The sequence below is a fragment of the Malania oleifera genome, chromosome 5, assembly GCF_029873635.1.
Source record: "Malania oleifera isolate guangnan ecotype guangnan chromosome 5, ASM2987363v1, whole genome shotgun sequence".
NCBI classification, from domain to species: domain Eukaryota; kingdom Viridiplantae; phylum Streptophyta; class Magnoliopsida; order Santalales; family Ximeniaceae; genus Malania; species Malania oleifera.
The window spans coordinates 98,522,609-98,594,697 of record NC_080421.1 but is presented as its reverse complement, the minus strand read 5'-3'; the positions used below and the strand labels follow the sequence as shown (position 1 = coordinate 98,594,697).

The following is a 72,089-nucleotide window of genomic DNA, read 5'->3' as shown; positions in this document are numbered from 1 at the left end:
CTTTAAATTTACTTGATTTCCAAATATACATGGTATATATCATTACAAATTAAATCATCCACGCAATTTATATGTGTTGAAAATAAAGAGTAAGGGAAAGAGAGAGTGAGACTGAGATTTTTACGAGGTTCGGCTTATACCCAGCCTACGTCACCGCCTTTGGTGAACCACCAAAGGATTTACTAAAATTGTGCTATTTTTGAGCGAAACAACACCGTTTACACACTCTTTCAGTAGGCTACAGTCTGCTTCTCCAAACGATATACCCTCGTTCAGTCACTCCGAAAATTAGGCTAGAGCATCACCTCTCTAAGTGATATCCCCTTGCTTAGCTAATGATCTGAACACCTCAAATTTTCTAAGAACTACAAAAGATATGAAGTAATCTCTACGTACAATAGCACTCTCAAAACAGAGTAAATTAGTATAATTTCAACTCTAGGTTAACAATTTAAATACCAATAAGAAATAGAATTGAAGTTGAAGTGTAGAATTCACCAAGGGTTCCTTTGTGATTTGAGAAAACTCAGTATAAGAACCTTAGGTTGGTGTTTCAACAGCAATTCAGATGATTTACCTCTAGCAAGAGTATGAGTTATATGAAACTTTGAGAGAGATTGAAAGATTTGATGCAAGTATGCTGTGTGATTGCTTGTATTTGAATTTTTTGGGTATAAAGTATCATTTATAGGCTTCCTAGAATTATTTTCCTTGTTCCCCAAGTTACTTGGAGTGTCCCCCAAGTTTTTATAACATTTAGATTAAAAAAACTAATTTTTAAAATTTTCCTATTAAAGGTCAAAATTTAAATTTTTGTAGGGTCAGTTGGATGACCAGGCAACTGGTGGGTGTTTATATAGGGTCAGCTAGCTGGATAGGTGTCTGAGTGCCTTTTGTCTCCCAAAAATTAATTTTTTCAACTAGTAAGTCGGCTAACCAGACAATTTTGCTGAAGTGCTAACTGTTTCGACTCAATTTTAGTATTTTGATCATAACTTTGACTATATAGCTTCAAATTTGAATTTCTTGGAGTCAAAAGAAAGGTAAAAGAAAATATTACAACTTTCATGTTGAATACTTTTTAAAATAATGAGTTTTTGATAAATAAAAATGCTCATCAATACAAATGTAGAAAAATTAATAGAATTTGGAAAATCCTCTTTTTTGTGCTTTTCATTCCAAAAATAATTTTAACCACTTTGAAATATCTTTTGACCTTATAAAAATATTTTCCAAGTATTTTAAAAGGTATCTAGGTTCAAGAAATTAACTTAAGAGTTTCATGTATCCATATTGAAATCGAATGAAGTACTTACATAAAGACTTCTTTGATTTTTTGACATTCTTAAACACTTTAAGTCTTCATGCTTTGTTTTGGCCCTTTCTTCAAGATTTAATATCAAGTTCATCCTCTCATAGTCATCAAGCTTTAATATATCATCCATGCCTTTAAGTATTCTTTAAGCTTCGTATGATCATGTTCCTTTGGAATATAAGCTTCAATTGATCCTTGTGAGTACTTGACCTTACTTTCACATATGTGAGATCTGAAATATCATTACTCAACCAAATATATTAAGTTCCACTTGTTTATTAGCATCAAAATAGGATGTTAAGCCTTGTAAGTCCAACAACTCGATTGATGGTTCCTAACTCCTAGGAAATATAATCAGGTTGTATATGGCGAGGGCTAACACATGTAAATGGGCCTCTTCATTTTCCTCTTTTTCCATTAACGCATTCAAAAATTTCCATGGAATCTTCTTATCTTCCCCTGTAGTCTTTTGAATTTTGATCCCAGCAACATTATATAGTTCTTTTGCCATAGATGCTCTAGGCTCAGGCATATACATCTAGTAAGGTGTTCTCTGTTTCACCAGATGCAGCAGCGAGGTGTATTCTTCAATTGTTGAAGCCATATCTATCGCATCCATAGTAAAAATAACATATGGGGGATTCCAGAATTCCACCAGTGCTTTTATCATTTGAAGATTTTATGACACATGTAGTAGAAAGTAGATATGCCTATATAGTTGTGAGAATTTTAGGCGGCGCTAAGGTGACCAACCCTTCCAAATGGCTTTCAATTCATCCCGAGGGTTCAATCGAGTGTATATGTTGATTCTGGCTTGTAATTTCAGCACAGATTCCTTGCTCAGGCTATCACCTCACTGTTTCTACTGATTCTTGGAATATAGTTGTACCGTAGATTCTGTCTCTCAGTAGACTGCAGTGCTCTCCATGAATGAATCAAATATTTTTCGGAATCCTAGTAAAGTAGATATATATGCCTACGTGTATGCAATATGCTAGTCACAATATCATACATTTCAAAGAAATGTGCACAAAGATAAACACGGAGAAGGGTGAAGCTTCTGACCCCACCCAAGGTAGATTCATCTATTTTACAAGGTTCTCTCATGACTCTAACTTAGGGAAGGAATCTTGTGGATAAGTATGTGTGGGTAGGCTCTAATTCCTATTAACAATAGGTTCCCAACATGAACGATATCCTCACCCAAAGGGTTTGGACAAAACTCACTCTGAGCGGAGTGGTTTATGGGTCTCAACAAGATATGCTACGAAGGAACAAACGCTATTACAATCCTTTCTAGCCCTAATAGGTGAAGCCCGGGTAGAAGGCTTGTGAAAGTGTGTGAATTTAAGCTTGTTCCCATATTCCCCACATGCAATATTCAGTTATAATCACAACATTCGAAATAAAAGCTATCATACAATCAATCATAATATGCTATTCACAACGTGTACAAAAAATGCATTCAAGTATGCAATATTGACAACATGGAAGGGAGTAATTAAAGGTTAATTAAATTTGAATTTGGAATAATTAACAATTAATTACTGGCTCGACTCTCTAAGTTCCTCTGCGGAGTCGCCAAACTATCGTGGCGTCTCGAGAGCAAGGGTGCCTCAAGGTGGGCAAAATAAAAATGATTTTAATAATTTTATGAAAAAATTGAGGTCGGAGTCACCACTTACATTTTGGAGTGTGGTTAGAACACATGATTACCACCCAATTAAGGGTAGAATCGGTCTACGTTACCATGATTAGGATCAGGAGTTTGTCTATATGAGGGGAAGGTACTAGCACCCCCTACACATCCGTCCTACGAATGGTACCTAATTAATTACTAAATATCCTAAATTAAAACTAATAGCCTTCTATTTTACTCCCTTTGAAAGATAAAATTACTCATTTACATACAACAAATTGGCCACACAAATACTTATATGATATTTTTAATGTAAATATTCGCTCAGAACTAAGGTACGTGATGCTTAAAAAGCTCATAGCCATTTTTTGAAATCACAGGGATTGAAAATTGAGAAAATAATTTTAGAATTGGTGTACTCCCAAGAGGGGGGGTGTGAATTGAAAATTTAAAATTTATCTCCTAGGTTAAATGAAATACCCGGATAATGCAACCTAGGGTTTTTCAATGCAATTCCAAATGCGCCAATAATATAATGTGCGGAAATTTAAATCAAGTTTGTCATTCACACTATAACATACATGTACGGTAAATATAAAGTGTAGAAATATGAACAAGGCACACGATATGTTATCGGGGTTCGACCAACTGTGCCTACGTCCCCACCTCTAGCTCGCAAGCCCCAAAATTTCACTAAAGGCTCACTTAACTGGTCGAGCGGCACCGATTACAACCAAGTCAATTAGCACAGGACTGACATCAACCTTTACAACTAGGTCAATTAGTAGGGCTGAACTCAACCTACACCTTAACAAGATGGTGCTCCTAGCTTTCCTAACCGGGTCTAAGCCAATCTGGGACTATTTCAAAGGGCTAGTCTCCCTCTTCAGGCTTGTGCTTGGAAATACAACATTATGTTCACAGTCAATGAAATGGTACAATGATTATGCTTTCAAGTAAAGTAGATATCTACCCAGTTATGCGCAATCACATACACCACCAATAAGATATAATAAGTAAGCTCAATGTGGTCTTAGATGTTTACTCTCAAATATATTTGTAATCGTTGTAATCAGTGCATGAGAGTGCAAAACAGTATAATCTTTGTATCACAAAATGTATTCAATTTTAGTGCTCAAACAAAGATATCAGTCAAATAATATAGATATTTCAATCACCAGATTTTCTCAATCGTATGATGCTCAAGTAATGTATAGGTTTGTTTTGTAAAAAGAGTTTAATCTTTGTATTCAACAAACGATATAAATCAATGAATATTGCAAAAGAGATTTTCATCTCATAAAAAAATATCTCTTCAAATATATATATATATATATATATATATATTTTTAAGATGAGACACAATAGATATTTGAAAATCATTTTGAAAAGATTTTGCAACCATAAATAAATACAAGATTCTTAAGATGTTGCAATGAATATGCAATCTCAGAAGATCAAACGAAGTCTTCTTAGGAGAGACTTATTAACAAAGTCTCCTAAGAATACTTAAGGTTTTTCTTTCAAACAAAATTGAATCAATCAAGCACAACAAATAGAAGAACAAACTTTTAGAGTAAACAACACTCAAATCAAACTTACGAATGATTTTGGCAATGAGAGAAGGTAAGTATGAGTGTATGAAGCTTAGAAATGAGTAGTATAGATTTTGGAAATTTCTGAGAATTTCTCTTAATCAAGATTGCTAATTCATACTAATTCACTACAAAAAAATTGGTTTTTAGTGACGAAAGTATTTGTGACGAATTCAATTTCGTCACTAAAAGTTGGTAGTAGTAATGGTTTTTAAGAACCATCACTAATAGTCTAAGCATTAGTGACAGTTTTAGAAACCGTCACTAATACGACACTAGTAGTGACGGTTTTAATATCGTCACTAATACTTTTGTCACTAAAAATAGCGCGGTAAACAATTTCCGCGCAAAAAATTTTTCAGGAAAATATTAGCGACGATTTTAGGGTATTAGTGACGGTTTTGAAACCGTTACTACTAGTGTTTTTATTTAAAAAATATTAAAAAAGAAATGGTTAAGGGTATTTGTGACGGTTTGGGAGAACTGTCACTAATAAGGGGGTATTAGTGACAGTTTTGAAACTATCACTACTACTGTTTTTTATTTAAAAATATTAAAAAAGAAATGGTTAAGGGTATTAGTGACGATTTGGGAGAACCGTCACTAATAAGGGGGTATTAGTGATGGTTTTGAAACCGTCATTACTAGTGTTTTTATTTAAAAATATTAAAAAAGAAATGGTTAAGGGTATTAGTTGTAACGTCCCTCAATTTCTTAATATAAAATGTCACATAATAGATCAAATGGTCAACCTGAACCCTTGGGTAGCGGGGACACTTGTCAAGCACAGCGAAAAACCTAGCAGCAGTGAACATAAAATCTCAAATTATCCAATCATAAAACATAATACCAGAGCTTTCTATAACATTATAAAACTGTACTTCTATACATCCTCATATACATCAAAATATCTCTGGGGTCAAACACAAAATAACTCTGAGCCTATTACAAAATCTTACCCTTCTCAGAGGGTAATCTCACTAGCTCAACGGCGGCCCTGACCCGCCGGTCTCTCAGGGGCTCCCGAAAAATTAATTAAGTTTGGGGGTGAGACACTTCTTAGTAAGGGAAAATAAACTAAATACAGCTGTGTGGCAACATAAATATTTAATGCAATTATACGTATATAGTAAATTTCATATTCCATAAACGTTCATCATACCATACTGAAAAATCATATGCTTTTGTATTTTCTAGTAAATCATATCATACATAAAACATCTGTTATACTGATAATACTGAAAACAAACTCAGGATGAATAGCTAGTTGATGTCATGTATTACCCCCTATGACGGGTTGTGCAGCTCGAAGACGGGAACTGACAATGGCTGGCCGACCACTGTGGAGTCAAATATGTCTGTAAGTACGATGGACCTGCCACACCCTGGTCCGGACTGCCAAGTGGACATCCACACTCTACTGAAAGTCACATCGACTATCCATCTCCCATCTCCTCGTGGAATGGTTAGCACTAATCTGAGCGTAGATATCTGATCTACATATAGCTACGGTACTGAGCCCTAGAACTGAACTAAATTAACATCCTAGTTGTGATAACATATAATACATGATCATATATATAACATCATTACGGCCTCATGTCGAAAATATAGTAATTACTGCCTCGTGCCGAAATCATGCATAAATATGGCCTCGCACCGATATCATAAATACGGCCTCATGCCGATAACATAAATACGGCCTCGTGCCGATAACATGAATACATGGCCTCGCGCCAAAATCGTTTCAGGTATATATATATATTCTGAAAATAAATCATTTATCATATATTCGTCAAATTCATCACAACATAATTCATCTTTTCATAATACCTGAAACCATGCTTTGTTCGTAAAATCTTTCATATCATAATACATTTCACATAAAATAATATTCATGCCACACGTATGCTGTTAAAAGTCATACTTGATATTCTAAAATCGTGATTTTCCGGCATCTCATACATACATATATATTTTAATCATCATAGCAGTATTTTCCCAATCGCACATTTCATTCATAATAAACAATATAGCATATGCCTTTCTGAAAATAAATTTACTTATAATTAATAATAATTTGCATGAAAAATAACTGTTTTAGTTTATTCCCTTACCTGGCTATTTAGAAATTCGTTAGGACCCAAAATTTCACGCCCTTGGCACTCGAAATTTAACTCATACAATTTACATTTTCCTCAGATTAATTAATTTATTTCTCCAAAATAATATTCATCTAGCCTTCCCTAGGCTTCATATATCTCAAATTAATATTTAAACTACTATTTAACATCCCTACTTAATTTTCCAAATTTTGCCTGCGGGTCCTAAAATTACACCCGTGGCGCTCACCTGGGCCCTAAATTCCAGAAATCCTACTTCAGTTCGAGATGCTTAATATTTAATATTTCTAAATTAATGCTAATTGATTAAAAATAAGTCCCTTAATAACTCCCGTATCCCAAATTTGGGGTTTTAGCCCGACACCCCCACGAGAATTCTGTCCCGCTAGACTTGTAAAGAATCATCCCTAGATTCTCGTGGTGGTGTCTGTTCGTCAATTGGGCTTATATTTTGCAGGAAATTAAAGAAAAAAGGAAAAATGGCTTACCCTAAGGAATATGCTTACGCCGCTCCTACCACTGATCCACTCCGGTAGAAATGACGGCAGCGGCGAATGGAGTCTAGTGGTATCTTCGGATTTTCGATCGAGCAAAAATCTGTCACGAAATCAAGGAGAGAGGGAGAGAAAATGTGAGGAGAGAGAAAGAGAGTTCAGAGAGTTGTAGAGAAAAGAAGAAGAAGAAGAAGAAGAAGAAGAATAATAATAATAATAATAAATATAAGTTTGAATCTCCTGAAGCTTCAACAAGCTTTAGGAGGATAATAATAATAATAATAATAATAATAATAATAATAATAATAATATTTAATTAATATTAATAATAATACTTTTTTAATAAAATAAAAAATAATTTTAATTAAATTTTTTTTCTTCTTTTTTTTAAAAATTCATTTAATTAATTAATTAATTAATTATTATTTTTTTTATTTTTTTATTTTTTTATTTTTTTTTGAAATAATTCTACTAATATTTTATATTTCTTTTTGGGGTTTTTACATTAGTGACGATTTGGGAGAACCGTCACTAATAAGGGGGTATTAGTGACAGTTTTGAAACCATCACTACTAGTGTTTTTTATTTAAAAAATATTAGAAAAGAAATTGTTATGGGTATTAGTGACGGTTTAGGAGAACTGTCACTAATAAGGGGGTATTAGTGACAGTTTTGAAACCGTCACTGTTAGCATTTTTATTTAAAAAAAATTAAAAAAGAAATGGTTAAGAGTATTAGTGAAGGTTTGGGAGAACAATCACTGATAAGGGAGTATTATTGATGGTTTTAAAACCGTTACTACTAGTGTTTTTATTTAAAAAATATTAAAAAAGAAATGATTAAGGGTATTAGTGACGGTTTGGGAGAACCGTCACTAATAAGGGGGTATTAGTAACGGTTTTGAAATCGTCACTACTAGTGTTTTTATTTAAAAAATATTAAAAAAGAAATAGTTAAGGGTACTAGTGATGGTTTGGGAGAACCGTCAGGTATTAGTGATGGTTTTGAAACCGTCACTACTAGTGCTTTTATTTAAAAAAATATTAAAAAAGAAATGGTTAAGGGTATTAGTGATGGTTTGGGAGAACCGTCACTAATAAGGGGGCATTAGTGACGGTTTTGAAACCGCCACTACTAGTGTTTTTATTTTAAAAATATTAAAAAAGAAAAGGTTAAGGGTATTAGTGATGGTTTGGGAGAACCGTCACTAATAAGGATGTATTAGTGACGGTTTTGAAACTGTCACTACTAGTATTTTTATTTTAAAAATATTAAAAAAGAAATGGTTAAGGGTATTAGTGACGATTTGGGAGAACCATCACTAATAAGGGGGTATTAGTGACCGTCACTAATAAGGGGGTATTAGTAACGGTTTTGAAACCATCACTACTTGTATTTTTATTTAACAAATATTAGAAAAGAAATGGTTAAGGGTATTAGTGACGATTTCGGAGAACCGTCACTAATAAGGGGGTATTAGTGATGGTTTTGAAACCATCACTACTTGTGTTTTTATTTAAAAAATATAAAAAAGGAAATGGTTAAGGTATTAGTGACGGTTTGGGAGAACCGTCACTAATAAGGGCGTATACCGTCACTATTAGGGTGTATTAGTGACGGTTTTGAAACTATCACTACTAGTGTTTTTATTTAAAAACAGAAAAAAAAAATTTAGGTAAGGGTATTAGTGACGTTAGGAGAACCGTCACTATTAGGGTTCTCCTAACGTCACTAATAATAGGGTATTAGTGACGGTTTTTAAACTGTCACTGATGCTTAAAATCTGACATCCTCGCATTAATTTCTTCTTTCTTCTACTCCCGCCTCCTTCTCCCTCCTACCATCTTTTCTTTCCCTAAATTTCATTCTGCTCCTTCCTCTGCCCCTCACCCCTCACTCCTCCATGCCCGCAGCGCCAGCCACAGCGTCTCCTCGATCTCTCATCCATGGCAGAACGATGGGCTTGCAGTGTGGTCTGGGTGGGATGACTTTCCGAAGCCTAAAACTTGTTGCTGCCCCCTCCGTTTTCTTCTTCTTCTTCTTCTTCTTCTTCTTCTTCTCTCATCTTCAGACCATTCTTCAGAACCCTATCTCTATCCCTAGGTTTGTTTTCCAGCCATCACTATCCTCGAAGACCCCCGCCATTTCTCACTAGAGCTATTTTCGCTTTCGTTATTCAAGCTACTCCTGCCTCTGCACCGATGACAATGGTTGTCTCTCTTTCTCACCGATTCTATTTTCCATTTCTATTTTAATTATTAATTGGGTCTATGTGTTTCTGCAGTGAAGCATCAATGGAAGGCTACAATAGACTTCAAGTGGATAAGAGACAACAAGGCCGCTGTAGCTACCAATATAAGGAACAGTAACGCCAATGTCGATCTGGAGCTCGTGCTTCAGCTCTACCAGAAAGTCACCAATATTTAGAAGGTTAAGGTTCTACTGTCTTAATATATTGTTTGTTTGTGAGGCTTGTGTGCGACATCTGGATTTAAATGAATTACTTTCTGCTTTACATTGAGCTCAGAAAAGTAATATTGCTTATTTTTCCAAATATTGACCCCAGATTTCCAGTTTCTTGCTCTTGTGAAGTAATTTTACATCTTACGTTTCAAAGTTTTTCAAGTAAATCAGTCTATTTTCTGTGAGTTAAGGGATGACGGTGATTAATTTCCTAGATTTAGAGCTGGGTTTAGCACTATTGGGCAAGTACTGTTACCATTTCTGTTGAACTTGGTGTGTTTCTTGTTTTTTTTCCTAGTTCAATTATTGTTGGTTTCGAGCTGGGTTTGTCAGTTTGTGATCTGAAAAGTTTGGAGCTAGGAATTAGGGATTTGGGTGCTTGAATTATTACTGTTGGGTTTGAATTTCTGGTTTTGGGGTTTATTTGGTATGTGGGTTATTCTTAATTAGAACCATGGATGCATCAGAGTGCTGTTTCTTGATTTTTGGGGGTGAACTGAGGCTGATTAAGTGAGGTATTAGATTTTTGTTTGGGGGTTTTGAGCTGCAATTTGTGACAAGGTTTGACTTTCTATAATCTATGCTATGTTTGTACATGTCTTAATCTCTTGTTAAGGTTTCTCCTTGGTTAAAACCTTGTCAAAAGAATTAGAAACAAATTTTGATTTATACAATGATTAGTTCTAAATTTTGCAGTCGTGATTCAGCTATCTTATTTGGTGTCACATTAATGCTATTCGCTTGCATTGTGTAGTTAAAATTGGTTTCTTATGCACATACAAGCTATGATATGCGAGCACTTTATTAACTCTTTACTAATAGTATGAATATTTTGTTATTGACTATGAATGTTTTGATTTGCTAGCATGCAACATATCCTATTCTGGATGCTTCCACTTTATTCTTTGGAGTTTGTGATGGATATGGAGGTAAGAATCGGGAGGTTCAGGTACTTTTATAGTGGGGTGGATGGTTATTCTTTGTCTAGTTTACCTGGAGTTTATTTTCAAAATTGATTTGTAATGCGATAAGCCTGCCCATGTAGACAAAAAGAATTTTAACCTTTCATCTGATAGGTTGTGTCTTATAGTTAAGGTATTTAAATATAAATTTTATTTTTCTTGAATCTTGATGCCCTTCTTGCAGTCATCGCATCCACAAGAAGGGCATCAAGATTCAAGAGAAATAAAATTAATATTTAAATCATACCTTAACTATAAGAGACAACCTATCAGATGAAAGGTTAAAATTCTTTTTGTCTATATGGGCAAGCTTATCGCATTACAAATCAATTTTGAAAAGAAACTCCGAGTAAACTAGATAAAGAATCGTTGATGCAGCCCCCACCATCCATGACCTCGTCGTCCTTCTCTGTCATCCATAACCTCATTGTCCTTCATCACCCTCCATGACCTCGTCATCTGCTCCATCACCATCAAGGTAGAGGGTTCTGAAGTTAGGCCCTAGATTGCAAATTGAGCCTTATTGTTCGAGAACTTCGCCCTCGAGGATGATGCTGCAGCAAGCCATAGCTGCTCATGCAGCCATGGTCTCTCAGTACTGTCAAAGCTCGCATCACCATCATGGTGGATCCATCCTTAAGGCTAAAGTTCCATTGTCTTCTTCAATGAAGTAAGATTTTTGTTCAAAAAAAAAATTTAAATTAAAATATATTTAGGATGATCCAGGCAGCGTTGTGGGTGTCGATGGAGTCCGACTAGGCGGTGGTGATCGTGATGACCTCAGTGGCTGTGATTGTCGGCTTTGTGTTGTTTTTGTGGCAGAGATCGAGGGAGCAAGGGAAGGATAATGTATTTGAACTTGAATTTGTATACTATATTTGTATTTAAATTTGAATTTGTATAATATATTTGTATTTGAATTTGAATTTGTATAATATATTTGTAATTTTAGTTAAATGGGAATTTGAATTTTGAATAATTTATGAATTTTTTAGAAATTATGTTTTAATGTTATGTATACGAAAATGTAATTACATATCTTTATAGGAATTAATAATTGAAAAAAAATTAATTTAAAATTATTAGTGACAATTTCCAATTTAAGTATTAGAGAAGGTTTCAAAACCGTCACTAATAATTGTCTTTTTTTTAAGAGTTTTAGTGAAAGTTTTCAAACTTTCACTAATAATATAGTATTAGTGACAGTTTTAGAGTATTAGTGACAATTTGAAAACCGTCACTAATAGTTGCTTGTAAGCAATAGTGACGATTTTCAAACCATCACTAATAGTACAACATTAGTGACGAATTTACAACCGTCACTAATACTATTACTTTAGTGACTATTTTTGATCGAACCGGTGTAGAATTTATAGTGACAGACTTAGGGTTTTTAGTGACTGTTTTAATCTGTCACTAATACTCTATTATTAGTGACGGTTTGAAAAATTCATTACTAATAAGTATTAGTAATGGCAGATATAGCGACTAATTCAAAACCGTCACTAATAACCTTATTTTTTGTAGTGATTATTCTAAATGAGGGACTATTTATAGACTTCCCCTGAATTATAATCATTAAGGACATGGTTGGAATATATAGAAAAATTTTAAGATTATTTAAATATTTTAACCCTGTTTAACCGAGTTAACCACGGTAAAAAAATAGGTCCAACCCGAGAGCACCGGTCGACCACGACAAGTTTGGTCGACCCAAGTTCTAGGGGTTCGGCCGACCAAGCCAAAAATGAACTGGAAACTCGATCGACCGAACATATAAGTCCAAAGGTGATTTTTTAATTCTTGCGAGGTTTGGTCGACTAAGACCAATTTGAACTTGGCTTGCAGTTGACCAGACCGTTGAGTTCCCACACATGGGAACTCGGTCAACCAGGTGGGTGGTATTTAAAAATCACTCAGTCGACCAGGAGGTCAATAAGGTTGGCCTCAAGGGTGTTCGATCGATCGGGGCCAAATGAACTACAGGAGTTCAGTCGGCCGAGCTGTGGTCAACCATTTGACCCTGTCTATGTTCTGTTGACCGGGGGCAAAATGAGCGTGAGGTGCTGGTCGACTGAATATGCACATTTTGTGCATTTCAGTCCTGTTTCATCTAACAAACACTCTATTCAAAAGTCTAAGACATACAAGTGAGTGAGTGAGTGTCCTAGGGTCATTTCTAAGTCCTATTTTAGTCATGTTTCGATTTGAGCTTACGTATTAGACCATGCATGTGATGTGTGTGTGCTTATTACAAATCAAAGACCCTAATTACTATTACAGACCCTCTACATAAATAAAATACATTACAACACATAAAAATTGGGTCTTCAATCGAAAGTTGGTGGTCAACCTTCACTCTCTCTATGTACATTATGATCTGTCAAATTGAGTTCCTACACATAACCTCAAACACCCATTAGATATAATGAGTATTTGTCATTATCAAAACCGAGCGTGACCTATTAGGTCAACAAATAATTTATGAAAATAACTCCAAGATTTATTTCAAAAAATTATAAAATTTTCTAGATAATAATTTCAAAGTATTATAGGAGATTTTTGGAACCTATTTCTATTATTTATGTGAAAAATATGTAATAATCATTTTTTGGCCTCAAAAGAATTTTTCAAAATTTTCTTTGAATTTTGTATGATTTCTTTTTTGTGATTTTCCCATATTTTTCCCAAATTTTTAAATAAAAAGTACAATAGGAAAATAAATAAAGAAGATAAAAAATACTAGTTCAAAACTAGTTCAACAGGTCAAACGGTTCAAGGGGAACTAGTTCGGGTCAAAGGTTAGGCCACGTGTTGCCTTCCGGATGAGGCCATGTAGCACACCTAAAATGTAACACCCTAGACCCGAGACTAGGGTCCGGAGTGTTATACGAAATATATCTTCGATATATTTCACCTGTATCTGATATCATAATACCTAACTCTATATCAATTATGTAGTGGTATTAACAACATATCTTTAATAAAATATACCTGAGTTTCTATACCTATATACATCTCAAAAGATATCCCAACATCCAGTATTCACAAACATCGATATACACCTCACAAAACATAAATATATTACAACGTAAAAACATAATCAAAGTTTACACCCTCTGTTTCTGCAAAAAAAATGCTACAACGGTCCTGAGCTCTCTAAGCTCGATCCCATGAAGGTCCTGAAAAAGATAAATTCAACTATCGGGTGAGACACATCTCAGTAAGGATGAAATACATTAAAGCAGTGTGTGGCCTACATGAGATTTGTGTATAATATGCATATACATTCATTGTTTTCAAATGAAACCATAATATAAAACCATTCTCTGTCCTACTCAAACACATGTAAGGTAATTTACCAATGAGAGTTCCCAAGGATTGGGGTGATTACCCGCCCATAAAATTAGCACCCCTCTGCTCTGATACTTTAAGCAACCTATGCTCACAACTGAAGCATATCAGGGCACCTGCCTTACTCAACAAGCCCTCAGGTGATTAGTTTATCTCATACTCACATTCATACAAAAGATTACCGAAAAAAGTTCTCGAGAATAGGGAAGATTACCTGCCTATACAAGTAGTTCGCTCTACCCTAACACATTATGTAGCCTGCAACTACATTTGATACCTATTAGGGCACTCGCCTTTCTCAGCAAGCCCTCGGCCGAAGAGAAAACCCCGCCCCAAATTCATGTAATAATACCATATATAATATATTTCTTTCTTTGCTCTATATCTGTTATTTCCATTTCATTCATTACTTTCAAATTTGTATTCCATATTTCATATAATCCATTTCCATATCATTCCTATTCATATCATTTTCATTTGCCAATTTCCATGTCATTCTTGTCCATGTCATTTCCATATCATCCCTAGTTAAAATAACAATTATGTGTTTCGAACTCTCTATACCGATCAAAGATCGTAGTCATGCTTCCACCCCATGACGGGTTGTGCGGCCTAAAGGCTGGACTTAACTCTGATTGGCTTACCAAAGCTAAATCAACCACATTCTACTGTCTGTAGGTATGATTGGCTGCTCTCACAATAGTCTAGACTACAGGGGGACACTACCCTTCCTAGAACAATCAACCATCCCATCTTCACACTCTATCTAAGACGTGTGAGTGCACTAGCTCTACCAAATATATCCACAACAGTACTGTGCCCATTTTCTAGTTTTCCAATTTCTAGTTTAGTAGAGTTCTCAAACTATACATTGCCATTTAACAATTCCAAACACATACATAATAAACCATATCCCATTTTGATTATCAATACATTTCCAGTATTTCCTGCATCTCATACACATCATAGTTCAGCACAAAAATTTCCTTTCACTTATGTCATACAATTTAACAACATATAATCATATGTTTACTAAAAATAAGCCAACCATAATCATTGTTAATACATTAAAATATATATATATATATATATATATATATCTAATTTCTTACATAATTATTTAGAAAATCTGCCATTTTATCTTTCCTTTTTCACAAATATAACTAGTAACACAGCCCTAAGCTCAAAAATTTACATTTTAAACAATTGGTCCACATGAAAATCATATACATAATACATAATTTTTCCATTTTTACTAGTTAATTTCACAAAAATTCCCAATTTAATATATTCCCCTTACTTTGTTTCTTGAATTATGCCAATAGGAACCCCAAAATTATGCCTGTGGCGCTCACTCGAACCCTGTATAAAAAAACCCTAATTTAATCAAATAATCCCCAAATAACCTACTATTTTAGCATTTTTACCAACTTATAAACCTAAAATAAACATTTAAACTCCAAAAACTAAGAATCCTAACCCTTAGCTCAACTTTGGAGCGTTTCCTAAAAAGTCCAGTTTAGAAACCTGCTCTGCTAGATGTGTAGAGAATCTCCCCTAGAACATCTTAGCGATTTTCGTTTGTCAATTTGAGCTGAATCTAGGTCGGATTTGAAGAGAGAAAGCAGAGGAAATGATTTATGGAGAGAGAAAATGAAGGAGAATCAATTTCTTCGCAAAGAAGCTTCCTCCAACCTTTTTATACTCGATATTGCCATGTGGATTTGTCGAAGAGAAGATAGGATTCATCGATGAGTCACATAAGTACATTTGTCAACGAGAGGGTGCATTCATTAACGAAACTTAAAATTTGAAATTTGCTCACTTGGGATCTCTTTGTCGACAAGAGACTGAACTTCATCGACGAAGACAAGATATTTGTCGATAAGATCTGCAGTTTTCTTTCCAAAATTTTCCCTTTTTCGCTTATCCTTTATCTATCTACCCCATTTATTATTTTCCTAATTATTTAATCATTATAATTTTTTGGGTCTATACATTCTCCCCTCCTTTAATAAATTTCATCCTCGAAATTTTGCTAATCATTCATTTCTACATTCCACTATATCACATACAAATTAGTATTATCACTAGATAAACTTTTACATCATCTATAATTAAGTAAAATCATAATTATCTTAAATATAAATTAATACCTATCCCCTTGGCTTTATCTATCTCATCCAGGACCATCGTGTAGACACGTACTAGTCCACCACCACCTTGGGGTACTTGCTGATTTCCCCGAATTTGACTAGGTGTAGGTACAACAGGCAGCAATTCCTTACAAAACTTCCAGATGTGCCCCCGTTTACCATACTTATAGCAATTAGAAGTATCAATCCAACATTTATCCCTATGCCTTTTATTACATTTCTGACATATAGGGCAAGACAGATTATCCTGATAACCAGAATAACCTCGATTTGCCGTCACTTGCCTTAGGCCCACCATGTTCTTCTCTCTCTTTCGTGATCCCTAACTACCCTCAGCCTGAAAACTAGAATGTGCATGCCTCTTCTTCTGCTCCATCGGCTCTGTACCACGCTGGATGCTCTTTTCCAGCACCGAAGCCTTGTCTACCAAGTTTGAAAAATTCTGAACCTGAAACCCTACTACCAGCTCATAATGCCTTCGTCTCAGGCCTTTTTCAAACTTCGTGGCCTTCCTCACCTCATTTAGGATTAGGAATGGAGAAAAATGTGACAATTCCAAAAAATTAGCCGCATATTCCCTAACAGTCATACTCCCCTGCATCAGATTAGTGAATTCCATAATCTTCTCCTCTCTGATAGATAAGGGAAAATACCTATAAAGGATTAGCTCCTTAAACTGATCCCATGTTAGAGCTATCTTCACTAACCTCTATTCCTCTAGCAGCTTCACAAAAAGCCATTAGCTGTTTGCGCCACCTGACATCTTAAATGCAACATAATGAACTTTATGCTCATCCATGCAGTCAAGTACTTCTAGTATCTTCTCTATCTGCTGAACCTAGTTTTCTACTGTCACTAGATTAGGTCCTCCCTCAAAAGTAGGAGGGTTCAGTCTCATGAACTCTTTGATGCTACAACCCTGATCTACCACTGGACAGTTTTGCCCTCTAGTATCTTTCCTCATTTTTGCCCTGACCTGTCGAGCTATACCCTACAGCATCATAGAGGTATCAATGTTTTCTTCACTAGAAGTCTTTGAATCATCTCTTCTTTTATCCCCTACATCCTTATCCCTAGGATCCATCTTGAAAATAGAATATAAAAGGGATAAGAATTCCATTATCACAATCTACTTAATATAATCATTAATCTAAATTCTAATATACGCCCAAATTTTCAATTTAGGACCAGTCTCACAGTTTAGAAACGAAATCATCTAAGGTTTACCGTAACTTTTCTAAGGTTGTTGACTGCTTTAGAAAAATCACAAGAAATCATTGATGTATTTCCGCCTCCAGGCTATAAAACAAAATTCGACACTCCTAAGTTCTTAACCTATCCATTTCCTACTCCATTCATCACCTATTCCTGTACTTTGGTATTATTCATTCCTTAAGTCTACAAAATCCCAAAACCTAATGCTCTGATACCATAATGTAACGCTCTGGACCCGAGACTAGGGTTTGGAGTGTTATACGAAATATACCTCTGATATATCTCACCTATATCTGATATCATAATACCTGGCTCTATATCAATTACACAGCAGAACTAACAACATATCCTCAATAAAATATACCTGAGTTTCTATACCTATGTACATCTCAAAACATAACCTAACATCCAATATTCACAAACATCCATATACATCTCTGAACACATAAGTATATTACAACCCAAAAACATAATCAAAGTTTATACCCCCTCTTTCTACAAAAAATGCTACAACGGCCCCAAGCTCTCTAAGCTTGATCCTATGAAGTTCCTTAAAAAGATAAGTTCAACTATTGGGTGAGACACATCTCAGTAAGGATGAAATACATTAAAGTAGTGTGTGGCCAACATGAGATTTGTGTATAATATACATATACATTCAGTGTTTTCAAATGAAACAATAATATGAAACTATTCTTTGTTCATACTCAAACACATGCAAGATATTTTACCAACGAGAGTTCCCAAGAATTGGGGTGATTACCCATCCATACAAGTAGCACCCTTCTGCTCTGATACTTAAAGCAACCTATGGTCACAACTCAAGCATATTAGGACACCTACCTTACTTAGTAAGCCCTCAAGTGATTAGTTTATCTCGTACTCACACATTCATACAAATGATTACAGGCAGAAGTTCTCAAGAATAAGGAATATTACTCGCCCACACAAGTAGCTTCCCTCTGCCCTAACATGTTATGTAGCCTAGAGCTACATCTGATACCTATCAGGGCACTCACCTTTCCCAATAAGCCCTCGGGCGAAGAGAATACCCTGCCCCAAGAATATGTAATAATACCATATATAATACATTTCTTTCTTTACTTTATATATGTTATTTCCATTTCATTCATTACTTTCAAATTCGTATTCCATATTTCATATAATCCATTTCTATATCATTGCTATTTATATAATTTCCATTTGCCAATTTCCATGCCATTCTTGTCCATATCATTTCCATATCATCCATAGTTAAAATTAAAATTATGCGTTTAGAACTCTCTATACCGATCAAAGATCGTAGTCATGCTTCCGTCCAATGACGGGTTGTGTTGTTTGAAAGCTGGACTTAACTCTAGTTGGCTTACCAGAACTAAATTAACCTCATTTTACTATCTGTAGGTACGATTGACTGCTCCCACACTAGTCTAGACTTTAGGGGGACACTACCCTTCCCAATACAATTGACCATCCCATCTCCACACTCTATCTAAGACATGTAGGTGCACTAGCTCTGCCAAATATATCCGCAACAGTACTGTGCCCATTTTCCAGTTTGCCAATTTCTAGTTTACCAGAGTTCTCAAACCATACATTTCCAAACACATACATAATAAACCATACCCCATTTTGATTATCAATATATTTCCAGTATTTCCTGCATCTCATACATATATCATAGTTCAGCACAAAAATTTCCTTTTACTTATGCTATACAATTTAACAACATATAATCATATGTTTACTAAAAATAAGCCAACCATAATCATTGTTAATACATTAAATATATATATATATATATATATATAATGTTTTACACAATTATTCACAAAATTTGCCATTTTATCTTTCCTTTTTCACAAATATAACTAGTAACACAGCTTAGGCTCAGAAATATACATTTTAAACAGTTAGGTTTTCAGAATCCACATAAAAATCATATACATAATACATAAATTTTTCATTTTTACTGGTCAATTTCACAAAAATTCTTGATTTAATATATTCCCCTTACCTGCTTTCTTGAACTAGACCAATAGGAACCCCAAAATGATGTCTAGATCCAAAACACTAGTTTAATTAGATCATCCCCAAATAACCTACTATTTCATCATTTCCCCAACTTATAAACCTCAAATAAACATTTAAACTCCAAAAACTAAGAAAGATAACCCTTACCTCAACTTTGGAGTGCTTCTTGAAAAGTCCAGTTTAGAAATCTGCTCTGCTAGATGTATAGGGAATCTCCCCTAGAACATCGTAGCACTTTCCATTTTTCGATTTAGGTTGAATTTGGGCCAAATTTTAAGAGAGAAGGCAGTGGAAACGATTTCTAGAGAGAGAAAACGAAGGAGAATTGATTTCTTTGCGAAGAAGCTTCCTCCAACCTTTTTATACTCGATATTGCCACGTGGATTCAACGACGAGAAGACAAGATTCATCGACGAGAGGGTGCATTCGTCGATGAAACTTAAAATCTAAAATTTGCTTACTCGAAATCTCTTCTTTGATGAGAGAATGAACTTCGTCGATGATCCCATGTAGAATACTCGTCGACGAAGACAAGATATTCATCGATGAGATCTGCTGTTTTCTTTGCAAAATTTTCCCTTTTTCCCTTATCCTTTATTTATCTATCCCATTTATTATTTCCCTAATTATTTAATAATTAAATTTTTCGGGTCTTTACATAAAACACATATCTTCATCTATTCAAATTCGCTGGCCCTGAAATCATAATGATGTCACTTGGCCACGTGTTGGCCAGCGAGAGGGGCAATGGGGAGTGACCCGGATTAGCTACGTGGCATGATCTTGATAGTTGTGAACAAACACACATCAGACGATGGTTGAGAGGCCATGTATCAGTCTACGTGTCTGGAGGAAAGCAAACCACGTATCGCGTTCCTGTGGTCCCAAAATCAGACATATAAAAACCTATTTTTTTCTTCTTCGTTCATTTTTTGCCCATTTCATCAGAAGCTCTCTCCTCTTTTTTCTCTTTGCAATTATCTCTTCTCTCTCTAAAAATCTCCCTTTTTCCTCTCTCAGAAGTTTGATCCTCTCGCGTTCCTGTGGTCCCAAAACCTAGTGCTCGCTTCCCTCTCTCTCAAAAGATCTCCCCTTTTCTCCCCCTCTTCCTTCTTCAAATCAATATGAAAACCTAGCACAGATCGGCAACTCCTTTTTCTCTCTTACTCACCCCCGAATAATCTAAGACTTAGGTTCATATCTTTGTCTCCCTGAAGCCCCGACATAACTCAATTTGGTTCTAATCAAATAGAAAACCTCTATTCTCTCCTTTTCTTATTCCCCGATCAATTTAAGACCCTAGGGTTTCATATCTTCACCTGACCTCTCCCCAAAGCCCCCTTTTCTCTAAAAATCAAAAAGCCCCATCTTACACCTCTCTGTTCTCTCTAGTGATTCTCTCTGTTAAGCCGAAAGCCTCCGTTTCAGTTCGTCTTTACAACTGTGAGCACTAGGACACTCAATGGTGTTTTGAAAAGAAGATTCGATTCGAAGCTTAGTGGAGGCCTACTCAGTCAATAAAGATGCAAAAGATATGTATTGTTTCCCTCGGTTTTTTGGTTTTACGTGTGCAATTTCTTGCTAAATTTGCTATTGTGTGCTTGCGTCTGAGCAATCCTAGGGCTTCCTAATTTGAAGGTTAGTATTTAGGGATGAGGTAACTCGTCTGAACCCTAACCCAATGAGTTGCAACAAGGTTGACTTGCACGAGTCAACCCATAGGGTTAATTGGACTTAGAGGTACTCCGAGTGGGCTCAGGATTTTAAATGGTGGGCTCAGGTTATTCAAAAAGGTTTGGGCATTGGGAGTTTAAAAATGGACTTTCAAGTTTCTTTTTAAAATGTGTGGGCTTGAGTCTTTCTTTAAAATGGTTTTGGGCTTGGGTCCGTTCTTTAAGTTGGGCTTGGGTCAGTTTTAAATGGAATGGGCTTAAGTTTAAAATGGGTTTGAGCCTCAGGTGTTTATCTTCTTTTTTTTATTTTTTTTTAATGGGCTCGGGTTATTTTTAAAACAATGTTTACAGGCTTGGGTTTAAAAAGTGAGTCATGGGCTCGGGGCTTTTAAAACTGAGATGGGCATGGGTTATTTTTAATAGAATGCTTACGGGTTTGGGTTTAAATGAGTGAGTGATGGGCCCGAGGCCTTTAAAAACTAAGATGGCCCTTGGTAATTTTTTAAATAATGTTTACAGGCTTGGGTTTAAAAAGTGAGTGATGGGCTCGAGGCTTTTAAAACTAAGATGGGCCTATATTTTTGGTTCGATTCGGTATTAGTTGGGATTCAAGTTTGAGTTTCAGGTTTAGTTCAGAGGAGTTGGCTCGGGGTTCAGTTCAAGTTCAGTGGTACTTGGTTTGGGGTTTAGTCAATGTTGGAGGCTCCAATTTTAGGTCTGATTTAGTTCAGCGCTCAAAGGTATCTGGTTCAGTAGTGGGCTAGGTTGGGGTTTGCCTGAGTGTAGGGTTCAGTGGAAGCTAAGTCAGTGCTGGAGTTCAGTGGTACTCGAGGTTTGGAATCCTACATTTAGAGTCTTATATACAGTCTATCACATTTTAGCATGTAGTTTAGGAAGGAATAGCCATTTTACTTTAACTCTTGTCTTCCTCTCCCCTGATCTTCTGGTCCAATCTGTGAGTCTATCGAGTGTCTGTTCAAGGTGTCCTTCTGGTCATTCTGTGTTCTTCTGTGTTCTGAACATAGGCATTACGGAGTGCCTTCTTTATCTGAGGGATTTGGCACAAGTGGGTGTGCCTCTTGAGGAAATGGCTCCAACTCTTGAGAGCCTCTGCAGGATTGTTGCAGCTTTGAGAATTTGCTTTTGGAACTTCTCTCAATTTCTTTCTCTCCTTCTCTCAATTCTATCTCAATTGCTTAAGTTTTTTTGCTAATTGCTTTCTTCTCTCCTCTCTCTAGCCCTGTATGATGCTCCCTATTCATAGGGTTGGTCTGGGCAGGGTCTAATAAGTCTTTTCTTCCTTCAATTTGTTCCAATAGAAATCCATTCCCCAATTCCTGCCATTCGGTTAGTTCTCCAACTAATGGAGATTAGGACAGGGGGGATATTTCAACAGTTCCGCAATCTCTCTCTTGGTAGGTTTGTTGCGCACATGCATATTTTCTTTTGAATTTTTATTTAATTCACTCACATGATTTTTGTTCTAATTTGGTGGACAGGACCCCCGAGGATGCTTCGAAATGTGCCCGCAAGCTTGTCTAAAGATTTTGAGTTGATTTTTATTTTCCCTTGTATTTCCTTTGTAATTTCCTGTATTTTCCTTGTATGTATTCCTTGTATTCAGTATTTCAGCATTTTCCTTTCCAATATTGTACTATATTTCTATGTAAGTCCTTGTATAGTGTGGTACTTCCCAGAATTTCCATGTACTTCATGATGTGCCCACTTAATGAAATATTTATTTGATTAGGTATACTCGAGACTTATTCACACAGAAAACAAAATAGGAGTTAAAATTGAGAGTTCACTTCAAACAATTTTTAATTAACCCATAATTTTGACAAGGCCAAACACAATCCTAATATCAATCATGATGTGGTCTTGAAATATTCAATTGAGGCTATGATTTGGTGGGTAATCAACTTAGGGCTCCTACTCATGCATGAATATGAATTAAAAATTCAAGGACCTTTAGTTAATCAATATAAATTCCTAACCTCATTTAAATTTCCATGACATGATTTTGAAAAATCTGGTTAGGGAAACTTAGGGACATGGCTAGATGGTTAAACTAATTATAATTAAATAACCTTACTTTTGGATTATGCATTTGAACTGATTTTGAATTAGGACCAATAGAGAAGTTGATTCACAATTAAGATGACTTAGTAAAAATTAGGGTGTCTAGAATGATGGTGTATTTTGTTTTGTATTTTATCTAGGATAAAACATTTTGTTTGAAAAAAATAGAAGAAAAATTAATTTTTATGTAGAGTAAAACTTTCTTGAAATATGTTTCTAAATAAGAAAAAATATGGTTAATGATGTTTAAAATTACATTTTTTTCAAAATAATTTACCATATATATATATATATATATATATGTGTGTGTGTGTGTGTGTGTGTGTGTGTGTATTTTATTTTATTTTTCTAATCTCTATTGGTGACCATGTATTCTGTGGTTAATGATGTACATTTTTGTTTATTCTATATCTAGTTTTTTTATTTTTTATTTTTTGGCAATTGATAGTTTTGATATCGAGAAAATGTTTGATATAAATTATGAGATTCAGGCACAAAGTGCATAGTTGAAGGTTAAAACTAATTTTGTTATGACTTGTTCGGGATTTGGAAAATGAATTCAAGTCCCACTTTCGCATCTATTTACACCTTTCGTATCTAATTCTATTTACACCATGTGAATGCATTAAAGCCAGCCAAACGCGGTTCATAGGATATACAATTAACACCGTCCAGAGAGTAGTAATCTAAAAATAAATTGTTTACTTATTTAGTTACAATAAATAGATTTTAAAATCCCATTGACTTTAATTATTTTCTAAACTAAGAAGATTTTGGAGGATTGATGAAACTATATTGGAGAGAATCGTTCGAGATTCTCATTTATATCGTTGATGCGATGATTTGATATTATCAGAACAAATTTTTCAAATAAAAATAATAATTAACAGTCTGGAATTGATTGCCGTACTAAATCTTCTATTACTCAGATCTTGGATTATTGAGTTTTGTACTTTGATCCTAAGTGAATTCAGATGCCTAGCTGAGTTGACTTGGTAATAGCTTGGAATCGACTGCCTGGTAGTCAAGTTCTCAAATACTTTTCTTCTTGGTGTCGCCACCATGGTCGGTACTTCAACAATAGATTTGGATGGTATGTTCTCATTGCTCCTTAATACTAAACTTCTTTTGTTAATTAATTAGTTATTTTTTTTTTCTAATTTTTTTATTAACTTTTGATTGCTAAGAGAAAAATTAAAATTAAACACTTTTATGTTATTAAACGAACAAAAAAGTTAATATAATCTCTGCAAAAATACTTACAATTTTAAAATTTAAAATATGTAAAAATTTAGTGACGTGCTTGGGTGTATGAATATGAAACTTCAAATTCGAATTAATCTACTTTTTTTTTAATAAGAAGGGCGGCACCTCTATTTATTTATTGATAACCCCTCACTTTTGGCGGAGGAATACCATGTTTACAAGACAATCAATGAGAGATAACGAAAGACAACACGTTAAAAACCTCCCAAAGAACAACACCCACATCCAGCCAAAAATCGGGTTACAAGTCCAAACAAAACAAAACAAAACAAAACCTACAAGATGGCACTAAGCACTCTTAACACTTTCACGAAGCACTTCCTTGCTGTCCACACACAACATACACTCACTATTCTTTCTTGTACACATGACAAAAAATTTATATTGCTCACACTCTTACTCTCTTCTGGCACACAATGCACAATTTCTTTTTGCTTCTTGGGCTGATATTATACATAAATAAACTCTAGTCTTCATCTCTTCACGTTGGTGTACCCACAAGCTAGAAACTTTGGTACAACTTTACATCATTTGAGCCAAAGACCACATAATTCCTTGAAATGAGATTTTTCTTCATTCCAAGATCAAGCAAGTATGCAACACATTTTGGTGTTGCACTCATTGTGAGCTAAGCCTTGGTACTAGTACTACCATGCCAATATAAGTTATTTGCAATTTGAAGTTATTGATAGCTACCACTTCTTGCCCTCACTTATATTCAAAAGTACTTTTTACTTTCTATTTGTCTCCATTCATGTGATTGGAGCATCTAGAGTCTACTATCTAATAACTATTATAATGAACTACTTTATCATTACCATAGTGACTACTGATTTTTCCTTCAGTTCAATAATGCAAGAAGCATGTGTGCTCGTCATTAGACTTGTCCTCCATTACTATGAAGGATGCTTAGAGGTCTCAATCTTCTTTGCCATCATTTTTACTGTAGATTGATGTCGCGAAATTCCCTTCATCTTATTTGTACCAACAATCTCAAGTGAAATGTCCTATCTTCCCATAGTTATAACATTAGGTGTCGATATTTCTTATCTTCATCTTCTTCTTTGTTGTGGTTTTGTTGAACTACTCAATGAGAGCTCCTCTTTGTCTAACTCTTTTTTTTTTTTTTCTAGTCTTCTTTTATCCTTATTGATTTGACTTTTCTCCAACATGTGCTCTCGCAACCATTTTATCCATTCAACTAAAGCTTCTCTTATTAAAAAAAAAAGCATTTTCCTCATCCTTAGTGAGACTCCAAGCATTTGTTTTTTATCCAAATCCTCTTGCTTGACTAATATATTTTTCAAATTTGTTAGACTTGGTTCTTTGACCCATCCACGAGTGGTGGTGATGAGACTATTATATTTCACCCTAAGGCCGTAAATAATAATTCTTCTCATTCTTTTCTCTAAAATTTTATTTTCTAGGCCTAACTTTGAAATTTACCCACAAATAGATTTAATTGTCTTAAAGTTTTGACTTGCACTCGCGTTTTACTACAAAACTGATTTGTTTTAGCAAATAGAGATGCAAGGGTGTCTTATGCATCCTTGGGTGTTTTCTTGTCCTTAATCTGTTGTAATAACTTAACTTCTATTGTTAATGCCAACATGTGTAATGTTTTGCTAGTTCTTACCTTCTATTTCTTCAATTCTTCAACATCAATTGGTGGTGTAGTTTTACTATTGACAATAGACTCCTGCAAGTCTTGCCCAAACATGTAAAACTACGTGCGAATGCTACAATTTTTTATAGTTGTTGTGGTTAAGCTTTTCTATGTTTTTGATGAGGTTGCTATATCTATTATCATTACTTGGTGATGCCTTGTGCTTAACCTAGTAAGTTTGTACATAGACCAACGAACTTCACAGTCCCAAACTACAAATTAGAAGAATCTCCAAGTGCCATGATCTTTGCCATGGTTCTTAATTGGCAACTTTAATACCACTTGTTAAGAATTGGAGGTGGTGGACACAATAAAGACTAACTCTTATTAATTTGAGGAAATAAAATAGGTGCCCAACATCTTACACTTAGACAGACAATGAGACACTCAAACTGAAAAAACAAACACTTCTAAACACTCTAATATGCCTCATAGTTACAAGATGACACTAAACACTCTTAGAAGTACTCTCACTTACATAGCACTTCCTTGCTGCCTACACACAACATATGCTCACAATTTTGTACAAAAATTACACAAAATTTCTGCTACTTACACTCTTGCGCTCTCTTCTTACACTAGGCGCACACAATTTCCTTATGTTTCTTAAGCTGACATCATGTAAATAAACTTGAGTCTTTGTCCTTTCATGATTTTTGTACCCACATGTATAAAAATTTGGTACACCTAAATATAGTTTGGGTTGAAGGCCACGTAATTCCTTGAAGCTGTGAGTTTTAATGTTGATAAAATTTTTTTTCTTCATTCCTAGAACATGCAACACATTTAGTAGTTGCACTCATTATGGTGAACCACGTTACAAGTACTATCTTGCCAACATGAGTTATAGGAAAATTGGAGTTGTTGGCTATCACCACTACTTGCCATCATTTATATTAAGAAATACTTTCTATTTCATTTTTTTTCTTTAGTCACGTGATTGTAACATCCAAAGTTTATTATCCTATTACTATTACAATTATAAAAAAATTAAAATTTCTTTTTTTCTAATATATATTCCATTAAGATAATATTTGTCCCCTCTTAATTTATATTCTTTCACTTCAGAGGCAATATATGTAATTTGAACATGGCACCTTGCTCATGTTAGCTTTGTCATTTGATCTCATCAAGCTCCATGTGGATATTAACTTACTATGTCCCTCTCTAGAAATGATATAAGCTTTTGTTGCTATGATTTTCTTCAATTTAATAATTTAAATATGGAATTTGTATTTTAAAGTAACTTACAAAGTATTTGATAAAATCATAAACTAGATTGGTATGCAATTAATGTTAGAATTTATAGATGCTTGAATTATGGAAATGCATTATCTTCTTCTTTATAATTCATGCCACTTTCTCCTTTGTGTGTGTACCTCTTTATCTATGCAAGGAAGATTGTTTAGATATCAGTTGCAATCTTGGTCTTTCTATTTTCAATTCAAAGATTTGGAACCGACAAAGTGGGCTACAATTTTGCTCCAATAATATTGGTCTGGTTCATGATGATTGGTTGTATTGGCCTCTACAATTTCATCAAATTTGATCATGTTGTCATCAAAGCTTTAAATCCACAATATATTATAGAGTATTTCAAAAGGAACAAGAAGCAAGCATGGATTTCCCTTGGCGAAAGTATCCTTTCCATAACAGGTCACAACTGATTTTTTGTTTGCCTCATACAATTTTTCATCTATACAAAATAAAAATGCAAGATGATTCTTGAATTTGTTACCTAAATGTAGGAACTGAAGCTATGTTTGCTAACCTCGATCACTTTAGTGTTCGATCCATACAAGTAAGCATGTGCATTGTGACATACCCAGCTATTGTACTTGCATATATAGGACAAGCATCTTACCTTCACCAACACCTTGATGATGTTTTAGATGCCTTCTACAAGTCTATTCCTAGTAGGTGTTGGAGAATAGCTCCCTACCAAACTAAGTTTATAGCAAGATTTTATGACCAAATTATTATAACCTACAACAAAACCCATTTATTTGCATCTTATTTTAGTACTCTTTGTTTATGTAACATATTGTATGGTGCAGGGCCACTATATTGGCCAATGTTCGTTGTGGCTGTTTTAGCATCGATAATAGCAAGCCAAGCCATGATCTCAGGGGCATTTTCTATAATCCAACAATCCATTTCTCTAGGTTGCTTCCCTCGTGTGAAGATTGTGCATACCTCAACAAAGTATGAAGGACAAGTTTATATACTTGAAGTCAACTATCTTCTTATGTTCGCTTGTGTTGGAGTCACTGCTGGATTCAAGACTACTGTAAAAATTGGGAATGCATATGGTAATCGTACTTCTATTATTTTATTATACATGGCCATTAAATTGATCTGCATGTTCTTTACATATTTAGGGATTTTCCTCATTTGAAACTATGAATTATATTTGTCTTTTATAGGAATTGCAGTGGTGTTTGTCATGGCACTCACATCATGGTTTTTGGTGCTTATCATGACCATGAAATGGAAAACCAATATAATTCTCATGATGGCTTATGTTCTTGTCATTTGCAGTATTGAGCTTGTGTACTTGAGCTCAGTTCTCTATAAATTTGATCAAGGGGGGTATTTACCCTTGGCCTTTGCCTTGTTTCTAGTGGCTATAATGTACATTTGGAATGATGTGTACCGGAAAAAATACTATTATGAGCTCAATCACAAGATATCTCGAGAAAAGTTGAAGGAGATGGTTGCCAACACAAGCTTGTGTAGGATGCCAGGACTTGCCATCTTTTACTTTGAGCTTGTTCATGGAATCCCTCCCATCTTCAAGCACTATATGGAAAATGTACCTGCGCTATACTCTATCCTTGTTTTTGTTTCTATCAAATCACTGCACGTAAGCAAGGTGCCAATGGAAGAGGTTTTTTTTTCGCCAATTGGATCCAAGCGATCTTAACATGTTTCGTTGTGTTGTTAGATATGGGTATACCGATGTGCAAAATAAGAAACAACCTTTTGAAATATTGCTAGTTGAGAGACTAAAGGAGTTTGTGAGGGATAATGCATTGATGCTTCCAAAGGCTGACAATGATGGAGACAACATTGGAAAGAACGAAGAATTGGATGATAGGTTATTTAATGATGATAATGTCAAAGAGCATGTCACACAATCTAAAGATGAAAAACGACAACAAATGTCATGTAAAGAGATTTTTGAGGTGGAGAATGCCTCGAAAGTAGGCATCATTCACCTAATTGGTGAGAGCGAGGTGATAGCAAGCAAAGGAGCTAGGATGGGAAAGAGGATTGTGATAAATTATGCTTACAATTTTTTGAAGAGGAACATAAGGCAGACTGAGAAGGTGTTTGACATTCCTCACAAGAAAATGTTGAAGGTGGGAGTGACTTATGAGCTTTAGAACATCAAATGAATTTGATTTTTCTATTGAGAATATGCCTAAATAATTGCAGATTACAAAGGATGAATTTGGGGCAAAGTTACTGAGTTGCTGTTTTGCAAACTAGCTCCTGTAGCATGCAAACTAAGTTTCAATCCCTATATAATATGTTGTTCCAAGAATTTCTGGTTAGATGTAGGTTCTTTTAAGACTATGATTTCTATTTCCAATTTTTTATGATTTGTATAAGTATATAAAATTATTTAGCTGGTTTGGTAAGATGATTTCTTTTATTTTCCTTTAATTTGAAAAACTCAAAGGCTAATCCCATCCAATTCCCTTGTTATTCACAAGGATCAAGATATCAAATTTCTTGAAGAAGAATCCCAACTTCCATGGTTTTTTTTTTTTTTTAATTATTGAACTAACATGTTGCATAATCTCAAGCAATTCCCCACTAGAGGTTCTATATATGTTGGGATCAATATGAAGTTTATATCTTTTAATGATGAAGTTTCACAAAACTCCTTGATATGTGCATGTATGTGTCTATAAATATTTATTTATTTATTTGAGGCTCATAATGTCCCTAGACAAGGTAACCTTTCTTCCTTTCCAAGAAAAAATTAGGTGTATATACACTGGAACTACCATGATTTCATCATGTGTATGAATTTTAACTAAATTAGGCAGTTATAATTATTTTTTATACACATGGTGAAAGCATATTAATTCCTGTGCATACAACCGGTGTACCTAATAATTTATCTTTCCTTCCCATAATCGAAGTTTTGAATATCAAAATTACAAAATTTTTAGATCAAAAAAATGAGAATGTGTGTACATGAGGCATACATTGCTCATAATTATAACTGCCAAAAAAAACAAAAAACGATGGAATTGCTAGCAGGATGGCCAGAGAAGATGAGGGACCGTCGGATACCATGTGAAGATTCATATTTCCATGCACGATGCAATTAAAAAGAAAGAGATTTGGCTAGTTGCATGCCAATGGACTGAACCAAACCAAGCTGAGCCAAAAACGGAATCAAATCTGCGAGTGAATGTTGAACCAATTTGAGGCAAAACCGAACCAAATCTGCTTTGGAAATCAATGGTAGAGAGAACACCGAACAACGACAGCATTTGCAGGGAGAAAGAATTCTGAACGACGACAGATACTGTAAGGAGAAGGAGTTCCGAATGACTACGGAGACTATGACGGTGACGGTGAAGGTGAACAATGACTGTAGAGCAGAGAGAGATGTGAGTCTGTTGTAGAGACAAGCTACGAGAGGAGCTGTGAAAAATGCACACTGGAGAAGACGTTGATGAGCCGTGACTGAGATACATTGAAATGGCTGGAGTGTGGTTGCTGATGCTAGAACCTGTGGGAACTTCTTGGATGTGTGCGGTGGCGGCAAGGTTGCAACAAGGGTGCAAAGGCAGCAAGAAAAAAAGGGCGACAACAAAGAGAGGGCGACAGTAAGAAAGAAAAGCAATAATGGGGGCGGCACGGCAAGAAAGAAAATAAAAAACTTAGGTTGTCTCTGATACCATGTTAAATTTGGAGAAATATAACTTTCTCTATTGATGCTCTATTATTACAAGGGATACAAGGGTATATATATACATGAGATAAGTGAAAAATGGAAATTGTATATTTTTTTATATGGAAAGGATATATTTCTCTAATACCTATAAATCCCCCTTGTTTTTCCCCTTATTTGTAACTTTCTATTTGCTCTCTTTCTTTAGACTCCTTGGAGTGCTGTATTTTGAAAGCTAGTAATTTTGTCGGCCATCAACCTTTCCCATTGTCGTTGACTTTTCTTATATGCATGGATGTGTTCTCTTCGTATCCTTTGGTGTCCTTGCTGAGGGTAACATGGTGATATATGTAGACACCCCAATTTTAATCAGTCCATTTTGGGAAGACCCGGTGTAATTGAAGTTGACTTTATTCCCAAAATTGTGAGGATCCGAGTGAGTCCCTTCTAAAATTAAGTCTTTGAGTCCCGAGTCTTCAAAATTGAGTCCTTGTACTTCAAAAGTGAGTTCCAATTAGTTGAAAAATGAATCACATTTTATTGTCAAATATAATTCCTGATTATTCCCATATTGTGTTTCGGTTATTTTAGAGTGAGTCCCTTTAATTTAAAAAATTGAGTTATTTTTAATCTTAAAATTTGAGAAATGGAGTTTTATTTTATTTTTTTTTAAATAAAAATAAAAACTGAGGTTCTTTTCGAGTTCCTTTTTGTGTATATATGTATAATTGAATCCCTTTTATTTTATTTTATTTGAGTTGTTTTCATTTTTAAGTCCAGGTCCATTTATTGCCGGCAATCAAGTTTTATTCTTAACCAGAAACTTTTCTTTTGGGAAGATAAAAATTGCCCAATAAAAATGAATATAAAATAAATTCAAAAATAAGAGGAAAAAAAAAAAAAAAAAGGAAAAGCATGTGCACAAGGAAAATGATTCCCTCCCAAACCCCATTAATAGAGAGTGTGTATAGGGAAGGGATATTTTATTTTGGAATTTTTTTCTACTTCCCGCGGGCCTTGCGTGCCAATTGGCACCATCCATACCCCTATAAATGAAGAGTCTCGATGCAGGCGAAGGGGCACACAAAAAGGGGGGGGGGGGTTGTTCTCCATTTCCATTTTTCACTATTCACGCGGGCACTATTCACTCATCATCCTCGCACAACATCACTCTCCCTCGTCTCTCTCCCATCACTCTCAATTCCATGGTTAGATCAAGCACCTCCATTCGCAGCTCCTATCCCAATCATCTCCACCACACCTCTCTATCCCCACTGTCTTTCACTCTCCCTAATCTCTCTAATCCCCACGTCGGTAACAACAGCCCCCCACTTTCTAGCTTTCCATTCTCACGCTTATTCTCTAATCTCTCTAATTCTCCATTTTATCTCTCACAACTCTCCATTCTCTTGCACCATCACTGCCCATTCTCCCACAGCCCCTCTCTATCTCTCACCATCTTCACAGCTTCATCCTCATCCTACTACACAAACATCGTCTCCTATAGTCCCCTTTGTAGCCTCATGGCCCTCCTGCAAACCTCATAACCCATAAACTCCCTGTTCTCACCAACCCAACACTCTCCCTCATCATCCTCCAACCATCCCTCCTCCCACATGCAACCCATCTCCATATTTCCATCATCCTCAGCTTCAGGACCCTCAGGGCTCATGCTTAGGCACGAACAAAGCGCCTCACAGGCTCTTGACTAGTGGCTTCGCATCTCCAGTTCTCCCTCGCTCACAGCCGCACACAACCGTTCGAATCTCCAACGAGTTATCCTTCATCATTACTTTTCTCTCACATCTTCTTCTATCATCTCAAATTCAGGTTTAGCATCAGGCTCTTGTGTCTAGTACGAATGGTGTTGCGGCTATTAGCACGATCCAATTTGTGACAACGTCTCTATACGCTGGTGACCTTGACTTCAACGTCATTGATTCGCAGCTCTATGATTTGCTCAACTAGCTTGGCTAGGTTGTGTCGATTTGAGTTTTTAGGAACTTGAGCACTCGACGATCGCTCGGTTATGGAAATATGGAACTACTCACCTCACCCAGCACCTCCCCCGTCTCCAACATCCCCCACCTCCGATCACCTACTTCATAGCCATTTGATCCATACTCCAACCCATAGCTAGCTTCAGCAACCAACATCCATTATCAGCACCACCATCCGTCAACATCAGCTTCGACCTTCCATTTCCTGTCTTACAGTGTAGCTTTCTTCTCTGGTGTATCCTAGGCAGACAATAGCTCAATTTTGTGCTTCCTCACACGACTAATGGCATCTCCTTCAAAATTGTAAGTTCATTGATGTTTGTTCCTATTTTTATTCTGCCAATTCTACAGGTTTGGACCTTACATAGATTAGGGTAGACATGAAATGTTAGGAAATTGAATGGGTAGGAACAGTATCACACAACTAAAATAGGAAATGAGAAAATAGGAATTGACATCGAGATTTATGTGGAAAACCCCCAAACAAATTGAGGTAAAAACCATGAGTAAGAGTAGAAGGAATCCACTATGAAAAAAAATGATACAACTTCTCTCTAATTACAAGAGAAGAACAATGATGCCTCTCTCTTGAATTAGGAGTATACAAAATCTCTCTAGAATTAGGAGAAACTAGAAACACAAGCTACAAGAGGGACACTTTGCAAGAGAGTACTTGATTTCTCTCTCTAAAGGTGGAGTTGGAGATGCTTGGGATGATTTCTTCCTTCACCACCATTTCCTATTTATAGGGGTTCGTAAGACTTCTTTTCAAAGCCGTCAATTGAATAGTACAACCACCATATGAATAGTACAACCATCATATGTATAGTGCAGCCATATTTGTAGACTTGTGCAACAACCAAATGAATAGTGCAGTCGCCATATAAATAGTACAACCACCATATGAATAGTACAACCCCTATGTTGGACTTTGAATTCTAGAAATGACTTTACAATTCAACATTATTCCACTTAAAGTCATTTTCAAACGCCCCCACCCCCCCCCCCCCCCACCGAGTTTTTTTCATCATTTTTAGTCTTGCCAGTTCCATGTCACTTACGTTTCTGTTAGGCTATAATAGAATCTACATCATATGAACTTGTCAGCGTTGATTGGTTTTGTCATAACGTCTGCTAGGTTGTCTTTGGTGTGAATATTTTTCATGTCCACACTTCCTTCTTCCACAACTTCTTGAATGAAGTGATACTGTACTCGAATGTGTTTTTTTCTGGAATGAAAAGATGGATTCCTTGCATTATGCAAAGCACTCTGACTGTCACAGTATAGAGAAATTTTCTCTTGATTGTGCCTGAGTTCTTCCTATAGTCTTTAATCCATATTGTCTCCTTGCAAGATTGCATAAATACCACGTATTCAGCTTCAGTCATAGACAATGCCACAACATTCTGCAACTTTGATACCTAGTTTACTACTCCTTATGCAAGAGTAAACACATAACCTGTGGTAGATTTTGTTTTGTCAAGGTCACTTGTAAAATCTGAATCAACATATCCCCTGACAATAAATTATGATCCTTCGTAACCTAATGCAGCATCTGAGGTCCATTTAATGTATCTTATGACCCTCTTCACAGCATTCTAATGCTCTCTACCAGGATTCGCCATGAACCAACTAACCGTACCAACTGCTTAAGCAATATTTGGTCTTGTACAAATCATAGCGTACATTAGGCTTCCCACTGTTGATGCATACGATACTCGAGACAATTCTCTCCTTTTTGCTTCATTGCTAGGACACATATTTGAGGATAATTTATAATTTCTAGGAAGTAGGGTAGAAATTGGCTTACAATCTTGCATGTTGAAGCGTCGTATGACTTTCTTCAAATAATTCTTTTGAGAAAGCCAAATCTTCTTGTATTTTCTGTCTTGGTTAATTTCCACCACTAAAATCTTGTTTGATGGTCTCAAATCCTTCATATCAAACTCCTTAGCCAATTGTGCCTTCAATTCTTAGAATTTTTCTTTGTTGGAACCTACAACCAACATATCATCCACATACAACAATAAAATAATGAAATCATTATTACCAAACCTCTTGTAGTATATGCCACGGTCTACACTAAGTCTATTGCATCTGAGGCTAATTATAAAGGAATCAAATCTTTTGTACCAATATCTTGGCACCTGCTTTAAGCTGTACAAAGATTTGGTTAACCTGCAAACCAAGTTTTCTTTTCCTTTTTCTTCAAAACCTTCTGGTTGGAGCATGTAAATCTCTTCTTCAAGTTCTCCATGTAGAAAAACATTTTTCACACCTAACTGCTTTAGATATAAATCAAACACAACACACATAGCCAATACAATTCTAATAGTAGTAAGTCTAACAACTGGAGAAAATATCTCATTAAAATCAATACGTTTTTTTTTAGCATACCCTTTCACTACCAATCTTGCACGATATCGTTCCACCTTATTGTTGTCATCTCACTAGATCTTGTAGACCCATTTATTTCCAATGACTTTACATTCATGTGGTAATGGAACAAGCTCCCATGTAATATTTTTGTACAAGGCTTCAATTTCTTCCTGCATTGCTGTCATCCACAAAGAAACATCAGTGCTATTAATAGCCTCATGGAAAGTTGATGGTTCTCCATATTTTGTTAGAAGACAATATGCAGTATTGCTTGCCATGACATTATTTGAGTGCCATAATGGTTTCATTTTTTCACGTACTGAACGTTGAACTTTTGTATCATTGAAATCATTTCATTCTTGTTCCTCATGCTCTAGTGCGGGTTTAGAAGAATCCTTCTTTTCTTCTATCTAAACAGTAGTAGTCATTTCTGAAGTTCTGTTGTTTTCTTTATTTTACAGTTCATTTTCTACAAATATCACATCCCTATTGACTACGACCTTGTGGGCAGTGGGATTCCATAGGTGATACCCCTTGACTTCGTCAGCATAACCCAACAATATGCATTTCCTGGACTTTGGGTCTAGTTTAGTTCTTTCCTGGGCATTATACATTACATATGCAGGACATCCAAATATGTGAAGAGAAGAATATTGGACTGGCTTACCAATCCATGTCTCCATCGGTGTCTTCAAGTCAATTGCTGTTGACGGTGATCGATTTATCACATAACAAGCAGTTCTAACTGCTTCAGCTTAGAATGACTTGACTAGATCTGCAGTCTTTAACATAGGTCTGGTCCTTTCCAATATGGTTTTTTTCATCCGCTCTGCTATGCTATTTTGCTATGGTGTATGCACAACAGTGAACTGCCTTTGAATACCCTCTTGCTTGCAAAATGAAATCAAATTGTCGTCTTTATATTCTCCTTCATTATCTGTCCTTAAGCACTTGATTCTTTTTCTAGATTCAAGTTCCACCTATGCTTTGAATTCTGTGAACACTAGAAACACATATGATTTCCTCTTGATTGGATACACCCATAATCTCTTGGAGTAGTCATCAATAAATGATACAAAATAATGTGCTCCTTCTAGGGATGGAACTGGTGATTCCCATACATCAAAATGAATCAAGTCTAGAATGTGTTAGCTTCTAGCAATAGATGTTTCAAATTTTAATCTATGTTGCTTACTTGTAATACAGTGCTCACAAGAAGGTAGACTTACTGATTTGAGTCCAGGAAGAAGATTACGTTCTGAAAGAATCTTCAGACCACGTTTAGATATGTGGCCAAGTTTACGATGCCACATTATCGTTGATTCTTCCCAGGTTGATGCGACTGATGCTTCTCCCTACCAGCAGTGTGTATAGATTTTCCATGATCTTTTCTGCGTTCATCAATTTTAAGCGCTCCTTTGACAACCTTTAAGATCTAATTTTCAATAAGGGTCTTACAGCTGAGGTCATCTAACTGTCCAAGAGACAGTAAATTTTTCTTCAAGCTCTTCACATGTCGTACCCCTTGAATAGTGTGAATCGTACCATCGTACATCTTCAGTTTGATATCATCGACACTAGCGATCTCTAAGGCATGATCATTACCCATGAATACAGATCTGCGTGAAATAGGTTCATAAGTGTAGAGACCTAAAGAATTATAGTAATTAAATAATAAAAGAAGAGTGGAAAATAAGATTTAGAAAGGGGGAAAAGGCAGGGTTCATCGACGAACTTCCTTCTTGGCTTCTTCGACGAAGTGATGTGTCCCATCGATGAAGGCAAGTGTATAAGTATGCAAAACTCAAATTTTCAGCACAGAAAATTTGCACGCAGCCCTCTCTCTCTCTCTCTCTCTCTCTCTCTAAATTCATCCTCACTACCTTATCTCTAGCTTTCTAGCCTAGTTCTTCATCAGTTTGATGATCAAAAGCCACCACGTTACTCTTGGGAAGATTCTCTTCAAATCTGCTGGAGTAATTGGTTGGTTAGGCCAACTCGGGCACCATCCCAATTTCAGGGTAAGTAGATTATTTGAGTATTTTCAGTATTACTAAATTCATTTAAGGTCAGATTCTGTATTATATGCGAATATACTCGAGTTTTGTGAAGTAAAATCTGGGTATTATTTTTTTAGGAATAGGGTGTTTTGGGACCCTGCAGGCAAAAGTTGAGGACCCTAGTGGGTGGTATTTCAGGAAAGCAGGTAAAATGATATATGGATTATAGTTTAGGAATTGAGCATATGTGGATTTGGGTAAGTATTTATGCGATAATTATTTAGGTGAATTTAGTTGTTTGATTAGGAAATTATATGTGTATTATCTCAGGATGTTGAAGTTATAAATGCTGCACGTGTGAGACTGTAAATAGCAGCTAGTGTTTAAATAGTCAAGTAAGGGAAATAATCTATGTTTTAGTATGGTTTTCAGTATAAAATATACGTTTTACTATATTATTATTCAAATTATAAAATGATATTGTAATAGAAAATATAGATTTTTGAGCATGTGAATCCAATTATTTAATTGTGTGGCATGAGCTAGAAACAGAGTAGTACAATATTTATACAATTAAAAATACCATGTTTTACTTTATATTAGCAGAAAATATCATGAGATATATATGTTTTATAAAATGTTGAATTTTCAGTATATATATAGATAGAAATTATACTATATATTCAGAAACATGATGTACAATATATGTAGTGAAACATATATTTTTAGCAATTTTAGAATATCATGATTTCATAACCGTAACACCCAAATACTCAGATATTCATATAGATTTTCAATTATACTGGTATTAAATATTCACTTAGATTATACAGGTATTAAATATTCACTTAGATATTTAGATTTTCATATTACTCAGATCAATTTTATAGTGTTATGGTTATTTCAAAATCACGGTAAAATAGTAATGTAGAAATATCAGTTATATATATACTATTAGATCCTGATGGACCAGATTCAGTCAGCAGAGCATGGTACCATAACTATTTTCAGTTCAGAGGGCGACGACATAACTCAGATAGTATATGGATATTCAGCAGTCGATCATGCCTATGTTGTGGATAGGGTCCCCGTCAGTTAGGGTTAAGGAGTCCGATCTAACTTTCGGAGTTCAGTTGACTTATTCTGGTTGGCTAGCCAGGATAGGTCCTGCCTTCGGGTCACACAACCCTGTCATGAGGGCTAAATCATGACTTTCAATCATCCATCCAAGGAAATTTTCTATATATATATATATATATATATATTTAGATTTACAGAAACCATAAACATACTTATGAATATTAGAAGTATTAAGAATAGAAAATTCAGAAAAATAGTTTATGTTAAATAACATAGGTTATACTGCACATTATTTATATGTGTTTTCTCAGACTCAGCTATTTATGGTATTTCTAAATCAGTTTTTACAAATATGTAAACTCACCAGCCACACACTAGTAATAACATATTTCGTCTTACTGAGCATTGTCTCATCCTAATGATTTAACATTTTTTAGGTGATCCAACTAGGCAAGCAGATCGGGCTCGCAAATAGAGGGGACTACAGTACTGCTTTGTCTATAGGGTGAGTATTTTGGGAAGTCATTTTTGAGTAGTCCCTAGGTCCAGATGAGGGTATTTTGGGAATGGTTGTGTATACATATTTTGGAAAATATTTTGAAACTTTGGTATTATATATATTGATATGGTTGTATGTATTCTGCTTTCCGCTACATAGGTAGTTTATTAGGTTCCAGTTTCCACGGTCCCTATCTGGCTGTGATGATGGTTTGGTTTATAAGAAGGTATCGGAGTAGAGGAATTTGACAGTTGTATATATATATATATATATATATATATATATATATATATATATATATGTATGTATGTATGTAAAAAAAAGCATGAAATATCAAGTCGTTACAATTTGGTATCAGAGATTAGGTTGCTAGGTTCTGTAGACTTTAGAGTGCAGTGAGAGTAATACCAAAGTATACGAAAGGATTTGAGGTTTGTTCTGTGGTTTGGGTACAGGATTTTCATGGTGGTTTCTATGTCTTTCCTAGGGTGACTATTTCATTAAAACCATAGTAAACTATTGTCGGGTCGTGTGTCTAGGTTGTAGGATTTGATTTTGAATTAAGATATAGGAGGATAGTTGATCGTGATTATGAGAATTTGATTGAATGAAATAAATCAGATCTGTATGGGAAATAGGATCCTTAAAATGTGTTCTCTGTTTTTTCAAGATGGACCCAGGGCAGTGGTACGAATGTTGGGGGTGATAGAGCCGGACCTTCCAGTATGGGAGGTGGAGATACTAATGTGGTATTACGCAGTGTCACCCAGCAGGTGATGGATGAGATGGCCAGGAGCTTAGGGGAGCGTAGCTACACAATCGAGTAGTTTACGCAAATGAAGCCCCCATCTTTTGCTAGAGGAGTTGACTCAATTGTGACTGAAAATTGGGTCTAGGACATTGAGGAGACATGGGTAGTGTTTCCATGTATAGAAGAATAAAAGGTAGTATTTGCGACGTTCAAACTGATAAAAGAGGCAAAAGCCTGGTGGAGATCAGCAAAGTTGATTGAGGAGCAGAGAATGGATCCTATGATAGTGACGTGGAATCGATTCAAGAAATTTTTCTTTAAGCGATATTTTCTTACTATCGTTCGGAGCGCAAAGGCAGCAGAGTTCATGCACTAAACTCAGGGGCAGATGACAGTATCATAGTACGCAACTCGATTTATTAAGTCCCGGTTTGCCCCGCATTTGGCACAATATGAAGAGAAAAATATGAGGAAGTTTGAAGAAGGTTTGAGATAGAACCTATTTAAGCAGGTTATCGATTTTTGGGCTCAGACATTCACAAAGGTCGTGGATAGGGCTGCAGTTATTAAGAGTGGCATGTAGAGAGGCATCGCAAATCAAAGTTAGAGAAAGAGGCTTGAGCCTTAGGGTTTTCAGGCTAGTTCCAGTCCAAGCCCATGGTGAGGAAACCATTATAGGGGAGGTTAGAGGCAGATGATAGGACCTCGTGATAATCAAGGTGTGTAGATCTACTCTGTGTGTCAGACGTGCACAAAGAGACATCTAGGAGAGTGCCAGGTAGGGAGAGATTTCTGTTATCATTGTGGGAGACCAGACCACATGGCATGAGCATGCCCAGGACTGTCGATCTAGGTCCCGGCTCCCAGACCCTACCGAGGAGTCTAGAAGAGGAATGTAGCTTCAATGAGGGTTTATGCGTTCATGCCATTAGACGGTGAGGCAGCTGGAGACATTGTTACAAGTATCCTTACAACTTTTTCGTATCAAGCTATTGTTTTATTTGACACGGGTGCCATCCATTCTTTTGTCTCACCGGAGTATGCTAAGTTGGCTGGAATTAAAGCACATTTGTTAGATTTTGAGTTGGGTGTAACCATGCTAACTGGATCTACTGTGATATGTAGGAAGGTACTTAGAAACTTTCTAGTGGCCATTAAAGGAAAAGTATTACCAGTTGATCTTATGATATTATATGTACAGGGGTTTGATGTAATATTGGGTATGCATTGGCTGACAGCTAATCACGCCAATATTGATTGCCATTAGAAAGAAGTAATTTTTAGACCCCCTGGTGAGCAAGAATACAAATTTATTGGTACACAAGTGCGTGCTTCGCCATAGTTAGTGTCACCCATGTAGGCAAGTAGACTGCTCTTGGATGGAGGTCAGGGGTTTATGGATTTTTTAAAAGAGGTGTCATAAAATGAATCGAAGCTTGATAGTACACCAATGGTAAGGGAATTTCCAGATGTGTTTCTAGAAGAGCTACCTGGGTTGCCTTCTAATCGCGAGGATTTTGCTATAGATTTACCTTCAGGAACAGTGCCGATCTCTAAGGCTCTTTACCGAATGGTTCCAGCTGAATTGGGAGAATTAAAGGATCAGTTACAGGATGTACTGAATAAAGGGCTTATCAGACCCAGTGTATTGCCTGGGGAGCACCAGTGTTATTCGTAAAGAAGAAAAACAGGACTAGGAGGATGTGCATAGATTATAGAGAGATAAACAAGGTAACCATTTAAAAAAAATATCCTCTACCTTATATAGATGATTTATTTCATCAGCTTTAGGGTACACGAGTCTATTCTAAGATCGATCTCAGATCAAGCTATCACCAAGTGAAAGCCAAGGCAGAGGACATATCAAAGACAACATTTCGAACTAGGTACGGGCACTATAAGGTTTTGGTGATGTCGTTCGGGTTGACTAATACACTAGTAGTATCTATGGTTTTAATGAATCGGGTGTTTTATCAATATTTAGACCAGTTCGTTATGGTTTTCATTGATGATATACTGGTCTACTCGAGGAGTTTTGAGGAGCATAAAATACACTTATGGATGGTACTTCAGACGCTCAGGGAAAAGAAGTTGTATGCCAAGTTTAGTAAATGTAAATTCTGGTTAGAGAAAGTTGTGTTTCTGGGGCATGTTATATCATAGGATAAAATTTCAGTGGATCCTAGTAAAATATAAGCAATGGAGAATTCGGAAATTCCGAGGAATGTTCAGGAAATTAGGAGCTTTTTGGGACTGATGGGATATTACCATTGGTTTGTAGAGGGATTCTTAGGATTATCAGGGCCTTTGACGCGACTAACCAAGAAGAATGCCAGATTTGCATGGGATGATGAATGTGAGCAGAGCTTCTAGGAATTAAAACAGCAGCTCATCACTGCACCAATACTGACGATTTCATCTGGAGGTGATGGCTATGTAATTTATAGTAACACGTCTTTGAAAGGGTTAGGTTGTGTGTTGATATAACATGGTAGGATTGTAGCTTATGCCTCCCGACAATTGAAAGAATATGAAAAGAACTACCCTACCCATTATCTGAAATTGGCTGCAGTGGTACACGCACTAAAGATTTGGAGGCATTACTTGTATGGTGAGAGATGCAAGATATTCTCTGATCACAAAAATTTAAAATATTTATTCACGCAAAAAGAGTTGAATATGCGGCAAAGGAGATGGTTAGAGTTCATGAAGGATTATGATTATAGCATTAACTACCACCTAGGTAAAGTAAATATGGTGGCTAATGCACTGAGCTGTAAATCAGAGGGTACAGTGCAGTTAGCAGCAGTAATTCAGCACCCAATTCAGATGGACTTGGAAAGGCTCGGCGTGGAGTTAGTGGAGGATGGTCACTAGACATTTATTGCCAGCCTAGTTATGTAGCCTACGCTATATAAGAAGATTAAAGCTGCTAAAAAAGAGGACTTAGAATTAGCGAAGGTTATAGCCAAAGTACGAGATGGTCAATGATAGGAGTTTAGCATTTCTGATGACGGGGCTTTGAGGTTTCGCACCAGATTGTGTGCACCTGCAGATGATAATATTAGAAGAATGATTCTATAGAAGGCTCACAGGTCTCTATACACGGTTCATCCTGGTAGGACAAAAATGTATCGAGATCTACGAGAGTATTTCTGGAAGAGTGGCATGAAAAGGGAAATCGCTGAAATTGTGCAGCAGTGCTTGACATGCCAGTAGGTTAAGGCTGAGCACTAGAGGCTGGTAGGGCAGTTGTTGCCACTTTACATTCCTGAGTGGAAATGGGACAAAAAATCCATGGATTTAGTCATTGGGCTACTGCCGCGCCACATGGTCAGAATGCTATCTCGGTAGTCTTTGATCGACTAACGAAAACAGCTCACTTCCTACCTATTAAAGTTAGCTACCCTATGAATAGATTGGCAGAGATCTACATTCAAGAGACTGTTCGACCCCATGGAGTGCCAGTATCTATAGTCTCGGACCATGACCCACGTTTTACATCACAGTTTTGGAAGAGCTTGCAAGAGGCTTTGGGGTCTCAGTTAACATTCAACACCGCTTTCCATCCTTAGACAGATGGTCAGATAGAGAGAACGATCCATGTACTTAAGGATATGCTGCGAGCGTGTGTATTGGATTTTGGGGTAGCTGGACCTAGTATATGCCGCTGGTTGAATTTGCCTACAATAACAATTATCAGACCAGCATCGACATGGCACGTTCCAAGACGCTTTAAGGTAGGAGGTGTCGTTCTCCTTTACACTGTGATGATTTAGGTGAGAGGCGAATTTTGGGGCTAAAAATAGTGCAGCAGACGTACAATAAAGTCTGACTTAATTGGCATAGAATCAGTGGAACTCAGAGTCAACAAGAAAGCTGCACAGATACTCGCCACTGGGAATTGGAATTTAATGTGGGTGACCATGTGTTTTTGAAAATAGCACCATTAAAGGGAGTCATGAGGTTTGGAAGAAAGGGGAAGTTAAGCCATAGGTTTATTGGCCTGTTTGAGATACCTAAGAAGGTTAGGTCAGTTGCCTATCGGCTAACTTTACCACCAGTGCTGTTCAGAATACATGACATATTTCATGTTTCTATGTTAAGAAAATACGTCTTAGATCCAACCCATGTCATCAGTTATGCATAATTAGAATTCAGTGATGCTTTGGCATATAAAGAAGCTCCAATTCAGATCTTGGACAGGAAGGAACATGAATTGCGCAGTAAGAAAATACCACTAGTAAATGTCCTGTGGAGGAATCATGTGGTGGAAGAAGCTTCTTGGGAACTTGAGTAGGAAAGCAGACAGAAATACCCGCACCTGTTTAGTGGGGTATAGTAGTGGTTTGTAAAGTTCAAGTAATGACAGATTTATTTTGTTTAGTATAGAGTGACAAATGTGTAACTATAATTTAGAATATAGGATAGGTAGCATTTTGGTTTTGGGAGAATTTTATTTTATGAGTATATATTTAATCTCCCAAAACTTCTTATGTAATCATGGCATTCCTCGGTCAAAAGTGAGGGTTAGTAATAAAATAAGTAGCCCTTTTTATGCTAAGGATGGTGTACAATACAGATAATAAATTTTGAAGACAAAATTTTTACAGGAAGGGGAGAACGTAGAGAACCAAAGAATTAGAGTAATTCAATAATATAAGAAGAGAGGAAAAGGAGATCTAAAAAGGGGGAAAAAGCAGGGTTTGTCGATGAACTCTTTAGCTTCATCGATGAACTCACTATTGGATTCGTCGCACCCCATGTGTCCCGTCAATGAAAGATTATCAAGAGGGGTAATTAGAGGGCCTCAAATTTGTCGACGAAGATTGTGAGTTTGTCAACGAATTTACTTATTGGCTTCATCGACGAAGTGACGTGTCTTGTCGACAAAGGCAAGTGTATAAGTATGCAAAACTCATATTTTTAGCGCAGAAAACTTCCATGCAGCCCTCTCTCTCTCTCTCTCTCTCTCTAACTTCATCCTCTCTACCTTCTTTCTGGCTTTCTAGCCTGTTTCTTCATCGGTTCGAGGATCGGAGGTCGCCACGTTATTCCTGAGAAGATTCTCTTCAAATCTGCAAGAGTAATTGGTTGGTAGGCCAACTCGGGCACCATCCCAATTTCGTGGTAAGTAGATTATTTGAATATTTTCAGTATTACCCAGTTCATTTGAGGTCAGATTATGTATTATATGCGAATATACTAGAGTTTTGTGAACTAAAATGAGGGTATTATATTTTTAGGAATAGGATGTTTTGGGACCCTACAGGAAAGGGTTGAGAACCCTAGTGGGTGGTATTTCAGGAATGCAGGTAAAATGATATATGGATTGTTGTTTAGGAATTGAGCATAGGTGGATTTGGGGAAGTATGTATGCAATAATTATTTAGGTGAATTCAGTTGTTTGATTGGGAAATTATATGTGTATTATCTTGGGATGTTGAAGTTATAAATGTCACATGTGTGAGACTCCAAATAGCAGCTAATGTTTAAATAGTCTGGTAAGGGAAATATGCTATGTTAGGAGATTTTAGTATGGTTTTCAGTATAAAATATACGTTTTACCAGATTATTATTCAGATTATAAAATATTATTATAATAGAAAAAATAGATTTTCAAGTATGTGAATCCAATTATTTAATTGTGTGGCATGAGCTAGTAATAAAGTAGTACAATATTTATAAAGTTACAAATACCATGTTTTACATTATATTAGCAGAAAATATCATAAGATATATATGTTTTATAGAATGTTGAATTTTCAGTATATATATAGATAGAAATTATACATTATATTCAGAAACTTAATTTACAATATATGTACAGAAACATATATTTTTAGCAATTTTAGAATATCATGATTTCAGAACCATAACACCCAGATACTCAGACCCTGATGGACCAGATTCAATCAGCAGAGCACGGTACTAAAACTATTTTCAGTTCAGAGTGCAACCACATAACTCAGATAGTATGTGGATATTTAGTAGTCAAACGTGCCTATGTTGTAAGAACCCAACCCCAGATAGGTGTATTAAATAAATGAGCAAAACAAAAAGGAAGTTTAAAAGGCAAAAATCTGCAGGGCTCGTCAACGAGGCTTCTTTTCTCATCGACAAAGCCTCTTGTTTAGCTCGGCGATGAGATTCAGTAGCTCATCAACAAGGAGATGCCGAAAGATTTTGGGAAATCCTAAAATCTCAGGCTCATCAACAAGGTCACCTTGGCATTGACGAACTTCCTTCTGTGGCCTATCGACGAGGACGCCGTCTCGTTAACGAGTTTGGCCAGGTCAACTTGTTTATAAATATCTTTTTCACTTGCTTAATGGTTAAGAAACCCAAACCTCTCTCTCTCTCTCTCTCTCTCTCTCTCTCTCTCTCTCTCTTTCTCTCTTTCTCTCTAAAACTCGAATCCTCCCTCTCACCCTCTCTAGGATTTCAGGCCGTCAGTTGTTAGAATCAACGATCCAACGTTACCACGTGGATCAGGAGGAGAATCTTTATGTTTATAGCAGATCAAAAATTCTTTTCAAGAATTTTCGTGTTTTGACCCAAAACCGAGGTAAAGGTCTGATTTCAGTTTTGTTTCAGTATATATGTAGTAGTAAGAGTAATAGTGAAGTACAGTTCTTGGATGTTTAGGTTTTGGAAGCTCGATTCGTAGTTTTGGAGCCATAGAGTTCAGGTTTGTGGTATTCAGGAAAAGGTATGGGGATTATGTTTATATTAGTTATTTTTGAAATCGGGATCGGTAAACCTATAGTTTACGATCGTATGTATTGTTGATTTAGGTGTAATCCCAAGAAGGGGGGGGGGGTGAAGTGGGTATTTGAAAAATTCTTCGAAACTTATTCACCAATTAGTCCCTATGTCTAATTTTAATCAATTACTTATCAAGTTCGAGTGAGATTATTCAACAAACATACATGCAGTGTAAACATTGAAGTGCGTTGCGGAAATTAAAAAAGATAAAGGTGGAGAGAATGCACACACAATTTTTACGAGGTTCAACCAAACCAACCTATGTCCTCGCCTTAAGTAACCCACTCAAGGATTCCACTATAATCTCTGCTCCTTAAATTGGGACAGAACTTCCTTTACAATCCGCTGCTTACAAGAGGTACAACTTCCTCCTACTCAGCTACTTACAAGAGATACAACTCTCTCCTCAAACCTGATTCGCAACCTGAATCGTGAATACAATGAAATCTGTAAAACACTCAACGTAGCTTCCAACAAAATATAGTAAGTACAATTCAAATTCCTAATACATAATCATATGATGAAACTTGAAGCTCAGAATGTATGAAATGATACAATCGTTTAATGAATGATGTATGCTTCAACAACCAATTCCCTTTTTTTTACCAAACTTCCAAGTAATAATATATTTAAACGCTTTGGAGAATATCTTGAATATTAGATCAATCAAAATCAACAACTTTCTCTCAAATATTCAACCACACAATGATCTTTATAATATGTCAATACGTGTGTGTGTGTGTATATATATATATATATATATATATAATATGATTTCCAAAGATCACAAATTGAATATACTGTTTTCTAGAAGATATCCCTCAATAAAATAAACAATTTTGAACACTAAGGATATTCAATCAAGTGTTTTAATATATCCAAAAAAATAAATAAATCCTTACTGAACACACACTTGAATCAAAACTGGTTAACCTATGGCAAAAACCTTTCTTGAGTAGTGATCTTATTTAAATAACCTATAAATAAATGCACTTGAGATCAATTACTTAGCTTATGTTCAATAACTAATTTAGAGATGAAAAGTTCTTTGAAAGATATATATATATATAAATAAGAAAATCAGTATATATGAAAAACTCTTATGAGAATAAACATGAATGTGCAAATTGATATACCAAACCTCAATACCAAAAAAGAGTGCACAATGATTGCTAGATTGTCTTTTGAAAAACGAGGTAGCCTTAGCTCAGATTCAATGTAAGAACTTGAAATCCCAATCTAAAGTTTCAGCAGTGTGTTCAAGTTGAGCTAAATGTTCAATCTCCTCATGCGAATGCCAAATGTTTGTTCTCCTCTAGTCTCAAAGATCTTAGCTTACTTACTAGGGTTTAGATGTTTAATACATAGGTGTCCTTCCCATAGAATCAATCTCAACCATTGGATCAAAAAATATCTCATGAGTTCTCTTAGTAAAAATTAAATTTTTTAACTTTCCCCACAAGGTCAGGTGACTGAGGTTGAAGGCCCAGGCTACTGATGTTCCTTAGTACTTTAAAAAATCAACCTGGATATAGGGTCAGGCCCATGAAGTTGGGTTCAGGCTCCTAAAATGACGAGTTCAGGCGACTGAAGTGCCTCGGCCAGGTTCTGTGTTTCACCATTAATTCTTCAGGCGACGAAACTTAATTTTCGGTCACCTGAGGAAATTCTTTAGGCGAATGAGGTTAACTTCAGGCTACTGAAGTCCCTATTTTCTGAATTTTTATTTTTCTAGTTTAAAAATATGCTTTGTTTTCTTTCTTAGGTCTTTTATAAAAATATTTTCCAGGGTTTTAAAAATATTTCTAATTCTATGAAAGTCTCCTAATGATGTTCATGAAATGCATGAATCCTAATGTCATTCTAGGGTATATGTTGATCCTCAAATTAAATCATTTGAAAATGTAAATACATGAGTTCTAAGTACCCATTCCCATGACATTCTTGAACTTGTCACTCGCATCTTCGTTCTTGCACTCTTTGAGTTCCATGAATCTTGCCCAGATATGTATGCTTTATTCTTTATGACCTTCATAACTTATTATCCTTCCGTGCATGCTTAATATAGGTCCTGTTCACGATCTCAATGAACAGATCAAATACCAAGTGATTTCTCATTATCAAAACAGGATTGGACTCATAGAGTCAACATGTATTTTTGGCTACTTATTTAGGAAAATCACTTGGTATTTGACCTTCATAACTTGTTATCCTTCCATGTATACTTAATATAGGTCATGTTCACGATCTCAATGAAAAGATCAAATACCAAGTGATTTGTCATTATCAAAATAGGTTTGGACTCATATAGTCAACATGTATTTTTGGCTACTTATTTGGGAAAATCTATCGGATAAAAATATGGGATTTTCGAGTTACAATTTTTGGGAAAATTGGGGATTTTAGGTATCATCTCTATTTCTATTGGGAAATCATATGTTGCATAAAACTGTAGTGTTGAGATGATCGTACCTGTATTTGTATTAAACTGTATTTCTTGAACTAAAAATGATATGATTTGTGTACGCTCAAATAAGTGTGGAATGAACCGTTGCATGTAAAATGTTCCAAGTTTTGTAAAACAATTAGGGGCGGCTAATAGCATGCTGATGAGTATAGGAACATGAGTTCAAAAAATTGTTCCAAGTTTTGTAAAGTAGCTAGAAGCTGCTAATTACCGTATGCTGCCACCATGGCTCTGCTAATTACCGTGGGCGAGAGTGTCTGGTTCTATATCTGAGGGTGTGAAAAATCACCAGTTTGTTCCGGCTAGTCACCGATGGGTGTGAGTGGACACCGTACTGGCAATGATATCACTGTGAGGCTTCAATTATTGCAAGGTATCATGTGCCTGAGTGTGATGACACTGACCGCATATTTGATATCATATGTATTGGAACTGAATTGTGAAAATAATGGAATTGTATCTTGTTATGTTTTATGTTGAAATAACACTTGTATGCCACAAACTGATATAACCTACTTTCTTCCTTACTTAGGGGCATCTCACCCCGAATATTCAAATGTTGTTCAGGTCCTTCGGGTAGCCGAAACTAGCATTCTAGTGTCCAGAAGGGTGGGTGTTAACTATGTTTAGTACCGGTGTAAGTACAGGCTTTGTAACCGGGTTGTCAGTGTTGGGTTTTTGTAGACACCCAGAGTATGTACTGCATTTTGGGAACGTATATTCCAGTTATGTATAAACTTTGGTATGGTATGATGTATGTATAGAAAGAACATTTTTGCTGCGTATTTGATATGTATGGATATGTATGCAATTGTGTATAAGGTTTACGTGTACCCCACGGGGTTGGACCCTTATTTAGTATAGTATTATGTAAGTTTCAAATGATACAGAGACAAGTTAGGTTACTATATTTACACTTGGGACCCATCTGCGGGTTCAGGGCATGACAACTTAGTATCAGAGCAAAACCAGGTTGTTAGGTCTTGTAGACTTGGTTAGGCGTAACTCTGTGTACATAACAGAGTATAAAATGTAGGAAATGGGTAGAGTAAGTCAAGGGTTGTTTTTTTTCTAGACGGGGACTCATTGGTGGTGTTCTGTATTTTTCCTAGAATGATGATTTCAGTAAAACCATGGTAAACTATTGATGGTTTCATGTCGGTGTGGTAGGATAGACCTAGACCCATGAGAGTAGTAGTTGACATGATTAGCTTTCAATGATTGTGTTAAATGTGTATGATATAATAAGTCTAACTGATTCCTATCCTATTTTCAGAATGGAGCCCAAGGATAACAACTTGGAAAGTAGTTCCAAGGGGACTGCGAGTGATGGGTCTCCTTCTATGCCTTGGGATTTGACGAGGCATGTTATACAGAAGATTGGGTAGAGTGTTAGGAGACATGAGCACTCTCCTATTGCTACAGGTTGTACCATAGAGGTTCACCCGCATGCACCCTCCGACATTCATGGGAGGACCTGATGTGATAGTGACGGAGAACTGGGTGCAAACGACCAAGAAGATAGTGGAAGTTTTGCACTGCAGTGACCAGTAGAAGGTTCTCTATTCTACCTTTCAACTAGTAGAAGTAGAAAGATCGTGAACGGCGACAAATCTACTTGAGAAGTAGAGAGCTGGTCCATCTGGTATGACTTGGAGCCACTTCAAGGAGGTATTTTTTGAGAGATACTTACTGACTTCCACTCGTGATATGAAAACTGATGAGTTCTCGAGCTTGACTCAAGGAACCCTAACGGTGCAAAGATATGCCGCCAGATATATTGAGCTATCTCATTTTGTGCTATATTTGATCTCGAATGAGTATGAGAATACTCAGAGGTTTGAGAAGAGTCTGAGGAAGGACATTTGCAGGCTTGTAGGTATGCTGCGGATTCGAGAATTTTTTGTTCTAGTGGATAAAGCAACTATAGTCGAGGTTGACCTCCAGGGGGATGAGGTGGTACAAGAATAGAAGAAGAGGCCAATATCTTCGGGTTCTCAGACTGATTCTTGACAGGGACAGTGGAAAAAGAAGAAGAACTATAGTTCGGATTATTGCCATAATACCAAATGGCAAGGATTGTAGGGGGATCCGTCTTCTGTACCATGCACCAGATGTCGTAAATGGCATGACTGTGAATGTCAGCCATTCTGGGGTAACTGCTACAACTGTGGCAAACCAGGCCACATATTCCAAAACTGCCCAGGCATTGAGGAGCGATATACATGCACAGAGCCAGAAACGTGGGAGTAATCAGATGCCTCGGGAAATCTATCAGGAAAACATGGCTTCAGCGAGGGTGTACTCTCTTACTCTAGAAGATTCGGAACACATTGGGAATGTGGTGATAGGTACCATGTTATTGCTTTCGAATAGAGTTGTTGTTTTATTTGATTCAAGAGCAACCCTTTCGTTTATATCTGCTAGTTTCGTGAAACTATATGGGGTTGAAACCTAAGTGATGGATGAGTGGTTGTCTGTGGCTACACTGATTGGGAATGTAACGATTTGTAGTAAGATGTTAGGAAACTGCCCAGTGGTTGTTCAGGTAAGGTTTCTACCGAGGAGCCTAGTAGTGTACGACATGTGTGGATTTGATGTCATACTGGGTATGGATTGGTTATTCTCTAGTTATGCGGTGATTGATTGTTGTAGGAAGGTAGTAGTGTTCAGACCTCTTGGGGAGCAAGAGTATGAGTTTGTGGGATCATATGTGTGTGCGACGCCACAAATTCTATCAGCTATACATGCGAGAAGGTTACTCTTGGAGGGTTGTCAGGGGTACCTAGCTTGTGCAAAGGAACCACCTCGAGATGATTTGAAACTTGAAAATATCTAAATGGTTAACAAATTGCTAGATGTTTTCCCGGAAGACTTACTCGGTTTGCTTCCTGATCGGGAGGTGGAGTTCACTATTGATTTGCTACCAGGTAAGGTACCGATTTCTAAAGCTCCATACCAGATGGTTCCAGCTGAGCTTAGAGAGTTAAAGGAGTAGTTACAAGAATTATTAGACCTAGTGTTTTGCCCTTTGGAGCTCCAGTATTGTTTGTGAAGAAGAAGGACGGGTCGATGCGGATGTGCATTGATTACTGTGAGATCAACAAGGTAATAGTGAAGAACGATACCCGTTGCCTCGTATAGATTATCTTTTTGACCAGTTGCAGGAAATGCAGGTCTTTTCGAAGATCGATCTACGATCAGGGTATCATTAAGTGAAAGTTAGGACTGAGGATGTGGTGAAGAATGTTTTTCGAACTAGATATGGTCACTACAAGTTTTTGGTCATGCCATTTAAGTTGAGTAACGCTCCGGTGATAATTATGGACCTAATGAAAAAGGTTTTCCATGAATACCTAGATCAATTTGTAGTGGTGTTTATAGACAATATTTTGGTATATTCTAAGAGTTCGAAAGAGCATGAAAACCATCTAAGGTTGGTACTTCAGGTACTATAGGAGAACAAGTTGTATCCTAAACTGAAGAAATGCGAGTTCTGGATAAATCAGGTTGCATTTCTAGGCCATGTCGTGTCAAAGGGCGGTATCTCAATTGATCCTGGTAAGATAGAAGCAGTGGTTGACTGGGTGAAACGGAAAAGCGTACAAGATGTTCGGAGTTTCCTAAGACTAGTTGGGTATTACCAGTGGTTCGTGGAGGGATTCTCTAAATTATCTAGTCCTATGACACAGTTGATGAGGAAGGGTATGAGATTTGATTGGAATGACGAGTGCGAGCAAAGTTTCCAGGAGTTAAAACACTGATTGGTCACTGCTCCGGTTTTAACCATCCCATCTGGGGATGGTGGTTTTGTGATATACAATGATGCATCACTGAAGGATTTGGAATGTGTATTGATGCAATAAGGGAAGGTAATTGCTTATGTTTCTCGAAAACTCAAGGAGTACGAGAAGAATTACCCTACACACGATCTGAAGTTTGCGGCAGTAGTATATGTGTTGAAGATCTGGAGACATTACTTATACAATGAACAATGTGAGATCTTCACAGATCACAAGAGCCTTAAATACTTTTTCACACAGAAAGAGTTGAACATGAGGTAGAGAAGGTGGTTAGAACTAATCAAGGACTACGATTGCACGATTAGCTATCACTTGGGGAAAGGTAATGTGGTAGCTGATGTGTTGAGTCGAAAGTGAAAGCACGCGTCAGTATTTGCAGTAGTAGGTCATCATCACATCAGACAGGATCTGGAGAGTCTTGGCATAGAGTTGGTGGATGGTAATCATCAAGCTTTCATTGCTAGCTTGGTGATCCATCTAACATTATTTAAAAGGATTAAAGCTGTGCAAGCTAATGATGCAGAGTTAGTCGATGTAGTAGAGAAAGTGCAACAAGGATTGGCTGAAGATTTTAACATCTCTAAGGGAAGTGTGCTAAGGTTTGGGATCTGGCTGTGCATTCCAAACAATGAGTGGATAAAGAGGACGATCCTAGAGGAGGCGCATCGTTCTTTGTGTACAGTACATCCGGGCAGTACGAAGATGTATTGGGATTTGTGTGAGTCCTTCTAGTGGAGTGGCATAAAAAGGGAGATAGCAAGGTTTGTGGAGAAATGTCTGACGTGTTAGCAGGTAAAATCTAAACATTAGAGGCCGGTAGAGCCGTTGCAACCATTGAGTATTTCGGAGTGAAAATGGGAGCATATCTCTATGGACTTTTTCACCGGGTTACACCAGCACTACATGGACAGAATGACATCTGGGTAATCTTGGACAGGTTAACTAAATCTACTCACTTTGTATCGATGTAGGTTAGCTAGTTTTTGAGTAGGCTAGAAAATTTGTACATGCAGGAGATAGTCATAATGCATGGGGTACCAATGTCCATTATTTAAGATTGAGGCCCGAGATTCACTTCTTGATTCTGTAAGAGTTTACAGGAAGCACCGGGGACGAAGCTTACTTTTAGTACAATGTTCCACCCCCAGGCCAATGGATAGTCAGAGAGGACAATACAGATCTTTGAGGATAAGTTATGGGCTTGTGTATTAGACTTCGGTGGTAGTTGGATCTATCGGCCTTATAAGGCTTAATAACTTATTTTGATGCTAACAAACAAGTAGAACTTAACATGCTTTGTTTAAGTGATGTATTTTCAGGACTCAATAACGAATGCAAGGTTAAAGAATTTATGAAAGTTTATATTTCAAAGAAGGATGATTTATATCAAGCTTGAAGCATGGATTCAAAAGTGGATTTGAAGATAAAGCATGAAGATCATGAGAGCATAAGGATTAAAGATAACTTGATGAGAGCTCAAAGAAAAGATCAAAAACTCAAAGATGATGGAAGAACAAGATTGAAGATCAAAGGATTAAAACTTTTAAGGATGTTTTGAATGTAAGTACTTAAAAGTTAATTTCAAGTATAAACTGATTTGAAGCTCTTATAAAATCAAAAAAAAACTTAGAAATATATTTTAAGGAAACTCTAAAGAATATTTTTAAAATCAATGAAAAGAAAGGTTTTTAAAAAAGAAAAGTTTTTGAAAAATAGAAAGGCCAGGCGACTATCCTCTTGTGGCAGGCGACTCCCAAATTAAATGAATAATTTTTCAAAGAGATAGTAGCATGCCAAGCGACTGCCTGAATATAGCCAGGCACTTGGGTGGTCATGCCAGGCGACTACTAATGTTCTGTGTTGTGAGATTGTTCTATGACAGGCGATTGCCAAGTCGTGGTAGGCGATTGCCACTCGAACGTTGGCTTAAATTTCTTAACGGGAAGATTTTTTAAATGAAGTTTTTGGACACTATTATTTTGAAAAACTTGGAAACTACTTCAAGGAAACTTTGGGGGTAAGGAATTACTTTTAAACATCTATAAATAGCCCCAAACTTCAAAGATTTTAAACACCAAGAAAATTCCAGCGATCAAAGTTCTCTAAAAAGCTCTCAAACTCTCTTATGTTCATTCAACTTCAAATACTAAATTGCTGCTGATTCAAACTCCGAAGTAAAGTTTTCAAAGTCTAAATCTTTCAACACTTGGAAGATATTTGGTTGAGTATTGAGCTTCAAATTCTTTTATATTTGATTTACTTGGAAGTATATTAGTTGTGTTGTAATTGTTGTACTAACCAGCTCTTTGAGGAGCAAGTTCTTTGTACGCATCTATTTGATCTTTATTTTGTAGAATGACAATTCCAAGGTTTGTTTGGATTGTTGGCTAAGTAAGGGGATATTGCTTAGAGAGGCCGGCTCTAGCATATGTAAGGAATGATCGGACGAGGGGATATCATTTGGAGAAGGCGGGCTCTGGCCTTAACCAAGGAGTGTTGTAAAGGTTTGTTTCGGCCATTAAAGGAATAGGTTTAGTGAATCCTTTGGTGGTTTACCAAGGGTGAGGACGTAGGCTGGGTATAAGTTGAACCTTGTAAAAATCCTCATCTCACTCTCTCTTTTCTTATTCTTTATTTTCAATTTATATATAACAGCGTGGATGTTTTAAATATCTAAATTATACATATTACGTATATTTGGAAATCAAGTAAACTCAAAGTCTAATTTTGATTTGGGATGCAGAAACCAAAAGGGAGTACGCTGGTTACACTATATCTTGCGGAAACCATAAGGGAGTACGTTACTTGGTTAACATCCCAAAGATAAATTTACCAAGTACGTTACTTGGTTCGTCAATGAATTTACTGAAGGACTCGTCGACGAGGTGATGTGTCTCGTTAATAAATCTGACCCTATAAATAGGGAAAACTCGTATTTTTATCAAATTTTTAATGCTCTCTCTCTCTCTCTCTCTCTCTCTCTCTCTCTCCTACGGTCCCTCTCTCTTCTCTCTTTGATTTTGGCCCCGCCAGTCGCCAGATCGATGATTCGAAGCCACCATGACGCTCCTGGCGAAGTTCTCTACAAGTCTGCCGAAGCGGATCGTTGGTGAAATGAAGTTGGATTTCATCCCAAATTCAGGGTAAGACTTTTTAGTCCGTTTTTGGCTTATGACAATTATAGGAAATGATATAGGCGGAGAACTACTGATATTCTATTCTGGAAAATGTTGTTTTCGGGGTGTTGTGTAGGAGGCCCTGCAGGTGTTAGGCTAGTAAACCATAAAGGCTTTCCAGTAGTCAGGTAAGGGAAATATGTTATGTTAGGTAATTTTAAAATATTGTACAATTTATTAAATTATGAATATTATGTATTAAAGTATGGTGTGACTTGTAAATATGAATATAGTACGGAGATATGTTTTATGAATTTCAATACCATGATTATACTAACCTCAGTACCATGATTATATAAATTCCAGTACTATGATTATGCAGTTTTCTGTGTTATGATTATACAGTTCTCAGTACTATGATGTATGAATTATAGTTATAGTTTATTTAGTATCATGGTTATTATGGTTATTTCAGAATCATGGTAAATCAGATAGTTGTATATAAAGATATATTATATAGTATCAGACCCTATTGGGCCATAAAACAAAGCACGGTGCCATTGCTACAGATATTTTTGTTATGGGTGCAACCACCTATTTAGATAATATGTGGTAGTAGGTCGATCACCTAGGCCCTTGACATGGACAGGCTCCCCATCAGATATGGGTTGAGGTGGGCATATCAGACTGATGGAGTATAGTGATTTACCTTGGTCGGCCAGCTAGCGTAGATCCCGCCTACACGCCATACAACCCTGTCATGAGGGGTTAAATCATGACACACAGTTTTCCATAGGGAAAGTTTTCAGTTACTATTACGTATATACAGATTTACAGAAACAGAGAATATACTTATGTACATTAGAAGTATTTTGAATAGTAATCTACAATACTATTAAGCAACATGCAAAGGGTGGTGGATTTTATTACTTGTACTATATTTACATATCCAGTTATATATGATTATATAGAAACAATTTTTCATAATATTGTAGCTAATTTGCCACAAACTAGTAATAGCATATTTAGTCATACTGAGCATTGGCTCATTCCAATTACTTTAACATTTTTCAGGTGATCCAGGTAGGCAAGCAGACCATGCTCGCAGATAGAGGGGTCATAGTACTGCCCTGTCGGTGGAGAGTGGGTATATTTTGGGAGTATTTTTTTATAGCCCTCACCAGTTGAGGATATTTTGGGAACAGTCATATATGTAAATTTTGGGAACCTATTAGCACTCTAGTATTGTATATAATTATATATGGATATGTTTATTTGATTTCTGCTTCTCGTGCTTAGGTTGACGATTGGGTTTAACCCTGTGTCATATCAGAGCATGTTAAATGTCATAGTATATATATATATATATCCATATAAAAAAAAAAACCAGTTATATAGCAGGTCGTTACAGTTTGGTATCATAGCCTAGGTTGCTAGGTTCTATAGACTTTAGAGTGCAGCAACTTTAGAGTGTAGTAGAAGTAATACTAGAGTATATGAAAAGGATTTGAGGTTATTCTGTGTCTGGGTATAGGATTACCGTGGTGGTTTCTATGTTTTTCCTGGGGTGACAATTTCAGTAAAACCATAGTAAACTATTGTCGGGTCGTGTGTCTAGGTGACAGAACTAGATATTAAGTTAAGGTTAGGGAAGGTAACAAATTCTGAGTTGGTACATGATAGGTCCGTATATGAGATAAAGTACTTAAGTGTGTTTCTTGTTTTTAGGATGGACCTAGGAAGTAGTGGCACGAATGCTGGGGAGGATAGGCCAGGACCTTCTAGCATGGGTGGAGGAGATACATATGTTGTACCACGTAGCGTCACTAAGAAGGTGATGGTTGAGATGGCCAAAAGCTCTGTGGAGTGTGGCTGTTCGATTGAGCAATTTACGCGGATGAAGCCCCCATCCTTTGTTGGAGGAGATGACTCGATTGTAGCTGAGAATTGGGTCCAAAATACCAAAGAATCATTGGCGGTGATTCCATGTATGGATGAGCATAAGGTAGCATTTGCAACATTTAAGTTGACAGGGGAGGCGAAGCGCTGGTGGAAAGCAGCGCATCTGATAGAGGAGCAGAGGTTGGTTCCAGTTCCAGTGATATGGGACCGATTCAAGGATCTATTCTTCGAGTGGTATTTCCCTGTTATCATCTGGAGTGCGAAGGTAGCAGAGTTTTTGTATTTGGTACAGGGGCAGATGACTGTATCCCAGTACGCGGCTCGTTTGGTTGAGTTGTCGCGCTTTGCTCCTCATCTAGTACCTCATGAAGAGAAGAAGGCAAGGAAGTTTGAAGAGGGACTGCGGCAGAACTTGTTTGAGCAAGTGATTGAATTTAGGGCTCAGACATTCACATAGGTTGTAGATAGAGCTGCGATTATTGAGAGTGGCATTCATAGGGGTGTAACAGCTTAGAGTCAGAGGAAGAGGCCTGCACCTCAAAGTTTTCAGGCTGGCACCAGTAAGCGTCCATGGAGAGGAGGTTGCAATAGGGAGACCAGAGGCAGATGGTAGGACCTCGTGGGAACCAGAGTGCGCCAACTTACCCGGTGTGTCAGACGTGCGGGGGAAATCATTTTGGGGAGTGCCGAGTAGGCAAAGGTGTATGTTATCATTGTAGGAGACCCGGTCGTGTGGTACGTGAATGCCCAGGTCAGCCAAACTAGAATGTCCACTACTAAAGAAAGAATCTAAGAAGAAAAAGAAGAAGGTCATGAAAGCCACAACTTGGGATAGTACAAGTAGTTCGGAGAATGAAATAAGTGACCAAGAGGTTGCTTGCACGTGTTTTATGGCATGGGATAACAAAGAAAGCTCCTCAACTAAATCTTCAAATAATTCTTGTAGTGATGAATCAAGTGATGAGGGTATGCCATCTTATGATGAACTTCAAAATGATCTATTCAAAGTACATAAGATGCTGATGAAAGCAAATAAACAAAACACCTCATTGAAGAATAAGAATGAAAGTTTAATGAAAGAGTTAGAATTCTTGAAGAATGCTGAAAGAGATAAAGACTCAAAACTTAAGCAATTAGAACATAAGTATGAATCAGCAAAGAAAGAAATAGAATCCAAAAATTTTGTTGAAAAAGAAAACAACTTGAAAATTGAGAAACTAGAAATCAAAAATGAACAAATGATAAAAGACCTTCTATCTCTATCCTCTACCGTATATGAGAAATATATATATATATATATATATATATATATATATATTTCTGAATTAGAGGATAGAATAAGAAAATTATCTTTAGAGTTAGAGAAATCACAAAAGAAAGTTGATAACAAGAAAGAAACAGAAAATCTTAAGAGTCAGATTGAAGAAAAAGATAAGATCATTCATAACTTCACTAAAGGAAAAGAAAATCTTGATAAAATGATTGGCTTACAAAGAATGTTTTTAAATAAAGAAGGCATTGGTTTCAATGGAATTGAAAATAAAAAGAAAAAGAATTCTTACATGGGATATTTCTTGAAAGAATCCAAAGACTATACTTACACATCTTCTAATGCTTACACAAACATCATATGCTATCAATGCAAGAAAAAGGGGCATATAAAGTTTGAATGTCCGTTTAAGAGGAAAAGTGTTAAAACCAAACAAGTATGGAAAATAAAAGAAACCTCCCTTGAAAAATCCTCTGGACCCAAGAAAATATGGATATCAAAAAAATGAAATAATGACTTCACACATATATCAAATAGAAAATGGCATTGTAGGCCAAAATCATAGGATGACTTTTTTACAAGGCTTAACTTAAGAAAATATAAAGAAAATATCAAATTTAAGCTTATTATATAAGCTCCTTGATGTTACATGCTACATGCTTACTTGCCTACAAGTGATGTATTAATATGCTACATGTGTATTAATTAACTTGACTTGATTTATATTGAAAAGTATGGCTCATTATGTTGAAAATTGAGAATAAGATTATTGAGCTTAAGTATAAATTTTTTATATAAGGATAATTCTTGAACATGCATGATTTTAAATGAATCACATGGATAAACATACTACTCTTTATCTATGAGCTATGAAAGATAATAGTAGTTATATTGGTATCCATGAACTATACATTATGTGATATTAAGCTTTGCTATCTATAAAGTATTTTTGGTTTCACATGTTAAAAATTTCAATAGATATCAAACTTAAAAGTTTACTTGGTATCACAAAGTCAAATTATTCATGAGCATGATTATGTCTATGAGCATGATGTGACATTGATGATCTTAGCATGATATTGATATTTGATATGTGATATGATTCAATATTTTACATGAGACGATAAAAGCAAAATTAATAACAAAACTGAATGTATTGAATTTAGGGGGAGTGTCATGAATCATTAATCAATTGATATCATAAATTATTATTGTTTTTTAAAATTTTAAATTGGTATCATAAAAACCATCAAATTAATATTAGTTGGTATCTTCAATAAATGGGGTGAGCTACACACTACACATGCTATATTGAAAAACAATAACTTGAGTGTGTACATATGTTTGGAATACATGGTTATTGATATGCTCAAAATGATTTGTATTTGAATTTAAATCATTTTTTTTTTTTTATTGATGTCAAAAGGGGGAGAAGTTGTGAAGCAAAAATTGGGCATAATTGAGCATAAACATTATATTTATTCAAAAGAAGTATTTAAGTATTTAATATTGATTGAAAAAGCTTGTAAAACCAAAAGAAAGTGATGAGCATGATCGATGAAATTAATATTGATTTTATTAAGATGAAGCTTATTGAAAGGGGGAGCCTTTTTTTTTAAGGCTTACTCAAATTTTTGCTCCTTGTTTGTCATCATCAAAAAGGGGGAGATTATTGGCCTTACAAGACTTAAAATCTTGTTATCTTATTTTGATGCTAACAAACAAGTGAAATTTAATGTATTTGTGTGAGTAATGATATTTCAGGGTTCATATATGTGAAAGTAAGGTCAAAGTGCCCACAAGGATCAAATATGATGGAAGCAAGGTCAAAGTGCTCACAAGGATCAAATGAAGCTTAAATGAGTCAAGACATGAATTACTTGTCGAAGAACATGAGGACATGAATAAGTTGTTGAAAGGCAAGACATATTAAAGTCAAAAGATCCAAAGAAAGGCAAAGTAAGAAAGCTTAAAGGATATAGAAGCTTGAAGAAAAGATGGATTCAATCCAAGGACAAAGTATGAAGACTCAAGAACTTAGAATGTTAATATTTTAGAAGTCTCATGTAAGTGCTTTAATGTTTAAAATATCATTTGAAATATTTTGAAACTCTTAGGTTAACTTCTTAGACCTAGATACTTTTTAAAATACCTGAATAATATTTTTATAAGGTCAAAAATTATTTTAAAAAGGTTAGAATCATTTTTGGAATAAAGAGCACCAAAAAGAGTTTTTTTTCCCAAATGTTGTCAGTTTTTATATAGCCACATTGAGGTAAATTTTTCTCTATCAAACACATTATTTTAAAGAGTGGAAAACATAAAAGTTGTAGGATTTTATCTTAGCTTTATTTTGACACCAAGAACACCTAATTTGGAGTTATACAGAAAAAGTTATGGCCAGAACACTGAAATGGGGTCACTGCTATCAGACATTTAAAAACTGTTCAACGGGCAAATTTTTAAAATTCTAATGTTTTAAATTATAACCGTTTGAACCTTAAATATTCTAATAAATAGGGAAATTCTTTGAGGAAACTTTTGCAAGTTTGAAAGCCTATAAATACATGGTTTTGCAAAACAGATAAAAAAAAAGAATTGAAAAATCAGTTTTGAGGAGCTGAAAGTACTCTTGTTCTTCCTAAGTTCTCGTGCTCACTCATTGAAAAATTCTTTTGCTGAGAACTCTGAAGTGCTGATCCTTATTCCTTTGAATTCCTACTGCTAATCCTCTTCTAAGAAGGATATTGGTGAATTCTACACTTGAGCTTCATTCTATTTCCTATTGATATTTTACATTGAAGTATATAGTGTTGAAATTGTACTAACTTGCTCTTTGAGAGAGTATACATACACGTAGATTTTATCTTATATTTCTTGTAGTTCATTGACGTTCCAAGGTGTTTGGATCATTGGCTAATCAAGGGGATATTGTTTAGACAGGCAGACTCTAGCCTATGTAAGGAGTGACCGAATGAGGGAATATCGTTTGGAGAAGGTAGGCTCTAGCCTTAACCAAGGAATGTTGTAATCGGTTTTGTTCCACCCGTCAACGGAACAGGTTTAGTGAATCCTTTGGTGGTTGGCCAAAGGCGAGGACGTAGGCTGGGTATAAGTCGAACCTCGTAAAAATATCCGTCTCACTCTCTCTTTCCCTATTCTTTATTTTCAGTACATATTTAAATTGCGTGGATGATTTAAATTAAAAATCAAATATACTACGACATATTTGGAAATCAAGTAAACTTAAAGATTAATTTTGATTTGGGTTGCAGAAACCGAAAGGGAGTACGTTAGTGAAACCATATCTTGCGGAAACCATACGGGACTACGTTTCTTGGTTAAACACTCAAAGATAAATTAAGTGAAAGTTTATTTGAGTTTTGAATATTTGGAAAGAGTGATTGAATGTTGTATTGAACATCATATTAAGAAAATCCATATATACAGGGCTTGATTAAAATTTATATCTAGGGCTGACAACAAAAGTTTTATTGTGTTTGTGAAAGGATTGTTGAATATTAAATTACATTCTTCATAAGGTTTTCAAATTCATAATCACGGGGCTTATATAAACAAACAAACAATCTCAAAATCTTATATTACCAAATTGCTGAATACCTTATCTCTTGGTTTGGTTGTTTGATGTTTAACTTGTACTTGGCAAATAAATTGATTGTTTGGTTTGAAGATTGTGTTTAATTGATTGGTTGTTTAATTGTGTTATTGATTGGATAAAAGAACTAAGTTCTTGTGTGATTGGTGAAATTAAACAAACTAGTTAAAGAATTGGTTAAGTGTTTAAAGAAGTTAAAGATTCTTAAAAGACATTAAAAGAAATTTTTAAAAACCAATTCACCCCCCCTCTTGGGATGTTATTCCTAATTTCAGGCGAGTTTTGGGTCCATAGATAATTCAGCAAGTGTGTGATAAAGTCCAACTTATTCGAGATAGAATCAATATAGCGTAAAGTCGGTAGAAAAGTTACGTGGATACTCGCCACCAAGAACTAGAATTTGAAGTGAGTGATCATTTATTTCTAAGAATAACTCCACTGAAGGGGATCTTGAGATTTGGGAAGAAGGGTAAGTTAAGCCCTAGGTTTATTGGCCCATTTGAGATACTTGAGAAGATTGGGTTATTAGCCTATCGGCTAGCTTTACCGCCATCTCTATCTCAAGTTCATGACGTATTTCATGTTTCTATGTTAAGAAAATACGTTCCATATCCTTCCCATATCATCAGCCATGCGGAATTGGAAGTCAACGAGGCTTTAGCGTATGAAGAAGCTCCAGTAAAGATCTTAGATAGTAAAGAAGAAGAATTGTGCAACAAGAAGATACCACTAGTAAAAGTTCTATGGAGAAATCATGCGATTGAAGAAGTCTCATGGGAGCTTGAAGATGAAATCAGATGGAAATATCCCTATTTATTTCATGAATTATAGTATTGATGTATATGCTAACATGGTAATTTTATTTTGTTGAGTCCAGTGTAATTATAATGTAGAGTATATGTTAGGTAGTATTTTGGTTTTGGGGGAAATTTTCTTTTATGGTTGTAATCTCCCAGAACTATCCATGTAACCACGGTATTCCACCGCCATAAGTGAGGGTAGGTAATAAAATAAGTAGACCCTTTTCTTTTACTGGATGATGGAGTGTATAGATAAAGATACAGATAGTCAATTTCGAGGACGAAATTTTATGAGGAGGGGAGAATGTAGTGACCGGAAGAATAATAGTAATTAAATAATAACGAGGGTGAGAAATGGAAACAGAAACAAAAGGAGGCAGTAGGCTTCGTCGATGAATGTCTTCCAGATCTCGTCGACAAGGTCCTGTTTCGTCGACAAGAAAATACCGAGTGAGGATTTTGGGCTACTCTGAATTTCGTCGACGAAGGGTAAGGTTCGTCGACAAATTTACTGAAGGACTCATCGACGAGGTGACGTGTCTCGTTGACGAATCTGACGCTATAAATAGGGAAAACTCATATTTTTATCACATTTTCAGTGCTCTCTCTCTCTCTCTCTCTCTTCTACGGTCCCTCTCCCTTCTCTCTTCGATTTTGGTCCCGCAAGTTGCCGGATCGACGATCCGAAGCCACCACGACGCTCCTGGCGAAGTTCTCTGCAAGTCTGCCGAAGTGCATCGCTGATGAAATGAAGTTGGATTTCATCCCAAATTCAGGGTAAGGCCTTTTAGTCTGTTTTTGGCCTTATGACAGTTATAGGAAATGATATAGGTAGAGAAATACTAATATTCTGTTATGGCAAATGTTGTTTTTAGGGTGTTGTGTAGGAGGCCCTGCGGGTGTTAGGCTAGTAAACCATAGGGGCTTTCCAATAGTCAGGTAAGGGAAATATGTTATGCTAGGTAATTTTAAAATATTATACAGTTTATTAAATTATGAATATTATGTATTAAAGTATGGTGTGGTTTGAGAATATGAATATAGTACGGAAATATGTTTTATGAATTTCAATACCATGATTTTATGAATTTCAGTACCATGATTATACAAATTCTAGTACCATGATTATACGAATCTCAGTACCATGATTATACGAATTCTAGTACTATGATTATGCAGTTTTCAGTGTTATGATTACACAGTTTTCAGTACTATGATGTATGAATTACAGTTACAGTTTATTTAGTATCATGGTTATTACGGTTATTTCAGAATCATGGTAAATCAAATAGTTGTATATAGAGATATATTATATAGTATTAGACCCTATTAGACCATACAGCAGAGCACGATACCACTGCTACATATATTTATGTTATGAGTGCAACCACCTATTTAGATAATACGTGGTAGTAGGTCGATCACCTAGGCCCTTGACGTGGACAGGCTCACCATCAGATATGGGTTGAGGTGGGCAGATCAGACCGATGGAGTATAGTAATTTATCTTGGTCGGCCAGCTAGTGTAGATCCCGCCTATGGGCCGCACAACCCTATCATGAGGGGTTAAATCATGACACATTGTTATCCACAGGGAAAGTTTTTAGTTACTATTACGTATATACAGATTTACAGAAACAGGGAATGTACTTATGTACATTAGAAGTATTTTGAATAGTAATCTACAATACTGTTATGTTAAGCAACATGTAAAGGATGGTGGATTTTATTTCTTGTACTATATTTACGTATCTAGTTATATATGACTATATAAAAACAAATTTTCATAATATTGTAACTCATTTGCCACACACTAGTAATAACATATTTCTTCTTACTGAGCGTTGGCTCATCCCAATTACTTTAACATTTTTCAGGTGATCCAGGTAAGCGAGCAGACCAGGCTCGCAGATAGAGGGGCCATAGTACTGCCATGTTAGCAGAGAGTGAGTATATTTTGGGAGTATTTTTGTATAGCCCTCACCAGTTAAGGATATTTTGGGAACAGTCATATATGTAAATTTTGGGAACCTGTTAGCACTCTAGTATTGTATATAATTATATATGGATATGTTTATTTGATTTCTGCTTCTCGCTGCTTAGGTTGATGGTTGGGTTTAACCCTGTATGGTATCATAGCATGTTAAATGCCATAGTATATATATAAACCCAGTTATATAGCTGGTTGTTACAGTTTGTATGGTTAAGGATTAAATAAAGAAACTAAGTTCTTGAGTGCATAACACATTAAACAAACAAGTAATGATTTTGTTAAAAGAAATAAAAGAAGTTTAAGAATTCTAAAAATGAATTAAAAAAAGCTTTAAAGTCCAATTCACCCCCCCTCTTGGGAAGCTATTCCTAATTTCAATTGGTATCATACAGGGGTTATAGAAACTCTTAATTAGAAGCTATAAAAAGATCTAAATGGCTAACTTAGGCGTAGCTCCCTTTGGAGAGGGACAATCTTCAACTAGGCCCCCTATTTTTTGTGGGCACAACTATACTTTTTGGAAAAAGTGAATACAAATATTTCTCCAAACCATGGATTGGAAAGTTTGGGAGGTTGTCACAAATGGTGATATAATTCCTACCAAATTACTAGAAGGAAAACAGATCCCTAAAGAAAAGAAGGATATGAAATACTTAGACCATAAGATGCTACAAGTTAATGCTAGTGCTATGAATGCATTATATTATGCTTTAGATGCTAATGAATTTAATCGAGTAATGGCTTGCAAATCAACTAAGGAGATATGGGATAAGCTAGAAGTAACATATGAAGGAACAACGGATGTTAGGGATAATAGGGTTGATGTTAGCTTTGGTGCAATCCCAAGAAGGGGGATGAATTGGACATTTAAAGTTTATTGCCTAGGTTAAACCAGATAAACAGTATTACTTAACCTAGGGTTTGTTTATGCAAATGTAAACCTAATCATTCACAATATAACATACACGTGCAGTAAGTAAATTGCGAAAATGTAAATGAACACGCACGATATGTTATCGAGGTTCGGCCAACAGTGCCTACACCCCCGCCTCTAACTCACAAGTCAGAGGATTCCACTAATAGCTCACTTAAGGGTGGAGTGGCACCGTTTACAACCAGATCAAATTAACACAGAGCTGACCTCAACCTTAACCAGGTCAATTAGCGGGACTGACCTCAACCTACACGCCTTAACAGGATGACGCACCTAGCTTTCCTAACCGAGTCTAAGCCAATCCGGGACTATTCCAGGGCTAGTCTCCCTCTTCAGGCCCATGCCTGGAAATATAACAGTATTGAAATATGATCAAATGGTACAGTGATTGTGCTTTCGTGTAAAGCAGATATGTACCCAGTTACGCACAGTATAATCAATACACTACCAAAAGATAGGATTTGATAAGCTCGATGTAGTCTAAGTGTTTACTCTCAAATATTTATGCAAATATAACAATCAGTGCGTGAGAGTGTAAATGGTATGATCATTGTATCAAAATAATATTTCAGTCACAATGCACAAACAAAGATCACAAGCACACTTCAAATATCTCAACAAATAATATTTCTCAATATAAACTACAAGAAATATTCCAAAATGGTTTGCAAAAATTTATTTGATCTTTGTATCAAGATAAAAAGATATAGCAACAAAGATCTTCAATATGCTAACAAATATCTCAAAATATTTTTCTCAAAATAAATCACAAGAGATATTTGAAATTTGTTTGTAAAATATTTGATCTTTGTGTCAAGATAATATTATCAATCAAAAGGTGCAATCAACAAAGATCTTCACAAGAAAAATATCCCAAAAGTATTTTTCTTAAAAGTAAGCACATAGGATATTTGAGAATGGTTCGTAAAAATTTATTTCACAAACAAGAAGCAATACGAACTCTTGAGTATTGCAATGATTGTGCAAAACTCACAAGCTCTACAAAGTTTTCCTACGGAAGACTTATTAATAAAGTCTCCTAGAAAAACTTCAAGCTTACTCTCAAATAAAAATATATATATCAATGAATCTAAAACTAGCGAGAGTGTAAGCTTTACTAGATACTCACAATAGCACTCTTACTTAGCAAGATTTGTAATGAAGATGAGTAAGAATGAAGAAATAAGGTTTGGATGGGAGAAATGGAGCTTTTGAGAATCAGAGGATTTTTGCTAATTATTTTTCTAATCTCCTATATAATTTTTGCAAATGAAGCCTTATATATAGAGATAGGAAAAATTATAACCGTTAGGACATGTAGGGTATTATTAATATAGTTTTAAACCAATTTAACCCTAATTAACCCTGTTTTAAAAAGTTATCTGCGGTAAAAAATATGGGGCAACCCGAGAGGTCCGGTCGACCAGAAATGGTTCGGTCGACCAGGACTCACATGGTTCGGTCGACTAGGGGTATTTTGAATTGAGTGGTCGATCGACCGAGGCAAGGCAATTTTCCAAATTTTCGAGGTTCGGTCGACCAGGCCTTTTTGAACTGTATGGTTCGGTCGACCAGGCCGCTGGAAATTCTCCCGAGGACCCTCCGGTCGATCAGGTAGTTGGAGTACAAAAGTGGTCGGTCGATCGGGAGGTCAAAATGTTGACTCCTAGGTGGTTCGGTCGATCGGGGTCAAATGAACTGTAAGGGCTCGGTCGACCGGACCGTGGTCAACATGTTGACCTGGACCGGTTTCGGTCGACCAAGAGGAAATGACCTGTGTGGGTCGGTCGACCAAAAGTACAAAACTTGTACATTTTTGTCCTTTTTTAAGCATGCAATTACTTAAGTCAAATATTTAAACATGTGTATGCATGAGTGAGTGTCCTAGGGTCAATTCTAGGCCTTTTTCAAGACACCGAAAAAAATCCGGTGTCGGTCGACCGAAGGTCGACCGAAGAGTGTTCCCTAAAGTCCATCTATGGTCTTGAGCTTATCGATCCTTCTATGCAGGTAAGGCATTAATTATTATAGACCATGTTCTCCTAATTACTATTATAGACCCAAATGAATGATTAAATTACAATACAACATAAATAAGGTCTTTAGGTCTTCACTTCGTGTGACGTGTGCATGCACCATAGGATACGTTCGATCGGTCCTGCACACAAACTCATGAAACCATTAAATACTAGAGTATTTGTCATAATCAAAACAGGGTATGACCCAGAGGGTCAACAATCTCCCCCTTTTTGATGATGACAAATACTTGCCTACTTCTCCCCCTTTTGGCAACAGCAAAAAGGGGCTCAAATAAACATTTAAGCACATAGGCAAATGATCATCTGAATACAGAAAATGTTTGGGAAAAGGTTTTTAGAAAATTCGGCAGCATATCGTTTGAATATATAACATTTCCCAAAAAAAATCTATAAATAAGTGACCTGATTGAGTAATATATATTCAAGACGTCTACAACTGCTTACTCAAATAGTCCAGTGTTCTCAAAAACATTAAATAAAAGTATAACTTTCAGTCATTCAAAAGATAGAATAGTCATGCATTTCATAGCACAGACAAATTCATAGAGTATAAACTCAATGACTGGTTTGGCAGTTATGCACACAAACTCTATAACTGGTTATAAAAATGATTTAAATGACATGAAAAACAAAATTAGACCATGAATATGCACAAACTATCTGTAATTTAAACATATCATAAGACCCATGGAAGATTTGAGTTAAAGGCACACGGCATATGATACCAAATAGGAAGTTTGAGCATAAACACACTCTAACTAGTTCGCATGCATTTTTATGTGTAGGTATAGAACCAGTTATGCGACTTTAAAACAATATATGTATATAATAATAATAATAATAATAATAATAATAATAATAATAATAATAATAATGATGATGAAGCAAGAGAAAAAGGTTGAGTTTTGAAATTAGTTCTTGCCATAAAGTAATAAATATATATATGTATATATATATATATAAATATATATCCCCCTTATGATGTTTGCAAGATGGTGCTGGGGTAGCTTGTAGAAAGGAAGCTTTAATTTAAAACAAGCAAGCATAAATTTTCTGGTTTGTCAATTAAGTACATACAATAGTATATCCAGAAAATCATAACCATGATGATCCTAAAGATTTAATAATTCACATGCGGGATCATATGGCAAACACAAACAATATGTGGCAAAGGACTATAAGTCAATGTAAGATTTTTACCAACAACATATCAGTTAAGCACATGCCATATTTGATTCGACACCATATCTAAGCTAAAAAGTTGGTGAGCATAATGTGATAGGCATTTCAATTTTAGATGCTCCTCCTATCAATTTGAATTATTGCTTAGATACTAAAAATTACTTATACTTTGAAAGGGATTGATTTCATTGAATATGCCAAAGTATAGGTGAGCACACAAACCATTCTTCAACAACTATACTTGATGTCTAGTAACAACATTCATCTTAAATTAGTATAGTCACACCTATAGACAACAAGTGCATCAAAAATAGATATTAAGGCATGCAATGCAACTCATGATCCAAAAACATTTCATATCAAAACATGGTACTTTACGTGCAAGATATAATGTTCAAAGATAGAGGAAGAGCCTCAATATTTCAATAAACAATAGTGATGCATATGATACCTATAAGTTCTTTCTATAGGGTAGGTGCTCAGCTTTTTAAGTATTTGATGATTATACAAGGATGACATTTAATTTTCAATTAGTTTTCACTCATCCTTTCAAAAATATTTTAACTTTAATTTTATTATAATCATCTTTGACACAAGGTTTTATATAGGAAAGTCCTAGCAAAATTTCGGCAGCATGCCGTTTGTATATAGGACATTTTCCCATACAAATTGTACCTGATAGGTTCAAACAAGCAATTTATATTTCAGTTCAAGGCATACGAGAACCTATAATCCATTACCAGCATGCAATTCACATCAACTGCATCAGCCATGCAGAAGGCATTCTAAACTAAGCATGCAATCAGGTAGTATAATCAACTGTCCATATAAAATGTAAACCATCCAACTAGATATTATGAACAATAAATAACCATGGATAGTTAGAAATTCAGTGCAATACCCATATGGACATTTAGGCATGAAATAAATATATGAGAGCATTTTAATTTATATAATCATGAAAGAATATATGCTCCCCCCTAATTATGCGCTAATTCATTTTATGCCTTTACTTATTTTTCAGGTTCTTTAGGCCAAGTATATTAAGATTTTCAATGTTATATGCTTGGCTTTGGATGAATAGGCTTAGAGAACCAAAAGGTCAAAAGATATATATCTTTAAATAAGCTAAGCCAATATTTGCCTCTTTTCTTATGATTTACAATGCATGAGAGGCCTAAGTTCAAATGACTTTTCATTTTAAGGTTCATGCATAGGTTTCTTTGAATTTTTGTTCCATCATATAGATTGAAACCTATATCAATTAAAGTAGCCATTTTAACTTAATTCATGAGAATGAAGCTCTTTAAATGATTTTATATAAAGTTTGAGAGCTTGGAAGAGAATTGAATACTCTTAAAGATTAAACATTTTAAAGAATATGTCTTAACTTATTTTGGCAAAGAGCATTTTGGAGGATATGAATAACTAGGAACTGATGCTCTTTGGTGATTGGAATGTATCCTTTAGATATGATCATAATTTTAGAGCAAGGATACAAACCAATGAGAAGGATGGATCTTTACCTGATATGATCGTGATAAGGTAAAGATTTCCTATGGAGGACATAAACCAAAATTAGAGGATTTATAATATAAGCTCAAAGGGAATTTTTGATTTAACAGTGAAACTTGAATCCCTTAGTGATTGCCTCTAATTTTAATTATGGAAGGATATCTTTTAATAAGCACTATAAATATTTGGAGTTGATGATTAATAGTACTTCAAGCCTAGAGTGATGACTAAACATTTTATTGGGCATTTAAGTTCAATGATAGGTTTAGGATTAAATAATATAATGTGTGAGATGGATTCCCTAAACCACAAGCTAGGCAATGGACAAAATGTATGCTTGACTTTAGATATTCATATTTGCGCATGAGTTAAGCAATTTGAAATTTTAATACAAGACAAAAATGTCATGCCTACTTGGAAGTGGATTTTCATTCAAGCGGTCAATAATTTCATATTTCAACCAAGGAATGTATGCATTAAGTTCAGATTGGTTGTATGCTTGGATTTGCAGATTGGCTTGATTTTTCAAAATACTTAGTATGTGATATTTTAAATAGTAGGTATATACAAAGATTTTACATTTTCAGTCCCGAACCACCTCCTAAGCCTTTAGAAAATACTGCCCCCTATGGCTAATCCTAAACGCTAAGGAAGAATTATGTGATCATGTAATTCCTGTTTGAGCAAATTCTTCCTTGAGTATTAAGGGGTTTTCTTTCTTAACAACCCATATCAATTTTCTATCTTTGAATTTTGATGGGTTAGGAGTAGGTGGTACTTTGGCTCTCCAGACTTGTTTGGGTTTCACACCTTTTCTTTTAAATGGACAATCAAATTTTGTATGCCCCTTCTTTTTACATAAGATGCATGTGGTGTGTGTGTGTGGATTAGAGGAGGTACTAGCATAATGTTTCGATTCTTTTACAAAGTACCCCATGTATAGGTTCTTTCTTTTCTTATTTTCAATCCCATTATAACCTATACCTTCCTTATCTAAGGTCGTCTTTTGTGCACCTAGCA

At 35.8% G+C, this 72,089-nt stretch overlaps 1 pseudogene; it reads left to right on the top strand.

Moving 5' to 3' along the window:
* Positions 1-27,389: 27,389 nt before the first annotated feature.
* LOC131156060 (potassium transporter 5-like) lies at positions 27,390-29,426 on the top strand (annotated as a pseudogene).
* The last annotated feature ends 42,663 nt before the right edge of the window (positions 29,427-72,089 follow it).